Source organism: Corvus moneduloides, unplaced genomic scaffold, assembly GCF_009650955.1.
Source record: "Corvus moneduloides isolate bCorMon1 unplaced genomic scaffold, bCorMon1.pri scaffold_9_arrow_ctg1, whole genome shotgun sequence".
NCBI classification, from domain to species: Eukaryota; Metazoa; Chordata; class Aves; order Passeriformes; family Corvidae; genus Corvus; species Corvus moneduloides.
The window spans coordinates 152,137-210,160 of NW_022436940.1; the positions used below are offsets into that span (position 1 = coordinate 152,137).

Genomic DNA, 58,024 nt, shown 5'->3' on the forward strand with positions numbered 1-58,024 from the left:
GTGATCCTGGTTCGTGAACTCCAGTGAAACCCACCCTGCTCATCAGAAAACCCATCTGAACCTTTCTCTTTAATGCGATGGAGAAATGTCTCTGCATCCCGGGGCTGTTGTGATGACAAATCACCTGAGGAGCATTGAGGAACCGTAGGAGTGTGCAGGAATTGTACAAGTAAGGGATAAATAATCCATGGACAGAAGTTGGGCTGCTCCGGATCTCCCAATTGCAGTCAGGAACGTGACCTGTGGATCAGAACCTGTGGTGCTGGATAGGGGGTGTTTAACAGCCCCAAATCCACACATCCTGTGGGCTTGAGACTGGATTTAAAACAGAAAGAACACGTTAAAATCTTCATTAAACATTGGAATAACATAAAGTTACAAATTAACTTTTACTTAACTACAGGGAGAAAAAGTCACAGAATCTTCAGATCACTAAGGTTGGAAAAGACCTCCAAGATCAGTGAGTCCAGCCTTTGACCAAACACCACCTTGTCACTCAGCCAGAGCACTGAGTGCCATGCCCTCGAACACCTCCAGGGATGGGGACTCCACCACCTCCCTGGACAGCCGCTTCCAAGGCCTGACAATCCTTTCCATGAAGGAATTCTTCCTGATGTCCAACCTAAAACTCCCCTGACACAGCTTGAGGACGTTTCCCCTTGTTCTGTCCCTTGTCTCCTGGGAGCAGAGCCCGATCCCCCCGGCTGCCCCCTCCTGTCAGAGAGTTGTGCAGAGCCACAAGGTCTTCCCGAGTCTCCTTTTCTCCAGGCTGAGCCCCTTTCCCAGCTCCCTCAGCCGCTCCTGGTGCTCCAGCCGCTGCCTCGGCTCCGTTCCCGTCTCTGAACACGCCATTCCACCGATACCGGAGTGAAAAGCCAGCCGCGGTCGGAGCAAAGCCTGCGTGAGACCACGATCAGTTTTTTTTAACCTGCTGGTTTAACCCAAGAAGTGTCTGCCCAAGGCAGGGACCCGGGCCCGTTTCTGCCGCGTTAACCCAAACTCTCCGTGAGAAACCCGCGAGCGGGACCCGAACCCATCTCGGGGGAAATTTCACACAGCAAAAGGGAAATAAAAGCAGCCGATTCTCTGTCATCGACAAAACGGGGCAGAGGAGGGGAAGGGGCGCGGAGGAGACCCCGCACCGCCCTGTTCGGGGAGCACCGCCCTGTTCGGGGGCGGGGATGGTGCGGCCGCCCCGCAGCGCTGCAGCCGCCGCAGCGATGTCCGCGCTCAGCGCCGGCCGGGTGAGCGGGGCACGGGGGGGCACGGGGGGAGCCAGGGGAGGAGAGACGGGGCCGGGGTCGTGCTGGGGCTGAGGCGGTGCTGCCAACCTCAATCCCGGGGGTCCCGAATCGGGATCGGTGCGCGCTGCTCCTCCCGCGCCGCTCCGTTCCTCCCCCCGGGGTCGGTGCCCTCTGCGCCCCCGAGGTCGGTGCCCGCCCCGTTGGGAATTGGGAACATTACTTATACCGGGATCTATCGGTCGCCCTCCCCGGGAACTGCGTCGGCACTTCCAGTTCTCCCCGTCATTCCTGAATTAGGGGAAAGGTGAAGGTCGCCGGCTCTGCCGTGTCCATGCAGTGTCCCTCCAGTGTCCCCCGGTGGGATGTGGCCACCTGCCCCAAGTGTCACGGTGACAGCGGGAGCGACGGGGGCGACTGTGCCCGAGGGCAGGGGATCTCATGGATGATATTCCTGGCACCGGGATTTGAGGTTCAGTGGGGGCAGAGCAGGTGGAAGGCACGAGGAGCTGGGTCTCAGCGTGGAGAGGATAGCGAGGCTGATGGAATAGGCAGGTGCTTGCCCAGATCCTTACACAGAATCTCAGACTGGTTTGGGTGGGAAGGGATCTAAGAGACCACCCAGTCCCACCCCACTGCCAACTTGGAGCAGCTAGATCAGGTTGCTCCCTGGTGCTATCCCACCTGACTGGGAACATTCCCAGCGATGGGGCACCCCCATGGCTCCAGTGCCTCATCCCTGTGTGAGAACTTTGGTCTCTTGTCACTCTGTGTTTCCCCGGGGAGATTCCCCTGCCCATCCCTCACCTTCAGCCGTCCAGGGGTGTTGATGTGTCCAGAGTCGCCTCAGTGATGCCCTTGACCTTGCCCAGCCCCGGGAGCAAGAGAACCATGAGACTGTGAGACTGAACATCTCAAACACAAACTTGGCAGCTCCTTCGGTGGGGGGGGGGGGGTGTGTGTGTGTGTGTGTGTGTGTGTGTCACCTTCAGCCTTGTTGAGAATTCTAGGCTTTTCCTAGTTTTGTCTAAATGTTTTGGTGGAGATGCTGCATAGGGCTGGATCGTCCTTAAGAGAAAAACCAGCAAAACCAAAACTAAACCAAAGCCCAAACAAATAAACCCCCCATGACTACAATACCCTGTCTTTTTTTATACCTTTTTTTTTTTTTTTGTCAGTTATACTTCAAACAGGGTCTAAAAACACTTGGGAGGGTTGTTTCCTGGTGTTGTTTTGTTTTCCTTGCACACCTGTGGCAGCAGTTTGGTAAGAAAGCTCAGGCAAGAAGGGAAAACCTGGGTGAGAAAGGACAGTTTTGCAAAACCTGTGTCTTGCGAAAACCCCGCAGATAAAACTTTACCTTGGGGACACCCCCAAGCTGTGCATAACCACTGTCTCAGCAGCTCAGCATTCCATGCTTGATCCCAGCTCTCCCCACAGTTCACCTTTTGGCTTTACAGATATTTTCAGTATTCTCTGACAGTACCTTTTTTCCCTGTGTGCCACCTGTCACAGCCCCTGTCCCTTGCTGTGCTGTGGGGCTGCGCTGGCACCTTTAGGACAGGCCCCTCATTCTGGTCCAGGATATTCCCTCATTCTCATGGTCCTTTCCTGCTGCAGCTGCTCCGAACCCTGGTTTGGCCTGTCTGGAGGTTGCACTCCAGCAAACCTGCCCAAAATGTGCACCTGAGCAAACCTGGGAATGGGTTCAGCTTCGGTGAGTGCAGCAGGTGTGGGAAGGGAGGGAACAGGGAGGGACAAAAGGCAGTGCGGGGGAAAAGAAGCAAAAAAAGGACCAAAAAAACCAGACAAATCCCAACCCAAACCCCAGCAAAACAACTGACCAAAAAACCAAACAACAGTACTGCAGTTCAGGAGGAATTTCCCAGACAGGTGTTTATTTGGAATAGATTTCTATTCTTTTTATAAAAACTATTGGAAAACCAAAAGCCCTTTTTCTGTCCAGTTCAGGACAGCCAGGGCAGGGGGTGATATCTCAGAGACTTTCTTCTTTTTTGTAACCGTCTTGAGCTTTTTTTATTGCCCAAATAGCCTCAGCATTGAGTGATGATCCCCCATTGGCTTTTAAACAGTACATTAACCATGAGCAGCACCAGGGGAACATGGTGCGTCCAGGGATGTGACACAGAAATTTCTCCATACCTGGGCTATTACAGCAAATTCTCCGGGACAGCAGCATGTGCTTGACAGATGTTTTTGGTAAAAACATTTTGTTACCTGGCACTTTCTGCTCCATTTCCAGTTGTTTTTGGATAATTTTGTAACTAATGGTGTTGTGGGCATTGCTCAGAGATCAGGGCAGTTCAGACGGAAGGAGGAAGTTGATCTTCTTTATGACTTTTTGCCTTATTTTTTCAACAGAACTGACAGATGAACAGAAGGAATTCCAAGCTACTGCCCGGAAATTTGCTCTGGAGGAGATTATTCCTGTTGCTGCACAGTACGACAGGACTGGGGAGGTAAATCCACCCCACAGGAGGGAAAAAACAGATTTTTCTCTTTATGCAAAATTTGAAATGTTACCTCTGATAATCAACCGTGATTTTCCCTGTTTCAGTATCCTGTGCCACTCATCAAACGGGCCTGGGAGCTTGGGCTGATGAATTCCCACATCCCAGAGAGCTGCGGTGAGTGTGATCCCTTTTAATCCCTAAAATAAACCAAAGAAAAGGCCTTGGAGGAGACTGAGGTGTGAAATTATGGATTACATAAAAAATTACCTGTTGCACACCGGAGTAATCCCAAAGCAATTTGTGGACAGGTTGACCCACATGGGTGTGATGAGGCTGGATGGGATCAGGCGAGGAATTAGATCCTGATGTAGTAACTTATGGCTGGATTTTCTCCCACAATCCCCGTTCCCATGATTCCCATGTCAAGAATTCAAGGATTTACTTTGATCCTGCCTCAGGCTGGAGCGATTTAAGGGCTCATTCCTGAGGATCAGTTACCAGTTTAGCCAAGGTGCAGCAGGTGCGTAGCCATGGATAAAAATGTTACATTTCAGATTCCCTGTTCTACATGAAAGTGGAGTTGGGAAGTGTCCAGAGCAGGCCCTGATGGGGTTTTTTTGACTGATTTGGTGTATCTGGTATCAAAAATTGAGTTTCTGCAGCAAAGCCTGAGAATCATAGGAAGGTTTGAATCAAGAGTGGCCTTTAGAGGTCCCCTTGTCCGACCCCCAGTAGCGAGAGTGAGGGGCCGGGTGGGTGCAAAACACTCAAAATTCAGGAATGAATTTGAAAAGCCATCAAGTTTCATAGTGGGAAATCATCAGCACAATTTGGCTGGATATCCTTATATAGCCTGAAAAACGAGGTATTGATGAGACTAATGGTGGGTGTGGAAAAGTTGAGGCTGGTGTGAAGAGCTGTGGGAGAAGGTCATGGAACTGAATGTTCAAATGAAATTCAAAATCGGAAAAGAGATGGACACAGGAAAGGCACAAAGTGATTCAAACTTCCCAGGTAAAATGGTGTCTGCCTGCCTCTGGAAAAAGGGATTTGAGGGATATAATTGATAGTTTTGTGAGACATCAGAGCCTATGTGGCCCTTTTCTGCCTCCCAAGAGCCAGGGAATGCTCAGATGTAAAGCAGTGACAGATCCTGGTGGCACCTTTTGGCCATTTTGTGCCACTTGTCCCACCTTGAGCACAAAATTAACCCCCCTGAGAGTGGTGAAATGGGATTTTTAAATCATCTGATTGCAATGAAAAGAAACAAATAACAAAATTATCAATCTGGCAGCATGCTATTTCCCAAGGCGTTCCCAAGGGAGAACATCTGATGGAACTCGGTGCCCATGGGGGACGTTTGGCATAATAAATGCTTGTAAATCATTAATATTCTGCACTTGAGACCCCTCTGAGTCTCCTCCTGTCCCCCCACAGGTGGGCTGGGGCTGGGCACCTTCGAGGCATGTCTGATCACGGAGGAGCTGGCGTACGGATGCACCGGGGTGCAGACGGCCATCGAGGCCAATTCCCTGGGGGTGAGTCCTGCACCTGTCCAGAACTGGGGCTAGGGCCCTCAAACTGGGCTCTGGGTCCTCCAGGATGGCCTCTGGGTCCTCCAAACTGGGCTCTGGGCCCTTGAGGTGATGGGTTAATGCTCTGAACATTCCCTTCCAGCAAATGCCTGTGATCATCGCTGGGAACGAGCAGCAACAGAAAAAATACTTGGGCAGAATGACAGAGGAGCCCCTGATGTGTGTGAGTGTGACCAGGGAATCCCACTGATTAATTAATTAATGACAGAGGAACCCCTGATGTGTGTTTGATTGGGGAATCCCATTACTTGCGTAGTTAATTAATGACAGAGGAGCCTCTGACGTTTGTGTGACCGAGGTCGGTCATTGCCCACAATTCCCAATGATTTTGTGGTTTCCCAAACCCAGAATGTAAATTCCTTGGGATCTGGGGGCTGTTCTTCCAGGCTTACTGTGTGACGGAGCCAGGCGCGGGCTCGGATGTGGCCGGGATCAGAACTCGGGCGGAGAGGAAGGGGGATGAGTACGTCATCAATGGACAGAAGATGTGGATCACCAATGGTGGGAAGGCCAACTGGTGCGTTCCCTCTGTGGGCATACTGGTCTATACTGGGGTTTCTTTAAGGGCCTGTCACAAGCCAGGGTGTTCCAGTGTGCCACCAGTTCATCAGGAAGAGGCACCAGTGGCCCCAGTGCTGCGGGGTGCCCAAAGAGGGAACGGGCTAATGACCTCAGAGCTCGATGCTGTCACAGCTTTGCTCAGAATGCCGCTCATTTGGGCTTAAACCAGACACAATTCCCTCTGCTTTCCCTTTGGGACATCGAGTTACTCAGGGTCAACTCCAAAATGCTCAGGTTACCGAGCCCTGACCTGGCTCCCAGACAGGGATCAGCTGCTTCTGACTCAGCCAGGAATGCCTTCCACTCACCGGGAAAACAGAAAAACTCTGGGATTTAATTGCCTTAAGGTAATACATTTCCAAGGAGTCCCAGAGCCCAGGCTGTGGTGCAGGGTCTGGGGAGGGCAGTACAGACCCTTCCTCGGGGCTTACACTCTCCCCACCCCAACACACAAACTCTTCTCAGTTCAAGAGGAAAAACTTTATACATTAATCTATGAAAGTTGGGATTTCTCACTGTTTTATTTCTTGCCCGAGGCAGAACCATCACAGAGACTTTCCCAGCACCTTCCTGACCCCCCTAAATGGGATTTACAGCAATTGCTGATACAAAAACCTCATTTGCAAATGATAGTGGGAAGAGTAAAATGGAAATATTTGCAATCAAGAGGAAAAGGCCTTGCACACAATGCCACATTCCCTGTACAATAATGCTTAGAGTTGTGCTGGGAATTGGCTTATTTTGGGCTATTTGGGAGGCTGAGTGGGATATTGAGACTTACAGACACATGGAAAAGGTGGAGAAGCTTTGCAGGTTTACCTGAGGGAATTTCATTAAATCTTGATTTTGCGGGAAGAGATGTTTAGACAACACTGACATTCCTCGCACTCCCTCCCCCTCATTTGGGTTTCTTTTGGAAGGGCCAATTAAAAAGGGTTGTTACCTTCTCATTCTATTTCCTGTACAGTACAAATATGGACAAAACCACTTGGCATTTTTGCCATGAAGTATCTGATTGTTGGGGATGAGCTGAGCCCCCATCTCTGTCCTCCCCAGGTACTTCCTGCTTGCCCGCACCGATCCTGACCACCGGGCCCCAGCCAGCAAAGCCTTCACGGGCTTCATCGTGGAGGCCGACAGCCCTGGGATCCAGATTGGCAGGAAGGTGATCATCAGGAATTACTGCTCCTTCCTGAACCAATAACACGATGAATTGCCATGAAAGGGAAATGGCTGAGCCTTGTCAGGGCTCATAGACAGGGATATTGGAATTCTCACAGTGCCCAGAAACTGTTCATAAGACACATTTAATAATTATATTTACGTAGATATATTTTTAATGGAATTATATATGCATAATGTATGTAAGATAATTATATAATATACAATTATATGTAATATATATAATTAGATACAATGATGATAGAATTATAACTGTATGAATTCAGATAAAGAATTACTCAGAAGAGCCTAAAGCAGATAATTTTGCCCAGCTGCAAAAGAACCTTTAAGAACATGGAATTGCCAAGAACCAGTTAATGTCCAGGGGGAGTGAAGGTGTTGGCAGAACTTTCCCCAAAACCAGCCATCTGCTGCAATTTCAGCTCCTCCTGCCCAAGTAAGGCACCATGGAGGTCCTGATTTTCTCACTCTGCTTACATTTGGAACCTGAAAACCTGATTTACTTATGAATTTGTCTTTTGGCAGCACAGCTGTGTCTCGCAGCTGCTCCAAGTGGGTTCTTGACTGTTTTCTCTCCCATATGAGAGGATAGATTTGAATTATATGTCGAATTGAATCCTCCAGAGGATAAATTGAACCAGAAAAAGCCAAAGGAGGGATTCCAGCCTCAGAACTGATCTCCCACATGGAGGCAGTAACCTGCTCAGGTGTGACAGGTCAGGGACTCACTGGGCTGGGGAGGCCAAACTAGTATTTCTTGTCTCTGGTGGGTTTTAGTTAAAACTGAAGTGGCTTTTTAAGGGAAAAAAGCTTCCTTTATTGTTTAAGTGAACTAAAGGATGGAACTGGTTGTACCTGGGAAGAAGCTTATTCAGTGGCACCTCCCTTTTCCAGGAGCTCAACATGGGCCAGCGCTGCTCGGACACGCGTGGGATCGTCTTTGAGGATGTGCGAGTCCCCAAAGAGAACGTGCTGATCGCGGAGGGCGCCGGCTTCAAGATCGCCATGGGCGCCTTTGACAAGACCAGGCCCCCGGTGAGTGGCAGGAATGGGCTGTTCACAAAACTAACAGGAATTTCTGCTGCTCATCCTGCACTGTGCCTCCCCAGGTGGCAGCGGGGGCTGTGGGGCTGGCGAGGCGAGCACTTGACGAGGCCACGAGGTACGCGCTGGAGAGGAAAACCTTCGGGAAACCCATTGTGGAGGTGCGTCCAAGAGCTTTAGAGTTACCCATGGGAAAGTCTGATCCAACACAGATCCCAGTTCCATAAAACTCCTTGAGCACAACTTCCCAAGTGTGTTGAATTTGCAAATGAAGAAATGAAGATAAAATTATATATTAGGGAAGCTTTATTCCCAGAAAGGCCTGGCTGTGGTGGAGTCCCCATCTTTGGGGACACAGTTTAGTGATGACCATGTTGGTGCCGGGGCGAGGCTTGGCCTTGATGATTTTAACAGTCGTGTCCAACCCCAACAATTCCATGATCCCAAGCAGAAGGCTCCTTGCCCTGCGGTGTCGCAGCCCCTCTGAGGCTCACGTGGTGGATCTCCACTCTCCCAGCACCAGGCCGTGGCATTCCTGCTGGCAGAGATGGCCATGAAGGTGGAGCTGGCCCGGCTGGGGTACCAGCGTGCAGCCTGGGAGGTGGATGCTGGCCGCCGCAACACCTTCTACGCCTCCATTGCCAAGGCCTTTGCTGGGGACGTCGCCAACCAGGTGGCCACTGATGCTGTGCAGATTTTTGGGGGCAATGGCTTCAACACAGAATATCCTGTGGAGAAGCTCATGAGGGATGCCAAAATCTATCAGGTGAGTGCAACAGAGTGAGGGGTCTCCATGGCAATGCGGGCACTCAGTACAAAGTAATTAATTGTGATTAATTGCAATCAGGATGGACAGGAGGCTAAAAATATTTGGAGACTGAAAGGCGTTAAATCAGGGAAGTTCTCAAGTTACCACTCGCTGGGCAGGTACTTTGGCTGAGATGTCACCAGCACTGAGGTCCATGAAATAACTAATTAGCATTAATTACCCTCTGTGTGCTGCAGAAACAGCCATGAGGCGCAGCCCATGGTGATTCACTTCTTCAGATATTTATTTATTGGTTTCTTTTCCAAAAGAACAAAACACAGTCATATTTCCTCATTTCCTCATTTTCAGCCCACAGACATCCCTAATCCCCAGTGCTTTTTCTGCAATGTTATTGCCAAGAAATTATTCCATGCCAGAATTCCTCTGTTGGTTCCAGTTTGTTATTCAGCAGGAATGAATTAATTTCATTAGGAAACCCAGCGACCTTCACCTTTTCCCTCTTTCCAACATTAACCATGATTGACTGGAACTGATCCAAACAGGTCTCAGGGAACATATATGGCCCTGACCTGTCACCAAGTGACCACAGCTGCTGAGATTCCAGGTGGTTGACATTCCATTTACAGCTGACTTTAAAATTCCAACTGTTCTCACCAGCCAGGAATTTTTCCTTCTCCAAGGACAGAAAGCAGATGTTTGGAACTGAGAAGTTCTCAGTCCTGATTTCAGTCCTGCCAGGAAGGGACTGAACAAGCTATGAGACTTTGTCAGAATCGGGCTCTTCTCCTGTTCTGGGGTTGTTTTCCACCAAGATCCTCCATCACACAGTTCCATCATCAATGCATGGCCAAGCATGCTGAGGTTTTGAAATTGTTCAAATTACTCTGATTTAGTGTGAAATTTGGGGTGTTTTTCCTGTTCCACTCCATCCCTGCAAGAACCTGGGAAAGGGGCTGGACCTTACAATTCCAGCAGCTCTACTTGGAGAAGCTTTGTGCAGTTTGGGGAGTATTATCCTGATTTTGTGACTGCAGAGAAAGTGGATTTGCAGGTGTGGGAGTGATTTGCCAAAGCAACTTTGGGCAGGATTGGGAGCTGAAACACTGAAATGCCCAAATTCTACTGTCCTGAAGCTGCCCTGGGCTGTAACTGGGGAATCCCTGGATCTCTCCTGTGCTGGGCACACATGGGTGTTTGGATACCTGGGGAGCCCCTGGATCCCTCCTGCACTGAACACACACACCTGTATGTGCTTATTGCCTGCTATGGGTCATTGTCACACTAATTTTTCCCAGTTTTCCCTCCTCCTGCCCCTGGCTTAGTGCAGGGAGGGGTCACAGGTGTGCAGACTCTGGTCAAACACCTTTCCCAGCTCCTGGCTCACCCGTCTCTGGTTCTCCCCACAGATCTACGAGGGCACGGCACAGATCCAGCGGGTGATCATCGCCCGTGAGCATCTGGGCAGGTACAAGGCCTGAGGGATGCAACAGCTCCAGGCCTGGTATTCCAGGGAAAGGGACTGTGCTGCATTTCTCCATTAGAAAAACATGGGAAAACCCCTTTTCGGTCAAACTCCTGTTCTGGTGCCTGATCCAGCACAGGCTCTGGGACCCCACCCATCCCCTGAGCCCATCCCACTGATTGAACATCTCAAATATCCCTAAATCCCATAGGGATCATATCGCTCTCCCCAAATCAACCTTTGGCTTTCAGCAGCAAAGGAGACAAAACCTTTCCCCAGCAAACCTGGATGAGCAAAGAGTGAAACAAATTCTCATTTTTTAAAATTTATTTTTAACAGTGAGAGCAAAAATACAGCACATCCCAGGGGTCGGATTTGGGGTGTTTCCATGTTTTTAATGGCACGGATAGGCTCTCTTTGTTTATCCCCGGGGCTTGGGTGATAGCAACTGGATCATCCTCAGGGAACTTAAAAAACCTGACTTTTCCTCCTGTGGAGGGGCCCAGCTGGCTTTAGCACTTAGGCTCCAGGGCCCCAGTTCCCAACATCCATAGGAAACACTGTGGGTTTGGAGCCTTTCAACAGCCAGATCTAAATAAAAACTAAAGTGAATCCATGTTTCTCATGCCTTGAGCCAGAATTCCTTGTTATGGGTGAGTGGTAATGATGGTGTGTGAGAGGGGATGCATGTGTCCTGTGAGGAAAGGAGTGGGATGAGGCAATGGGAACCTGAATGAACTGATCTAGTGGAAAAGTGTGCAGGAAATGGGCTGGGTTTGGGCATTGCATTGTGGGCTGAGCTGGGCCTCACCCTGATGCCCTGATGCAGGCCAGGAACAAGACTTGTGCAGCACAGAGGATTTCCCTGGAAAAGGCCTGTTCTGGAATGATTGCCAGGCCCCAACAAAAGCTGTCAGTGTTGACAGGGCAGGGGCGGCTGATCCCGCACTCCTCGCACACTGGTGGGATCCACTGCCATGTGCCAGTCTCAGCGTGGGACAGGCTGGTGGGTGGGACTGGGGTGGGCTGGGAATGGACAGGGAAGGATGGAATGGGGATGGAAGTGGATGGGCGCTGTGCCGAAAAGCCACACTGTGAAAAGCCAGTGTCCACAAAGGAGACAGAGGAGTCCTGCAACTTTGCTCGAACAAAGGGAGAGAGTCCACTGGGGCACACGCCCGTGGGGTCTCTCTTGAGGTTTTGGAGGACGCAGCCTCCTTTTATCCTCAACTCCCGGCCGCATGTTGCTCTCTTCCTTTCCCCATCGGCTGAGGTACCAGGAAGGCACAGCCTTCCCGAACCACTGACCCCATATCCCCCCTTGAACATGTGCCGCCGTTTTCCCCTGAAGTTCAGACCATCTGCAAGAGACTTTGTGCAGACCCGTTTGTCCTATTACCCTAAAGTTCAGGAACTCAAACTGTCAAACCACCTGAGTGCTGTAACAAACTTAAGCAAGTGGATGTTCATAGGGATATTAAGACCCATTTCAAAGACATTAATGCTCGTTTCTAAGACAGTAGCTGTTGTGATAAGAAGTGATGCAGAGTCCCCAGGCAGGTGCAAAGGAGAGCCACTTTATTGCAAAAACCTGGTGTTTTTAAGCAGTTAGCCAGTTATCAGTTTACATAGTTTTAAAGCTCAACAAACATAATTCAACCAACCACCATACACCACGATGTGAACACGTGATGGTCAATGTCCTGGGATGACTTTATGATGTGTATCCCATTGAATCATGCCACAACCGGGCCAGGAGACACTTGAGAGACAGAGTCAGAGAAGTGGGTATTTGCTTTATTCGGCGCGCCGGGTGTGTGGGGATCGCTCCTCCAAACACACACACCTGGTGCTCTCTACAACACAGTATTATGGGCTAAATTATGAATATTCATCACATTCCTTGGGACAGGTGTGGTTATACAAATTATTTATCGGCAGTCATTAGCATATGGGCCACACATGCGCTGTGTGTCCTGGTGGTCGCGCTGAGGAAGACCTCTCCTCTTCCTCGGGGGTCTTTTCTGATGAAGGCCAGTAGTCATCCTCTCATGAACTTTTCACCTTTCTCCCTGGGCATGCGTAGTCCTTTGAGGAATGATTCAGCAGTCTCTGAGATGATCCTTGTCCCCTCTATCTTGACAAGATTAGGGTGAATTTGGCTTCTTAGGTTTTGTAATTAACATCTTCTGTCTGAACTAACATTTGCTGTCTCCTAATAGTTAACTTGTGCTTACATGAGTTAGTTATTGACTGCCCCTTCTTCACCGTATCGCTGCTCTATGCCCAGAAATTAATTCTGTGCCATTCTGTGCCTTTAAACTGAGCCCGAGAGAGGGAAGAGAAAAAACCGAATGAACTTTTCAAAACAGTTGTTCAAGAACACAGATACGCACTCCTCTATGTTCTCCTGTTGTGATAACAAGAGCAGAGGAAGCGCCCTTCTTGCTTTTCAGCCAGCTTTCGGCTCCTTTTCTCCAGAGGGAGACAGAGAGTTGAACTTTGTTTTCCTGGGATTTCAGTTTTTCCCTTCTCTTCTGGACTGTTTCAACATCAGAACACATCGGAGAATTTTCCACCGAGGCCCCGGAGGTGAGCCCACACCGAGCCAGCTCCTAGGAGGAGGAAAGAGACCACACCTACAGAAGGACTCTGAAATATTCCGAGGTTTCTCTCCACAGTGAGAGGTTTTATTATTTAGCATTATTATCCTTTTCCTGTGTGTTGGTTAAATAGTTTTTTATCTCTTTCACTTTCCCTGGAGGAAAAAAATTTTTTTTCCTGAACCTGGTGGGGGAGGGATGGTTGTAGCCTGCCTTCTATCAAAAGATATTTTCCTCCAAATTTGTCCAAATTGGCACATGTTTTTCTACCCTTAATTCAGCTGTGTCTCCTTCCTAGAGTCGTTTTCTACTTAGCGGAAGTAACAGGCATGATCCATGATTTCACAAAGGCAACAAAGCCTTCATTGTATAAGGTTTTACCTACGTGCAAAAAGTAGTGAAGAACCCTGCACCCATTCTTCCACACCGAGTCTTTCGTAAGGACATTAGCACCCATTTCTCCTATCAGGAGGAAAGCAATTGGGATGGGGATGGAGGCAGCTTGAAACGAGCTGGCTAGGGTGGAGAAGGTTGCGATGGGAATGGAGGTGGATGGGGATAGAGGCGGTTGAGATGGGGATGGAGGCGGATGAATGGGGATGGTATGGGCATGGAGGGCGATAAAGGGGGAACGAGGCCGATGGGATGGGGATGGATGACCAGAGGTGGATGGGAGCAGATGGAGGTGGTTGAGATGGGAATGCAGGCCAGTGGGGGCGCATGGAAGAGGATCGCGGCGGCAGCTCCTCCCGGCCCGCCGCGGGCGGGTGTCCCTTGCAGCGGAAGCGGCGGCGGGAGCGGCCGCGTGGTGCGGGACGGGCCCGGGGGCAGGTGGGGAGGCCGGGAGGGGTCGCGGGGCGTCTCGTTGCTGGCAGGGGCCGTGGGCGGGGAGCGGCGGGGCCCGCGGGCACGGAGCCCCCCGGGCACGGAGCCCCCCGGGCAGAGCCCCCGCGGGTGCCGGTGCCGGGGCTGTGGAAGGGGCCGCTCCAAGGGCGCGGTGCCGCAGCCGCTGCCCCGAGCGCGGCGCCGCCGGAACGGCGCGGCCCAGAGCGGAGCGGCCGGGCCGGGGAGGCGGCGGCGGGAGGATCGTGAGGCCGCTGCCGGCGCCGCCGAGCCGGGGCCGCGGGAAGGGCCGTGCCGGGGCGGCGGCGGGGGCGTTTTGGCTGCGGCCGGCGGCGCTGGCTCCAGCGCCGTGCCAAGGGCTGCGCTGCCGGGGCACGGCTGCGGCCGGAGGGAGCGGCCCGCGCTGCGAACAGCGGCGCTCGGCTGGGAGGGCCGGGCCGGGCCGGGCCGGGCGGGGCCGGAGGAGGCACTTCCCGGGCCCGGGATGAGCGCTGGCATGTATTATCTGAGCGGAGCTGATGTCTCTCACCGCTTTAGCTCTAGAATTACTCTGAGGCCCGGGAAGCTCCCGATCCCTCCGGCAGTGGAGCTTTTTCCCATTGTGGGATCGGAGTCCCCGTGCCAGACCTGGACCCAGCTTGAGGAGAGGGGGGCCCGGGTTGGGATCTGCCCCATCGCCGCGTGGGGCAGGTGCAGTTGTGGGCCGAGTCGTGCGTTTTGTGCCCACGAGGGGCTCTCACCTCGCCCGAAAGCCGTGGTTTGGCAGGTGGTGGCCAGGTGCGCGTGGGAGCGTTGACCGGGGGCGTCCCTGAGCCCCCGTGTGCCGGCTGAGCTGTGCACGTTCCGCCTGCGCAGCTGGGCTGCTGCAGCTCCGGGTGGGAGTGCGCAGGAGGGAACTGGCACCTCTGGCCAGGCTGGCCCTAAACCTGGAATGTTTTGTGCTTCTCGCAGGTCTCCGCTTGAGCCCGGGACGTTCCGGCCAGCCCAGAGGTGTGATCCGGACACACCACCTGATCCTGTCTGGGGCTGGGGTTGGATCCAGCTGCTCCCAGCCTCCCATCAGGCATTTGGAAAACCGGGGCATCCCTCCTGCACTCCGTGACCCAATGGAAGGGGCTTCCCCATAAACCTTGTCCACAACTTCCTGGGGAGCTGGGCATGCACAGCACGGGGTGGCACCCACTCCTGGGGAGCTGCCAGCTGAGTCCCTGGGGCAGAACTGGGAACAGCTCTTGCTCCAGGGACAAGCTGTGGGATGGCTCACATCCCACTGATCCTGGGAGCTCTTGGATCTACCCTGCACCCCTGGAAAGCTTTCCTTTGCAGTCAGCCCCGCTTGATTTTGGGTGTTTGTGCTTCATGTGCACTCCACCCACACCCTGGGGTGCCTTGGGATCCACCTACACTCTGAGGGGCTCTGGGGTGCCCTGGCTTGTGCTGGGGATGCGAGGGAAGCAGAGGGTCCTTGGGGAAGGTGCCCCCGGTGAGAAATGGGGAACAGGAGCTTGTGTGGCTGTGCCCAGAAAGCTGGGAGGGGTCTTGGGAAAGGGGTGATGGTACCAAGAGACCAGTAGAACCCTTCCAGGGAGGAAACAGGTTGGACATTCCATAGGGAAGCTGGGCCCTGGCACCAGCGCATCACGTGCGGAGGGTGAAGGAAGCAGGCAGAGCTGCTCTTCTATGGATCCTGCTGCATGGGATGTCACAGTGGCCATCCTATGGGATCAGCACTGGGGAATAGCAGCTGGGGAGAGGAGTCAGGGCCAGAGCTGCTCCTTTGGGCTTCCCTTGTCTTCCTCCTGGGACAGGAGTAGGATCTGGAAGGGATGTGGAGCTCCAGCTCTGCTCCATGCCTTGCACAGCTGGGAATTGCACTACAGGTGCTTCACTGCCCTTGGAATCACCTTCTCTTGTTACCACATGAGCCACATGGCTCCTCCTCCAGCCCCAGCTCCTGCCAGGCCTCCTCCAGCCCCTCTCTGTCCCTTGCCAGCTGCTCCTCTTTAGCTTTCAGCATGTGGCACTGGAATTTCAGCTCTGCCTTTCCCAGGGATGGGCTGGGAAACCCAGTATGTCCCCTGCCCTGTCCTGGACACTCTCATGACATCCCAGGGTTTGGGATCCTCAAACTGAGATCTTGCCCCCCCCCCCCCCCCACCTAGGGTTTTGGCCTCTCAAACTGAAGGTTGGGATCCTCAGACTGGGGGTTGGGACCGTCAACCTCTTGTCTTGAGAGCTCATTCCCCAGGCTCCAGTTTCCACCCTAAACTGAGGGATTTCTATTTTTCATTCCAGGTTCTCAGGGAGGAGCTGGGGGTGTCTGCAAAAGGCCGATCCTGGTCCCGACCAGCAGAACTGGCGCTGGTTTGGAGTAGGGGGTCAGTGGGTCGGTGATCAGAACCCCCCGTTTTGTTGGTTATAAAGCGGCTGGTTTTGCGCTCGATGGTGGATTTTGGGGGGTGACACCCCGATAAAACTGGGGGGATGTGTAGGGGAGGGCTTTATTTGAGGGCACAGAGAGAAAAGGGGTGTGGGGCACCCCAGGGTGGGTTTGGGATCTCCCTTCGGTGGGGGAGGGGGTTGGAGGGAGCCCAGCTCGAGCTTTGGCGTCTTCAGGGGGGGTTTGGCATCTGAGGGGGTGGCGCCACCTGGCGGCTGCAGGGACCCACTGCCAGATTGGGGGTCGGGAGGGGCTTGGGGGGTCCCTCCCAAGTGGGGGATGTGCTGGGAGAACCTTGGAGGCCCCAGGATGCAGATTTGGGGTTCCCAGGATGGGGGTGGGCCGCTGGGAGTGGGGTCTCTCAGGCACTGGGGCCTCCTGGTGACTGGGAGGACCCAGCGCTGGGGTTCCCAGTCCTCCTCACCGGGGCTGTGGCTGGGGACTCCCAGCCTGGGGTTTGAGGCTTCCAAGGGTGGATTTTGAGGATGCCCAGGACATATTTGGGGGTTCCAGGGTGGGTTCTGGGGGTCCTGGGATGGATTTTAGGGTTCCAGCACCCTCAGTGCGAAGTCCAGAGCTGGGGCACTGTGGGTCAGACACCCCATGGACACCACGTCGATGTGGGGCCCCAAGAACTGGGGGAGGGTCCCCAAAACGATCCCCCCGCTGGCCTCCACGGTCACCCCGGGGTGAGCGGCCTTGACCTGCGCCGCCGCCGCGTGCAGCTCCTGGGGAGAACACCCTGTTAGCAGGGAGCACCCCCTCCCCAAAACTGCAGGGGGTGCAGGGGAGAATCCCCCGCCAAATTGGGATTTCTCTGCCCAAGTCTGCCTGATTTGGGTCCCCCCCATAAGAAACCACCAGTTCAGGGATTACTCCACCCCTTGACCTCCAAAATTGGGGGGTCCACCCCCAAACTCTCCAAATCAAGAGTTATCCCCCTTAAACCAGAAACCCCACAAAACTGGGGGTTTGCCACCCAACATCTGCGCAGTTGGGCGCCCCAGCCACCCACTGACCTCCAGAACAACCCCAAATTTGGGCTCTCCAACCCACTGACCACCCAAATTGGGGTCTCCCCAACCCAGAACTCTGGAAAATTGCAGTCCCCCCACCTAAACACCTCAAGTCAAGGGTCCCTCCACCCAACCCCCCCCCCGCCCCCAAATTGGGATTACCCAACCCTTTGACCCCCCAAAACTGGCATTCTGGCACTTATCTTTGGGGCTGTCCCACATTTACAGCAGATTCCCATTTTACTAGTCCAGCCTCACACCTGGGGGGTCCTCCCATTCTTAGGGGCCCCTCCCAGATTTTGGGAGCTCACTTGGTAGGGGCAGAGGTCAAATCTATGGCATTACCCACCTTTTTTGGGAGATCTGTGCCCCATTTTTGGGGTTTATCCCCATTTTGAAAATCCAACCTCCCATTTTTGGGGTCCAGCCCCACATCTGGGGTCTCCCCATTGTTGCCCCCCCCCCCCCGATTTTGGGGCTCACCTGCGGGGCCAGGTTGTCCAGCAGGACGATGTCAGCCCCCGCCCCGGCAGCCGCCAGCGCCTCAGCCGCGCTCGAGCACTCGACCCCCAAGCGGCGGGTGAAGCCCCCGGCCCGGCGCACCCCCCAGATCATCTGGGGAAGAGGGGGTCAGGGGGAACCCCAGAGCGACGCCCAATCCCTCAGACCCAATACGGGGTGGGGTAAAATGGGGGGGGGAGGGGCACGAATTGACTTAAAATTGGGGTCCCCCCCATCGCCCCCCCACACTGATCCCTCAAATTGGGGTCCTCTCCCCAGATCCCCCCAATTCAAGGGCGTCCCCCGACCCCAAAACTGGGGTTGCCCCACCTACAAACACCCAAATTTAGGGTTCCCCAACATAGGGCCCACCCCCATTCAGGGGTTACCCCCCAACTTCCCTCCCAAACAGGGACCCCCCCCATGCTCCCAGACTGGGTCCTCCCACATCAGCCCACCCCCAGAATACCCCAATCCAAGGGTCTGTCCCAAAATTGGTAGCCCCTTCAAGTATTGGTGCTTCCCCATTCACCCTTGAAATTCGGGCTACCCCAAGCCATCACTCCCCCCAAAATCGAGCCCCCTCCACCAAAACCCCCCATTTCCTCCAAACCTCGTGTTCCCCCCCCCAAGACCCCCAAATTTGGGGTTGTCACGCCTGCCGCCCAGAACCCGCCAATTCAAGGGTGCCCCCCCACCCATCTCCCCCGCAAACTGGGGCCCTGCCCCCCCAATCTCGGGGTTCCCCCGCCTCGCACCCCACACTCCAGGGGTCCTGCCGCCATTACCGCCCAAATTCTGGAGTCCCCCCACACCCAGAAGCCCCCAACTCAAGGCCCCCCCCGCCACCGCCCCCCAATTTCGGCGTCCCCCACCTGCTCGAGCCCCCCCGCTGCCGCCGCCAGCGCTCGGTGATTGTCCTTGAGCAGGAGGAGTCCCCCCAGACCTCCCCGGTGGGGGTCGGCGCCCCCCACCCCCAGCGCGTATTTCTCCGCCAAGCGGAAGCCGGGCGTGGTTTTCCGGGTGCCCGCCACGACCCCCGCCCAGCCCTGTGCCCGGGCCACCCCCACGGCCCTCGCGGCCATCGAGGCCACCCCGCTGCAGCGCCCCAAAATATTGAGGGCGACCCTCTCCCCGCCCAGCACCCCCGCGGCCGGACCCTCCACCTCGGCCACCAGCGCCCGCCCGGGGGGCAGCGCCGCCCCCTCGGGCACCCGCCAGGTGACCCGGCACCCCGACACCCCGAAAACGGCCTCGGCGAAGGGGGCCCCCGCCAGGACGCCCCCCGAGCCCCCCCCGCCCTTGCTGAGCAGCTGCGCGCGGGTCGCGGCGTCCCCCGCGGCCGCCACGGCGGCGTCCGGCCAGGGCGCGTCCTCGTCCAGCCACGCGCGCGCCAGGGAGCGCAGGCGGTGCGGGGGCGGCGGGGGGGCCCAGCCCCGGCCGGGGGGCGCGGAGCGGGGCGGGGGCGGGCGGGCCATGCTCCGGGGGGCCTGGGCAGAGCGACAGGGGCGTCACTGGGGGCCTGCGGAGGGGGATTTGGGGCCCTGGGGAGGGGTCTTGGGAGGCTTATTGGGGTCCTAGGCGCCTCCCTGAGAGGATACTGGGGTCCGCGGGGGGGGGGTTTCAGGGATATATTTGGGTCTGGAGGGGATCTGGGGAGTTACTGGGGTGTTGAGGGGGAAATTTGGGTTGGTCTTGGGGGGGGGGGAGGAGTTGGGGGATGCGGGGATCCTTGTGGGGAATTTTGAGGGGATGCTGGGGTGTTTGAGGGTCCCAGGAGGGTCCTTGAGGGGAGACGGCTCCGGGGAGGACTTTCAGGGAGATACTTGGGTCGGGAGGGATTTGGGGGTTATTGAGGTGCTGAAGGGGAAATCTGGGGCGGTCTTGAGGGGCTGTGGGGGATATTGGGGTCCCTGGGGGAATTTTGGGAGGGGTCCTTGTGGCTCCTTCGTAAGATTTTGGGGGGGATCTTCAGGGGTTTTGAGGGTCCCAGGAAGGTCCTTGAGGAGATATGGGGGTCCTGGGGAGGGGTTCTTGGGGCCGTTTGGGAGGTTATTGGATCCTGGGAAGGGGATTTTGGGCGAGTCCTGGGGGAAGCCTGGAGGTCCTAGGAAGGTCCTGGAGGGGATATTGGGGTCCTAAGGGGGTTTTGGAGAAGAGTTTTGGGTGCAGGGGGGATTTTGGGGGTTATTGGGGTCCTGGGGTGGATTTGGGAGCCCAGGAAGGAGATCAAATGTGGGTCCCCCTTGCCCCCCTCGTGCCCCTTCCCCCCAGCTCAGGGGGTCCAAAGTCCGGCCCGGACGGGCCACATCACCCGCCCCTCCCCCCTTCCCTTCCCGAGACCCCCAAGTGGGGGAGGGGCGCTCCACTGACCTGTCGAGAGTTGGAGGCGACTGAGGCCGGTCTTGGGGGTCGGGGGGGTTCTTACCTGGGGGGGCGTGGCCCGCCTCGCCCCAACACCTCCTCCGGGCTGTGATTGGCTGCCCCAGGGGCGCCCACCCCCCCAAAAAATCCCCCAGGCGGTTTGGGGTGGGGGAGGGGAAATTCCCTTTATTGACAATAACTGAGCGAGGCCGGGGGGCACGGGGGGGCTTTGGGGGACACTTGGAGAGGCGCCCCATGACCGGAGGGCACTGGGGGGGGGGGTCACATCAGGTGACACCGGGTGACAACCTGGCCCCCCCATTCAGCCCCTCCCCCACCCCATCGATGTCACGCGGGGGGGTTACGGTGGCTTCGGGGGGTGCCTGACACATGGGGGTGACAGGAGGTGACAGTGGCAGGGGTGTTCCTGTGGGCGGGGCCGGGGCCGAGGGGCGGGACAAGGTTGGGCTGAGGAGAGAAGATGGAGATGGGGGGGGGAGAGGGGACCATAGGGATACGGGGTGGGGGGGGACAGGGAGGAGATGGAGGTGACCAGGCTGTGGTGGAGGGGGCAGCAGAGGGGACATGGAGATGACAGTGGGGACAGGGACAAGATGGGACCCGGACATGGAGCTGGGGACATGGAGAGGACATGGAGATGGTGGTGGGGTCATGGGGATGGGGGTGGTAACCAGCAGGAGATGGTCGCGGTGACAGCAGGTCATGGAGGTGACACAGAGGTGGTCAATGTCACCTGGAGGTGGTGGTGGGGACATGGGGACAGTGGTGGGATGAGGGATCAGATGGTTGAGGGGACCAGGAAATGATGAGGGGAGCAGGGACGGAGGAGACAGGGTCAAGGACACCTGGAGATTGTGGAGGTGACCAGGACATGGTGATGGCACATGTGGAGGGGACAGGGAGGAGGTGGAGGAGACAGGAAGATGGAACTGAGGACGTGGAGATGGTCAGTGTCATGTGCAGAGGGTGGTGGGGACGTGGGAAGGACGTGAAGGGGGGATATGGGGATGTTCAAGGTGAACAGGACGTGGTGGTGGGACATGAGGAGGGGACAGGGAGATGGTGGTGGGGACATGGAGATGGTCAAGACCAGCTGGAGGTGATCAAAGGGACACAGGAAGGGAGTGAGAGAGGACAGGGAGGAGATGGAGGTGACCATGGACCCTAAAGGTGACCATGGAGGTGACCCATGAGCAGAAGGCAGGGTTCGGGTGGGACACAGGGCCATGGGAATGGGGGGATTGGGGATGGTGGGACACGGGGCTGTGGGGACATGGGGACACGTCCTGCCCCTCCCCTCCCCTTCCAGGTAGTTCCTGGCGATGAACTTGAGGGTCTTGCCCAGGAGGATGATGGCGAACGAGATCTTGAGCACCATCAGCCAATGTGGCATCAGCGACAGCGGCGTCAGCTTGAGCATCATCTGGGGGGACATCGGGGGACAAAGGGTGGAACCCCTTGGCCAGCAACCCAAACCCCATGGCCACCAAACCCAGTGGCCACCACCCCAATATCCATGGCCACAGACTCCACACTCGTGGCCACTAGACCCATGTTCAGCACCCCTGTGGCCACCAACCCCCACCCCTTCCCTGGCCAGCAGACACCATGGCCACCAGCCTTATGGCCACAAACTCCACAGCCACCAACTCTGATGGTAACCAGCCCCTCCATGGCCACCGCCACAATCCCTATAGCCACCAACTCCCCATGGCCACCAGACCCACATCTTGATGCCCACCAGCCCCATGATGACCTCCCCGAAGGCCGTCAACCGTCTCTCCATGGCCACCATCTTGGTGGCCACCAACCCCTATGACCATAATATTGATGGCCACCAGCCCCCCCAAGGCCATCAATCTCCCCATGACCGCCCTCTTGATGACCACCAACCCCATGGCCACCAGCCCCACAGCCACCGTCCTGGTGGCCATCCTGCCCCGTGTCCCTCCTGTGTCTCCCTCTGACACGCAGGGGGTCAACGGAGAGGACGAGGAAGGGCAGGGACATGGAGAGGCAGATGGAGCCCATCAGCCAGATGTTCACCCAGCGTGGCATCCAGGCCAGTGACTGGTTCTCTGACAGGCTGTGGGGGACATGGGGACATTGGGGGATCACCATGGGGGGAGCGATTGGGAGGTCATCATGGGGAGGGACATGGGGGGACACGGTGGGAACAGAGGACGGATGGAGCCCATCAGCCGGATGTTTACCCAGGGCAGCATCTGGTTCTCTGACAGGTTGGAAGGGACATTAAGCGGTCGGTCACCCTGGGGGGGAACAGGGGGATGAGGGACACCACCAGGACACAGGGGGACATGGTGGTGGGAGACATCTGGACCGGGGATTGGTTCTCCCAAGAGGCTGGGGGGTACATCAGGGACATCTGGGGGTCACCATGGGGGTGGGGCACACAGCGGGACATGGACAGGGGATGGAAGGTGGGAGAGAGGGGTGGGTCACCATGGGGGAGGACATGGGGGGGGACACATTGAGGGAACACAGGGGCATCATGGAAGGGATGGTGGTGATGGTGATGATGGTGGTGGTGGTAGTCGTGTGATGATAACGATGGAGTTGGGTGATGAAGATGGTGGTGGTGGTGGTGATCATGGTGTTGAGTGATGAAATGTTGATGAAGATGATGATGGGTGATGATAATGGAGGTGATGGTGGCGTGTGGATGATAGTAATGACGATGATGGTGACAGTGGTGGTGATGATGATGGTGTTGTCAGTGTCATGGTGATGGTGTTTATTGTGTTGAGTGGTGATGGTTGTGTTGGAGCTGACGGTGGTGATGATGGTGTTGGTGATGGAGTTCACCATAGTGTGGCTGACAGCATGAATGATGAAGATGAGGTACGTGGTGGTGATGATGGCCATGATGATGGTGTGAGTAGTGTCATGGTGATGGTGTCAATGGTGTGGGTGATGAAGAGGAAGGTGATGATGAAGAAGACGACAGTGATGATGGTGCTGTTGGTGTTGTGGTGATGGTGTTGATGGTGTTGGGTGATGATGATGGAGGTGTGGGTGATGATGCTGCTGATGATGTGGGGGATGAGGGTGATGGCGTGGGTGGCTGTGGTGATGAAGATGATGGTGATGATGAAGGCCTCCCCCGCTACTTGTTGAGGGCATTGCACATCTCGATGGGGACCAGCACCGACAGCGCCGTCGGCGCCGGAGCCTCAAAGATGTCGCAGTCCAGACCCTCAAAGACCACGTTGTGCCCTGGGACCTGCATGAAGTGGGGCTGGGGGGTCGCCAGGGGGCCCCTGGGGGGAGGAAGCCTTGGGGACACCCAGAGGGCTGGGGAGGCTCCACTGGTGTCGGGATTAAGGAGCAGCAGCTGCCCCTCCCAAACACTGTCACCGCAGGAGGACTTTGCCATGAGACGAGTGCAGGACGGAGCACAGGAAGGCGCTGACTCCAGGCCTGGCAGAGGTGAGATCTGGTCGGCACATCCTGGGAAATACATCCCCACAAAAATTCCCACTGTGGCACAGCACGTAAAGAAGCAGCTGCTCGTGCGCGTCAGCGGTCACACAAAGCTCACCTGAGTTATGGCACAGGCGCTGCTGCCACCACCGAAGCCCCCCGCAACCCTGCCTCGGCCCACAGCTGGACCTTGGGCGGGAAGTTCAGCCCCCGGGGTGGGAAGCTAAGATAAGATCAAGGTAGGACAATTGTCCGGGGATTATCCCGGACCTCGGTGGAGGTAAACAAAGCTGCGGGAGCAGAATGGATCCCTGGTGGTGGGCAAGGAAAGCCAACCCGGCACTCGTGCTGGAATCATCTCCAGCTGGGTCAAAGGGAATTCCAGAGGGGCAGGTGGCGACCACCAACTCCCGGCCACCGGCCCCAGAAACCTCCGGCTGAAGAGAAGAGACAGCCTGAGCTGGGACTAATTAGCACCCGAGGCCATTGTTTAACCAATGGCATTAGAGAGCTGTGTAGCCCATGAGCACTCATTCCTCAGTTTGCCGAAATGGATAAACAGGGAGAAGTTCAGAATGACCTCAGGACCCCCCAGTACCGAGAAGCGCCGGGGGAAGAAGGACCAACAATGCCTCTGGATCCACGGGTGGTGCTGACCTTGTGACTGATCTCTCTCCCTCCCTTCTCCCTCTCTGCCCACCCTTCCTCCTTTCTCTCCCTCACATTTTATTTTTCGGTAAATTCCATACTATTGACTTTGGCACATGGGCCCATTTGCCCCTAAATTTGGGCAGAGGCACCTCAATAATGGGATCTGAACAGCCGGGGATCCTTTAAGCGGCCTTAACCCCCTCATTCCCAAAGCCATGTGCCCAGGAGTGCTGACCCTTGGGCAGGGGAGCGCTGTCGCTCCCAGACGGACCAGAGGACCCAGGGCTCCAGGCCCCTGTCCGTGATCCACTCCTGCCCTGACCCCAACCTGTGCTCCCTGGGGATTGGGCTCCCAGAGCCCTGGGCAGAACCTGTTTCCTGCTGTGCCCCAAACCCTGGGGGCTCCAGAGGCTGCCCTGGCTGCCCCTTGTCCCTCCCAGCTCCAGGGGGACATTCCGGAGTGTCCCACCCTGCTCTGCCCAGGGCACATGGCAGGGGCAAGGGGATCTCCTGTGCAGAGACCCCTGGGAGCCCCCGGAGTCACTCTGTTCATGGCAGGGGAGGGACCGGAGACTCCCAGGTTGAGAGAGGGACACGGGAACATACACAGGGACACGGGAACACGCACATGGACACGGGAACACGCATAGGGACACAGGAACACACATGGACACGGGAACACACAGGGACACAGGAACACGCACATGGACACGGGAACACACACAGGGACACAGGAACACACACGTGGATACGGGAACACACACAGGGACGCAGGAACACACACAGGGACATGGGAACACACACATGGACACGGGAACACATACACAGGGTCACGGGAACACACACAGGGACACAGGAACACACACAGGGACACGGGAACACACACATGGATACGGGAACACACACAGGGACACGGGAACACACAGGGACACGGGAACACACAGGGACACAGGAACACACACGTGAACACAGGAACACACACATGGACACGGGAACACACAGGGACACGGGAACACACACATGGACACGGGAACACACAGGGACACGGGAACACACACAGGGACACGGGAACACACACACGGACACGGGAACACACAGGGACACGGGAACACACACAGGGACACGGGAACACACACATGGACACGGGAACACACAGGGACACGGGAACACACACAGGGACACGGGAACACACACATGAACACGGGAACACACACAGGGACACGGGAACACACACATGAACACAGGAACACACACATGGACACGGGAACACACAGGGACACAGGAACACACACAGGGACACGGGAACACACACATAGGGACACGGGAACACACACATGGATACGGGAGCACGCACAGGGACACACAGAGTTGCTTTGCTGTAGGGGTTTATTGATTACTCCAGGGAAATTCCCAGGGCTCCCAGGGGATCAGGGGGGTTATCCAGGGATGATCATCTCCTCATGCTGCTGGAGGGGGACAGGACGCGAGTGTCACCACCAGTTCCAGTCCTGAAAGACAGAGCCCAAATCATGACCCCCAGTGTCCACTGGGACACAAGAGGGGCCTTGTCCCCACCCCTCTCTCTGCAGGGACCTGCGGCAGGAGAAGGGATTTGGAGCCCCGGATATACCTGGGACAGGACTTGGCTCCTGAGATCCTTGTGGCTCCCAGAGCCCCTCACCCTGGAATTCCCCAAAACCTCCCAGAGCCCTCTCTGCTCCCACAGGGACACTGGGTGTCCCCAAAGCCCCCCAGTGCAAGGAAGCCTTGGGGACAGCTCTGTCCACCTAACCCAGGGACACGGATCAGGGACAGCCCCTGCCACGCCCCTCTGCCATCCTCAAGCTCTGCCCACCCCAGAGGGCTCAGGGATCCGCCCTGGCCCCCGAGGATCTTTTGTGGGGCTGGAGACCCCCCGAGACTTCTCACCAGGGCATCCAGAGGGGCAGCCGGGCATCACTCCCGCAGAAGCTCCACCTGCTCAGCCACGGGGGGCTGGGGAGAAAGACGGGGTTAGAGCAGCACCGGAGGATACTGGGGCATGTTGGGAGATACTGGCGCATGCCGGGGTGTACTGAGGCACAGTGGGGTGTACTGGCGTGCACTGGGATGCCCTGGAGGGTCATGACCATGACAGGGGAGGCTCTGGGCCCAGCAGAACTCTGGGTACCCACCTCAGACCGCTTCACTCGCTGGGTGCCTTTCTTTACCTGTAGAGATGAGGAGATGTCACTGGAGTGTCCCTGGTCCCAGCAAGGCATGGGGGGACCCAACTGGCCCCCAGTTCCCACACTGGTGCCCCAGTTCCAGGACTTACCTCAATGCATCCACCTTGGCCTCCTACTACGCTTATCTGCAGAAGCAGAGCAAAGGTTTCGTCTGGATTGGCCCTTGTGGGGCTCGGGGGTCACAGGTGTCCCCAAGTCCCCGGTCTGAGGGGGAAAATCCCTTCTGCTCCCTCCCAGTCCCACTCCGGCCATTCTCACCTGACCCCTGTTCCTGCAGGGACCACGGTGGGGATGGAGACAAGGAGAGCGAGGGGAATTCGGGGCCTCCAAGGACGAGGGGAACGGAGTGGGACTTGGGGGCCCCAAAGACAGTGAACTGGGGGGAACTGGGGGCCCCAAGGGATGGGGCTGGGGAGTGTGGGTGGGGAGACAGGAATTCCAGTGGGGGGGACATGGGGGCTGAAGTGAGGAGTGGATGGGGGCAGGAGAAAGAGGAGACAGAGGACCAAAATTGATGGGTTTGGGAGTGGGAGTCAAGGAGGGGGACTTGGGGACACCACTGTCATGGACAAAGAGAAAGGGAAAGCACTGGAGGGAAAGAGGAGAGGAAATGGGCTGGGCATGATGCTCTTTGGGGTTGACTGGGGTGCACTGAGAAGGGTGGGAATGCAATGGGCACCCTGGGGAAGGTGCAGCCTTGGGAAGCTCTGTGGTGTACTGGCATGCACTGGGGTGCACTGGGATGCCCATGGCCATGAGAGGGGAGGGCCTGGGCCCAGCAGAAGAACTCAGGGTACCCACCTTTCCATTGCTAAAGCCACCAACTCCCTGTGGAGAGACCATGAGATGTCACCGGTCACTGGGTTGTCCCCAGTCCTCGTAAAGGCTGGGGGTGACCAAACTGCCCCCCAGTTCCCACACTGGTGCACCCAGCTCCAGCACTTACCCCGGCACATAGAGTTCCACCACTGCCATCAAAGGTGGCCTGGGGAAGGAGAGCAAAACGTTGGTCAGGATTGGCCCTTGTGGGGCTGGGGAGGGACACAGGTGTCCCCAGCCCCCCCGGTGCATGGCTGTCCCCTGCTCTGAGCAGGGGTTGCCAGGGGATCTGGGGACACACTGCAGGGTGAAAGGCAGTGGACTGAGGGGAAACACTGGATAGAAGACCCTGGGAATCATCCGGGGTGGGGTGGGGAAGAATTTCCCAGTTGGTGCCAGTTCAGCCTGGCTTGGGACTGGACCAGTCCAGCCCAGTTTGGCCAAGTTCAGCCTATTCTGTGCTTTAATGAGTTTGGACCTCTTGGTCCCACTTCAGCCTAGTTTGGGGTTGGCCTTTGTCCTTGGGCGGGAAACAGAGGAGATGCTGGGGAGATGCCCGAGGGGACCGAGAGGATGGGATGGGATGGGGGACACGGAACGGGATCTGGGGGGAGCCGGCCGGGAAAGCAGTGGGGCCGTCCCAGGGAGCAGCCGAGTCCGACCATCCCGTGGGGAAGCCGGGCTCTGGCACCAGGAGTTTACTTACGGGAAGGGGAAGGACAGAGGGAATCGTGGGAAGGAGAAAGCGGCACCGCCCGGGGCCGGGGAGCCCGGCGGAGCCCCTGGATTGGGAAGAGCCCCCAGCCCCGAGCCCACCCCGTGGCCTTGGAGCCTCACCTCGGTCTGTGCCGGGAGGCACAGCAGGATGGAGAGGAGCAGGGCCACGCTGAGCACAGCCACCTTCATCTTCCTCTTGCACTGGCCAGCGCTGGCTGAGGCTGCACCGGGCCAGGAGCACCTTTATCCCTGCCGGGACTCCTCCCTGCGACCTCCCCGACAGCCCCCAGGCCAAAGCCCGGCTTGGCACAGCCCCCAGCCCTGGCCACAAGCCCGGCCCTGGCACAGAGTCCATCCCACCTGTGGCACGCATCCAGCCCCCTTGCCCGGCATCCCTCCAGCTTCCTGCACGGGGCAGCTGCCCCGGGAAGGGCCCAGGCACCTGCAGGGGCCAAGGGGGGCGGGCTGGGAGCCAAAGGCAGCTGGGGACCCTGTGGGGACAACCCCCACTCCAACACCATCCATCCTCCTGCAGCCCCCACAGCCAGAACCCCCGCTGCCCCTTCCCTCCCAGAGCTTTCCCTGTGGGACAGCCCAGAGCTGAGCCCAGCCCCAAACCCGGCACGTGGCAGAGCAGAATTGTCCCTGTTCCCAGTCCAGCCCCTTGGCTGAACGGGGGGCTGGACTGACCCCTCTGCCTGGGGCACCAGGAGCCCGGGATCAGGGCAAACAGGGAGGTGGGAGGACAGCGGGGTCACAGGCAATGGGAACAGCCCGGTGGCTGGGATCTGCAGTCTCTGGAGGCTCTGGGGAGCGCTGGGGAATGGTGGCACTGGGACACCAGGGCTGGGCTTGGGGCAGTGCTGGGGTGGCCGCAGTGCCCGGCTCCAGCCCGTTCCCGGCACTGCAGCCCCAAACTGCTCCAGGCCCCCAGGGGAAGATCCCCTGCCTGGTCCCCCCGTCCCACCCAGGGCCACCGTGTCCTGCTGGATCCCCCCCATCCTGCTCTGCTGAGCTGTCCCACACGGGGGTCCCAGGGGCTCTGCCCCCAGCAGGGCTCTGGCTCCAGACTGGGCTGGCACTGGGACACAGCTCCCGCAGCGCCCTGCCACCAGGGATGGCCCTGTCCTGCCCTCGGCCCAGCGCCAGCCCTGAGCTGGGGCTGACCTTCCCAGCCGAGGGTCCCTCGCTCCCGTCCCTGCTCAGAGGCCCCTGTCAGGGTCACCCCCGAGGACACAGAGCAGGGACAGTCCCTCCCTGGGGCTCCCGGGAGCTGCCAGGGCCTCCATTCTCCACTGACACCCGTGACATTTGCAGGAGATGTTCCCTCCTCACGGGACACTGACCACACAGAAGGGACCTGTTGTGAGGCACCTGGGAAAACACTTCAGGCACCTGCCCTGACTGTTTGCGTTGGATTTTCCCAAGGAGCCAGCAGTGACCTGGAAGATTTTCCTTTTGCCTGTTTGTGCTTTGTGCCTCCTTTGTTGGGGAATTGAGGAGTGTGGACCCTGGAGAGGCCCCGGGACATTTCCAGCCCCTGGACACCAAAGGTGCTGTTCCAGATGACCCCAGCCATGGTTTCATGGGCTCTGCACAGACGTGCTCCTGTTTCCAGATCAGCAGCCTGTTGGCACATGGATATGTTCCTGGTTTGGTGTCTGACAGAGAGATGGGTTTGAGAAGTGACCAGGGGGGTCTGAGGTGCAGCTGATCTGTCCTGGACTGTGCCCCTTCCTCTCCCTGAGCTGGACTGCACGGATCTTGGGAACTTTCTGGTTTTCCTGTCATCCTTTCCATGGGATTTTTTCCACACTTGGGTTCCAAATCAATTTCTGGCCTGGCCATTCTCCTCAGGCTGTGACCACAGGGAGGTGGGTCACAGGGGGAAAAGAGGACCCTGTTCTCCCCACATTTTACATCTCCTTTCCAAATTTCCCAGAGCCCTCCAGTTCCCAGAGTCCCTCAGTAGCTGCAGTGTGGGGGAGAGGGGAGGAGACAGGACAGGAGCAGGGGGTCTCAGTCCTGTTGCACTGCTTTGGCTGGGATAACTGGCTGTGAACAGTTGCTGGCCCTAGCAGTGCCTTGCCAGGTCTCCCCACCAGTTTCTATGGTTGTGCCATGTTCCTGTTCCTGCTGGAATCGTGAAGGTTGGGTTTGGGCTGCAGTGGCTGTGCTCAGTGGGGGCTTCTGGGAAGTGCTGTAAAATCCTGTCCTTGATCTTCCTCAGGAGCTGGAGCTCTGTGCTGGGCCATCCCTCTGCTTTGGGGATGGAGACAATTCCCAATTTCACTTTTTGCCTTTTGTCCTCCAAGATGTTTTCAGCAGAGGACACAGAGAATGGCACCGGCCCCACCTGTGCCTCTGTCATAGGTTAGCAAGCATAGTCCCGGAAGGGACGTCCTTGCTAAGGGGTGCTTACAGTTTCCTCTGGGAACTGATAGAACCTATCAGCTGGCCAGTTTGAATATGGACAATTCTTTAAGCCACTTAAAGTTGTGATCACCTCTGTGATCCACATTTAAGAATAGGCAAACTCCCCCTCCAAGCTCTCTCTCGTTTCCGGCGCTGGGACAGGTGGCTGCGGGCCCCGTGTGGGGGCCAGCGGGCCCGGCCAGGCCCTGCTTGGGCCAGGCCGGGCCGGGCCACGGCCATCCTGGAGCCGATGGACCTGTTCCAGCCGTGGAACCCCCCCGCCACTGCCTTGCCGTGGGCAGCCGGAGCGGCTCGGCTCTTCCCCCTCTCCACTGCGATAAGAAACATTCAACATTCCAGCTGCAAAGCTGCAAGGCCGAGGTGAGATTAACCCTTTTACTGCTGTGAAGAGCTGAAAACCTGAGGGAAGAGAGAGAGGAGATGCTTAAAGCTGAAATTCTGTTGTGAAGCTATGATATATCAGAGTATCCTGTTGTAATTTCATGAAGATCTGGGGGGTGGAGTGTTCAACTCGTAAGCAAAAGCACCTGCGCCAAGATAGGCAGATGCTGACGCAGCTGTAATTTCATGAGAAGTTTGGACAGGGAGAGATGAACCAGATGAGGACTTTTGCTCCAAACGGGAAAGGAGAAAACCTCAGTCCCTAGAGATGCTCCCAGAGATAGTCCTAAAGATGAAGATTATGAAGACCCTTTGCTCCCAGGGAAGGAGAAGGGCCTCTGTTTTTGTTCCTGAACGGCTCAACCTTAAAATTGTACCCCAAAAAACTTCAAGAGTGGACCCTCGAAAGCAGTTGCGGGAAAAGCTGCAAGTCGGGGGAAGGGACTCACACACAGGCAAAGAGACTCCTCTTCCTAAATGGACTGAACAATATTTGGAAGTGGGCGGCTGTCTCGTTGTGATACTGTTTTCATAGCATGAGCAAGAAGAGACTTCTCTTTCTAAATGGACTGAACAAGGTTATTATGGAAGTGGTAAACAGACTGAACATCTTAAGGGTTGTCTTTTCACATTGTCAGTGGGAGAAGGGAGGAAGGTGGGGGGAGGAGGAGAGTTCTGAAGGTGGTATAATTTTTTTTTCCTCTTTTAGGTCTGTTAATAAACTTCTTTATATTCTTTCAAGTTTGGTGCCTGTTTTGCATTTCTCCTAATTCTTATCTCACAGCAGATAAACAGTAATGAGTATTTCGGACCAAACCACTACAGCCTCCATCGTAGGTGTGCTCTCCCTGATTCCAACAATTCTTCAGTGTCTTGAACGTCCTTGTGAAACTACAATCCTCCTGGTGTTGCTTCTCAAGATGAGTTTCGCAGCTTTTCCTAAGTTTCACCAACTCTTTAGGAAGATCCCCCAGGGATTTGCCCACCCCAAAGCAGTGTAGTCGTGGCTGGCAAGGTGGGGAAACACAGGCAGGTCCCTCTGAAGGTTGTCACTTCCAACAGCCTGGGACTTCAACCTGAGCGAGTTCAGGAGGGAGGGAGTGTCATGAGGTTTGAACCAAGGGAGCTCCAGCCCCAGCTCTGCCCATCCTGTCCCTGCTCCACATCCAGGGAGGGGAGGAGGGCAGCTTTGCATCTCCAGACACACAAACACCAGACCATGCACTGGCTGCCCTGGAGCCAGGAAGGATCCATGGAAACACAGGCTAACTTGGGAGAGATGCAAAAGGATTTCAGCCACTCTCTAGGAGAGAAAACCTCAGCTGGTTACTCCAATGCTGGATACTGGGGCCATGGGTAAGGAATTTGAGGGTATGGAGCCCAGCTGGGGATTCCTTGCTGGGGATATGGGTATTGACGGTGGGATTGGGAATGGGGCAGCAGTCCTCAGCCTCTGGAAGCAGCTCCTGCTCACTGGGAAGGACAAGAATCTCTGAGGAAGATTTTGCAAGCTCCTGGTGAGGGATGTACCCAGGATCCAAGGGAATCACCTATGGGGGAGGCAATTTACAGCAACCTGGAGAACAATCAGCCATCCCAATACCTGGATGGAATCCAGCAGATGCTGTCCATGCAGAGAGAGTTTGTGCAAAGTGCACTGATGTTGTTCACCAGGAGAGTGGGGATAATGAGCTGGACAGGCCACCCAGCTCCAGGAACTGGGAATGTCACTGCCTCCCTTGGGAATGTGTCTCATCTGTGGAGAAATTGTCCCTACAGTTATCCCAGCTTTTAAGGAAGGATTTTTTTCCTGCTCCTATTGACTGCTGTCTCATCTATGAAGAGTTTCCGTTCAAGGGAGGGGCACCGGTGGCACAGCCCGTGTGTCACCCCGTGGTTCTGTCTGTGGGACAGGGGGTTGGACATGAGGCAGTGGGATGGGGAACCTCCCTGGGGACTGGAAGCTTGAGTACAGAACCTCAAAGGGGAAAAAAAGTCAAAAAGCATTTTTCCAGGACAGTCCCAGAATCCCAGGATTGCTGCAGTTGGAAAAGCACTCCAAGACCATCAAGTCCAAGTTGTGCCCGATCTCCATCTTGTAACCAGCCCAGAGCCCTGCGTGCCACATCCAGACCTTCCTTGGACACCTCCAGGGATGGGTACTCCAAACCTCCCTGGGCAGCTCCTGCAAAGGCCTGACCACCCTTTTCAGGAAGAAATCCATCCCGATGTCCAACCTAAAACTGCCCTGGCCCAGCCTGAGGCCATTCCCTCTCCTCCTGTTCCTGTTCCCTGGGAGCAGAGCCTGACCCACCACCCCCCCCCCCAGCTGCCCCCTCCTGTCAGAGAGTTGTGCAGAGCCACAAGGTCCCCCCTGAGCCTCCTTTGCTCCAGGCTGAGCCCCTTTCCAGCTCCCTCAGCCGCTCCTGGGGCTCCAGACCCTTCCCAGGCCATGCTCCAGCCCCTCAAGGCCTCTCTGGCCATGAGGACCCAGAATGGCATACAGCCATCAAAGGGCCTCAGCAGTACCAGCACAGGGACTGTCACTGCCCTGGTCCTGCTGCCACCCCATGGCTGGGACAGCGCAGGTGCCCTTGGCCTCTTGCCCACCTGGGCACACCCGTGCTCATGTTCAGCCACTGTCACCAGCACCCACAGGGTCTTTTCCAGTTTTCCAGCCCATCTGCCCCAATCTGGAGCATTCCATAGAGTTGTTGTGACCCCAGTGGGAGACCCAGCACCTTGCTGTTTTGACCATCACACCTTTGGCCTCAGCCCATCAATCCATCTGGCCCAGATCCATCTGAGGAGCCTTTGTGCCCTGCAGCAGATCCACAGTCCCACCCAGCTTGGTGTTTTCCATGAATTTGGTACTGGTAGACTATATCAGCCTAAACCCTGTTCCAATGTAGAGCAGATTTGGAAACAGGAGCCCATGAACTCATGGCTGGGGTCATCTGGAACAGTACCTTTGGTGTCCAGGGGCTGGAAATGCCTCTGCTGAGCAGCTTTACCTCCCTTTGGCCTCTCCAGGGTCCACACTCCTCAATTCCCCAACAAAGGAGGCACAAAGCACAAACAGGCAAAAGGAAAATCTTCCAGGTCACTGCTGGCTCCTTGGGAAAATCCAACGCAAACAGTCAGGGCAGGTGCCTGAAGTGTTTTCCCAGGTGCCTCACAACAGGTCCCTTCTGTGTGGTCAGTATCCCGTGAGGAGGGAACATCTCCTGCAAATGTCACGGGTGTCAGTGGAGAATGGAGGCCCTGGCAGCTCCCGGGAGCCCCAGGGAGGGACTGTCCCTGCTCTGTGTCCTCGGGGGTGACCCTGACAGGGGCCTCTGAGCAGGGACGGGAGCGAGGGACCCTCGGCTGGGAAGGTCAGCCCCAGCTCAGGGCCGGCGCTGGGCCAAGGGCAGGACAGGGCCATCCCTGGTGGCAGGGCGCTGCGGGAGCTGTGTCCCAGTGCCAGCCCAGTCTGGAGCCAGAGCCCTGCTGGGGGCAGAGCCCCTGGGACCCCCGTGTGGGACAGCTCAGCAGAGCAGGATGGGGGGGATCCAGCAGGACACGGTGGCCCTGGGTGGGACGGGGGGACCAGGCAGGGGATCTTCCCCTGGGGGCCTGGAGCAGTTTGGGGCTGCAGTGCCGGGAACGGGCTGGAGCCGGGCACTGCGGCCACCCCAGCACTGCCCCAAGCTCAGCCCTGGTGTCCCAGTGCCACCATTCCCCAGCGCTCCCCAGAGCCTCCAGAGACTGCAGATCCCAGCCACCGGGCTGTTCCCATTGCCTGTGACCCCGCTGTCCTCCCACCTCCCTGTTTGCCCTGATCCCGGGCTCCTGGTGCCCCAGGCAGAGGGGTCAGTCCAGCCCCCCGTTCAGCCAAGGGGCTGGACTGGGAACAGGGACAATTCTGCTCTGCCACGTGCCGGGTTTGGGGCTGGGCTCAGCTCTGGGCTGTCCCACAGGGAAAGCTCTGGGAGGGAAGGGGCAGCGGGGGTTCTGGCTGTGGGGGCTGCAGGAGGATGGATGGTGTTGGAGTGGGGGTTGTCCCCACAGGGTCCCCAGCTGCCTTTGGCTCCCAGCCCGCCCCCCTTGGCCCCTGCAGGTGCCTGGGCCCTTCCCGGGGCAGCTGCCCCGTGCAGGAAGCTGGAGGGATGCCGGGCAAGGGGGCTGGATGCGTGCCACAGGTGGGATGGACTCTGTGCCAGGGCCGGGCTTGTGGCCAGGGCTGGGGGCTGTGCCAAGCCGGGCTTTGGCCTGGGGGCTGTCGGGGAGGGCGCAGGGAGGAGTCCCGGCAGGGATAAAGGTGCTCCTGGCCCGGTGCAGCCTCAGCCAGCGCTGGCCAGTGCAAGAGGAAGATGAAGGTGGCTGTGCTCAGCGTGGCCCTGCTCCTCTCCATCCTGCTGTGCCTCCCGGCACAGACCGAGGTGAGGCTCCAAGGCCACGGGGTGGGCTCGGGGCTGGGGGCTCTTCCCAATCCAGGGGCTCCGCCGGGCTCCCCGGCCCCGGGCGGTGCCGCTTTCTCCTTCCCACGATTCCCTCTGTCCTTCCCCTTCCCGTAAGTAAACTCCTGGTGCCAGAGCCCGGCTTCCCCACGGGATGGTCGGACTCGGCTGCTCCCTGGGACGGCCCCACTGCTTTCCCGGCCGGCTCCCCCCAGATCCCGTTCCGTGTCCCCCATCCCATCCCATCCTCTCGGTCCCCTCGGGCATCTCCCCAGCATCTCCTCTGTTTCCCGCCCAAGGACAAAGGCCAACCCCAAACTAGGCTGAAGTGGGACCAAGAGGTCCAAACTCATTAAAGCACAGAATAGGCTGAACTTGGCCAAACTGGGCTGGACTGGTCCAGTCCCAAGCCAGGCTGAACTGGCACCAACTGGGAAATTCTTCCCCACCCCACCCCGGATGATTCCCAGGGTCTTCTATCCAGTGTTTCCCCTCAGTCCACTGCCTTTCACCCTGCAGTGTGTCCCCAGATCCCCTGGCAACCCCTGCTCAGAGCAGGGGACAGCCATGCACCGGGGGGGCTGGGGACACCTGTGTCCCTCCCCAGCCCCACAAGGGCCAATCCTGACCAACGTTTTGCTCTCCTTCCCCAGGCCACCTTTGATGGCAGTGGTGGAACTCTATGTGCCGGGGTAAGTGCTGGAGCTGGGTGCACCAGTGTGGGAACTGGGGGGCAGTTTGGTCACCCCCAGCCTTTACGAGGACTGGGGACAACCCAGTGACCGGTGACATCTCATGGTCTCTCCACAGGGAGTTGGTGGCTTTAGCAATGGAAAGGTGGGTACCCTGAGTTCTTCTGCTGGGCCCAGGCCCTCCCCTCTCATGGCCATGGGCATCCCAGTGCACCCCAGTGCATGCCAGTACACCACAGAGCTTCCCAAGGCTGCACCTTCCCCAGGGTGCCCATTGCATTCCCACCCTTCTCAGTGCACCCCAGTCAACCCCAAAGAGCATCATGCCCAGCCCATTTCCTCTCCTCTTTCCCTCCAGTGCTTTCCCTTTCTCTTTGTCCATGACAGTGGTGTCCCCAAGTCCCCCTCCTTGACTCCCACTCCCAAACCCATCAATTTTGGTCCTCTGTCTCCTCTTTCTCCTGCCCCCATCCACTCCTCACTTCAGCCCCCATGTCCCCCCCACTGGAATTCCTGTCTCCCCACCCACACTCCCCAGCCCCATCCCTTGGGGCCCCCAGTTCCCCCCAGTTCACTGTCTTTGGGGCCCCCAAGTCCCACTCCGTTCCCCTCGTCCTTGGAGGCCCCGAATTCCCCTCGCTCTCCTTGTCTCCATCCCCACCGTGGTCCCTGCAGGAACAGGGGTCAGGTGAGAATGGCCGGAGTGGGACTGGGAGGGAGCAGAAGGGATTTTCCCCCTCAGACCGGGGACTTGGGGACACCTGTGACCCCCGAGCCCCACAAGGGCCAATCCAGACGAAACCTTTGCTCTGCTTCTGCAGATAAGCGTAGTAGGAGGCCAAGGTGGATGCATTGAGGTAAGTCCTGGAACTGGGGCACCAGTGTGGGAACTGGGGGCCAGTTGGGTCCCCCCATGCCTTGCTGGGACCAGGGACACTCCAGTGACCAGTGACATCTCCTCATCTCTACAGGTAAAGAAAGGCACCCAGCGAGTGAAGCGGTCTGAGGTGGGTACCCAGAGTTCTGCTGGGCCCAGAGCCTCCCCTGTCATGGTCATGACCCTCCAGGGCATCCCAGTGCACGCCAGTACACCCCACTGTGCCTCAGTACACCCCGGCATGCGCCAGTATCTCCCAACATGCCCCAGTATCCTCCGGTGCTGCTCTAACCCCGTCTTTCTCCCCAGCCCCCCGTGGCTGAGCAGGTGGAGCTTCTGCGGGAGTGATGCCCGGCTGCCCCACTGGATGCCCTGGTGAGAAGTCTCGGGGGGTCTCCAGCCCCACAAAAGATCCTCGGGGGCCAGGGCGGATCCCTGAGCCCTCTGGGGTGGGCAGAGCTTGAGGATGGCAGAGGGGCGTGGCAGGGGCTGTCCCTGATCCGTGTCCCTGGGTTAGGTGGACAGAGCTGTCCCCAAGGCTTCCTTGCACTGGGGGGCTCTGGGGACACCCAGTGTCCCTGTGGGAGCAGAGAGGGCTCTGGGAGGTTTTGGGGAATTCCAGGGTGAGGGGCTCTGGGAGCCACAAGGATCTCAGGAGCCAAGTCCTGTCCCAGGTATATCCGGGGCTCCAAATCCCTTCTCCTGCCGCAGGTCCCTGCAGAGAGAGGGGTGGGGACAAGGCCCCTCTTGTGTCCCAGTGGACACTGGGGGTCATGATTTGGGCTCTGTCTTTCAGGACTGGAACTGGTGGTGACACTCGCGTCCTGTCCCCCTCCAGCAGCATGAGGAGATGATCATCCCTGGATAACCCCCCTGATCCCCTGGGAGCCCTGGGAATTTCCCTGGAGTAATCAATAAACCCCTACAGCAAAGCAACTCTGTGTGTCCCTGTGCGTGCTCCCGTATCCATGTGTGTGTTCCCGTGTCCCTATGTGTGTGTTCCCGTGTCCCTGTGTGTGTTCCTGTGTCCCTGTGTGTTCCCGTGTCCATGTGTGTGTTCCTGTGTTCATGTGTGTGTTCCCGTGTTCATGTGTGTGTTCCCGTGTCCCTGTGTGTGTTCCCGTGTCCCTGTGTGTTCCCGTGTCCATGTGTGTGTTCCCGTGTCCCTGTGTGTGTTCCCGTGTCCCTGTGTGTTCCCGTGTCCATGTGTGTGTTCCTGTGTTCACGTGTGTGTTCCTGTGTCCCTGTGTGTTCCCGTGTCCCTGTGTGTTCCCGTGTCCCTGTGTGTGTTCCCGTATCCATGTGTGTGTTCCCGTGTCCCTGTGTGTGTTCCTGTGTCCCTGTGTGTGTTCCCGTGACCCTGTGTATGTGTTCCCGTGTCCATGTGTGTGTTCCCATGTCCCTGTGTGTGTTCCTGCGTCCCTGTGTGTGTTCCCGTATCCATGTGTGTGTTCCTGTGTCCCTGTGTGTGTTCCCGTGTCCATGTGCGTGTTCCTGTGTCCCTGTGTGTTCCCGTGTCCATGTGCGTGTTCCCGTGTCCATGTGCGTGTTCCCGTGTCCATGTGTATGTTCCCGTGTCCCTCTCTCAACCTGGGAGTCTCCGGTCCCTCCCCTGCCATGAACAGAGTGACTCCGGGGGCTCCCAGGGGTCTCTGCACAGGAGATCCCCTTGCCCCCGCCATGTGCCCTGGGCAGAGCAGGGTGGGACACCCCGGAATGTCCCCCTGGAGCTGGGAGGGACAAGGGGCAGCCAGGGCAGCCTCTGAAGCCCCCAGGGTTTGGGGCACAGCAGGAAACAGGTTCTGCCCAGGGCTCTGGGAGCCCAATCCCCAGGGAGCACAGGTTGGGGTCAGGGCAGGAGTGGATCACGGACAGGGGCCTGGAGCCCTGGGTCCTCTGGTCCGTCTGGGAGCGACAGCGCTCCCCTGCCCAAGGGTCAGCACTCCTGGGCACATGGCTTTGGGAATGAGGGGGTTAAGGCCGCTTAAAGGATCCCCGGCTGTTCAGATCTCATTATTGAGGTGCCTCTGCCCAAATTTAGGGGCAAATGGGCCCATGTGCCAAAGTCAATAGTATGGAATTTACCGAAAAATAAAATGTGAGGGAGAGAAAGGAGGAAGGGTGGGCAGAGAGGGAGAAGGGAGGGAGAGAGATCAGTCACAAGGTCAGCACCACCCGTGGATCCAGAGGCATTGTTGGTCCTTCTTCCCCCGGCGCTTCTCGGTACTGGGGGGTCCTGAGGTCATTCTGAACTTCTCCCTGTTTATCCATTTCGGCAAACTGAGGAATGAGTGCTCATGGGCTACACAGCTCTCTAATGCCATTGGTTAAACAATGGCCTCGGGTGCTAATTAGTCCCAGCTCAGGCTGTCTCTTCTCTTCAGCCGGAGGTTTCTGGGGCCGGTGGCCGGGAGTTGGTGGTCGCCACCTGCCCCTCTGGAATTCCCTTTGACCCAGCTGGAGATGATTCCAGCACGAGTGCCGGGTTGGCTTTCCTTGCCCACCACCAGGGATCCATTCTGCTCCCGCAGCTTTGTTTACCTCCACCGAGGTCCGGGATAATCCCCGGACAATTGTCCTACCTTGATCTTATCTTAGCTTCCCACCCCGGGGGCTGAACTTCCCGCCCAAGGTCCAGCTGTGGGCCGAGGCAGGGTTGCGGGGGGCTTCGGTGGTGGCAGCAGCGCCTGTGCCATAACTCAGGTGAGCTTTGTGTGACCGCTGACGCGCACGAGCAGCTGCTTCTTTACGTGCTGTGCCACAGTGGGAATTTTTGTGGGGATGTATTTCCCAGGATGTGCCGACCAGATCTCACCTCTGCCAGGCCTGGAGTCAGCGCCTTCCTGTGCTCCGTCCTGCACTCGTCTCATGGCAAAGTCCTCCTGCGGTGACAGTGTTTGGGAGGGGCAGCTGCTGCTCCTTAATCCCGACACCAGTGGAGCCTCCCCAGCCCTCTGGGTGTCCCCAAGGCTTCCTCCCCCCAGGGGCCCCCTGGCGACCCCCCAGCCCCACTTCATGCAGGTCCCAGGGCACAACGTGGTCTTTGAGGGTCTGGACTGCGACATCTTTGAGGCTCCGGCGCCGACGGCGCTGTCGGTGCTGGTCCCCATCGAGATGTGCAATGCCCTCAACAAGTAGCGGGGGAGGCCTTCATCATCACCATCATCTTCATCACCACAGCCACCCACGCCATCACCCTCATCCCCCACATCATCAGCAGCATCATCACCCACACCTCCATCATCATCACCCAACACCATCAACACCATCACCACAACACCAACAGCACCATCATCACTGTCGTCTTCTTCATCATCACCTTCCTCTTCATCACCCACACCATTGACACCATCACCATGACACTACTCACACCATCATCATGGCCATCATCACCACCACGTACCTCATCTTCATCATTCATGCTGTCAGCCACACTATGGTGAACTCCATCACCAACACCATCATCACCACCGTCAGCTCCAACACAACCATCACCACTCAACACAATAAACACCATCACCATGACACTGACAACACCATCATCATCACCACCACTGTCACCATCATCGTCATTACTATCATCCACACGCCACCATCACCTCCATTATCATCACCCATCATCATCTTCATCAACATTTCATCACTCAACACCATGATCACCACCACCACCACCATCTTCATCACCCAACTCCATCGTTATCATCACACGACTACCACCACCACCATCATCACCATCACCACCATCCCTTCCATGATGCCCCTGTGTTCCCTCAATGTGTCCCCCCCCATGTCCTCCCCCATGGTGACCCACCCCTCTCTCCCACCTTCCATCCCCTGTCCATGTCCCGCTGTGTGCCCCACCCCCATGGTGACCCCCAGATGTCCCTGATGTACCCCCCAGCCTCTTGGGAGAACCAATCCCCGGTCCAGATGTCTCCCACCACCATGTCCCCCTGTGTCCTGGTGGTGTCCCTCATCCCCCTGTTCCCCCCCAGGGTGACCGACCGCTTAATGTCCCTTCCAACCTGTCAGAGAACCAGATGCTGCCCTGGGTAAACATCCGGCTGATGGGCTCCATCCGTCCTCTGTTCCCACCGTGTCCCCCCATGTCCCTCCCCATGATGACCTCCCAATCGCTCCCCCCATGGTGATCCCCCAATGTCCCCATGTCCCCCACAGCCTGTCAGAGAACCAGTCACTGGCCTGGATGCCACGCTGGGTGAACATCTGGCTGATGGGCTCCATCTGCCTCTCCATGTCCCTGCCCTTCCTCGTCCTCTCCGTTGACCCCCTGCGTGTCAGAGGGAGACACAGGAGGGACACGGGGCAGGATGGCCACCAGGACGGTGGCTGTGGGGCTGGTGGCCATGGGGTTGGTGGTCATCAAGAGGGCGGTCATGGGGAGATTGATGGCCTTGGGGGGGCTGGTGGCCATCAATATTATGGTCATAGGGGTTGGTGGCCACCAAGATGGTGGCCATGGAGAGACGGTTGACGGCCTTCGGGGAGGTCATCATGGGGCTGGTGGGCATCAAGATGTGGGTCTGGTGGCCATGGGGAGTTGGTGGCTATAGGGATTGTGGCGGTGGCCATGGAGGGGCTGGTTACCATCAGAGTTGGTGGCTGTGGAGTTTGTGGCCATAAGGCTGGTGGCCATGGTGTCTGCTGGCCAGGGAAGGGGTGGGGGTTGGTGGCCACAGGGGTGCTGAACATGGGTCTAGTGGCCACGAGTGTGGAGTCTGTGGCCATGGATATTGGGGTGGTGGCCACTGGGTTTGGTGGCCATGGGGTTTGGGTTGCTGGCCAAGGGGTTCCACCCTTTGTCCCCCGATGTCCCCCCAGATGATGCTCAAGCTGACGCCGCTGTCGCTGATGCCACATTGGCTGATGGTGCTCAAGATCTCGTTCGCCATCATCCTCCTGGGCAAGACCCTCAAGTTCATCGCCAGGAACTACCTGGAAGGGGAGGGGAGGGGCAGGACGTGTCCCCATGTCCCCACAGCCCCGTGTCCCACCATCCCCAATCCCCCCATTCCCATGGCCCTGTGTCCCACCCGAACCCTGCCTTCTGCTCATGGGTCACCTCCATGGTCACCTTTAGGGTCCATGGTCACCTCCATCTCCTCCCTGTCCTCTCTCACTCCCTTCCTGTGTCCCTTTGATCACCTCCAGCTGGTCTTGACCATCTCCATGTCCCCACCACCATCTCCCTGTCCCCTCCTCATGTCCCACCACCACGTCCTGTTCACCTTGAACATCCCCATATCCCCCCTTCACGTCCTTCCCACGTCCCCACCACCCTCTGCACATGACACTGACCATCTCCACGTCCTCAGTTCCATCTTCCTGTCTCCTCCACCTCCTCCCTGTCCCCTCCACATGTGCCATCACCATGTCCTGGTCACCTCCACAATCTCCAGGTGTCCTTGACCCTGTCTCCTCCGTCCCTGCTCCCCTCATCATTTCCTGGTCCCCTCAACCATCTGATCCCTCATCCCACCACTGTCCCCATGTCCCCACCACCACCTCCAGGTGACATTGACCACCTCTGTGTCACCTCCATGACCTGCTGTCACCGCGACCATCTCCTGCTGGTTACCACCCCCATCCCCATGACCCCACCACCATCTCCATGTCCTCTCCATGTCCCCAGCTCCATGTCCGGGTCCCATCTTGTCCCTGTCCCCACTGTCATCTCCATGTCCCCTCTGCTGCCCCCTCCACCACAGCCTGGTCACCTCCATCTCCTCCCTGTCCCCCCCACCCCGTATCCCTATGGTCCCCTCTCCCCCCCCCATCTCCATCTTCTCTCCTCAGCCCAACCTTGTCCCGCCCCTCGGCCCCGGCCCCGCCCACAGGAACACCCCTGCCACTGTCACCTCCTGTCACCCCCATGTGTCAGGCACCCCCCGAAGCCACCGTAACCCCCCCGCGTGACATCGATGGGGTGGGGGAGGGGCTGAATGGGGGGGCCAGGTTGTCACCCGGTGTCACCTGATGTGACCCCCCCCCCCCAGTGCCCTCCGGTCATGGGGCGCCTCTCCAAGTGTCCCCCAAAGCCCCCCCGTGCCCCCCGGCCTCGCTCAGTTATTGTCAATAAAGGGAATTTCCCCTCCCCCACCCCAAACCGCCTGGGGGATTTTTTGGGGGGGTGGGCGCCCCTGGGGCAGCCAATCACAGCCCGGAGGAGGTGTTGGGGCGAGGCGGGCCACGCCCCCCCAGGTAAGAACCCCCCCGACCCCCAAGACCGGCCTCAGTCGCCTCCAACTCTCGACAGGTCAGTGGAGCGCCCCTCCCCCACTTGGGGGTCTCGGGAAGGGAAGGGGGGAGGGGCGGGTGATGTGGCCCGTCCGGGCCGGACTTTGGACCCCCTGAGCTGGGGGGAAGGGGCACGAGGGGGGCAAGGGGGACCCACATTTGATCTCCTTCCTGGGCTCCCAAATCCACCCCAGGACCCCAATAACCCCCAAAATCCCCCCTGCACCCAAAACTCTTCTCCAAAACCCCCTTAGGACCCCAATATCCCCTCCAGGACCTTCCTAGGACCTCCAGGCTTCCCCCAGGACTCGCCCAAAATCCCCTTCCCAGGATCCAATAACCTCCCAAACGGCCCCAAGAACCCCTCCCCAGGACCCCCATATCTCCTCAAGGACCTTCCTGGGACCCTCAAAACCCCTGAAGATCCCCCCCAAAATCTTACGAAGGAGCCACAAGGACCCCTCCCAAAATTCCCCCAGGGACCCCAATATCCCCCACAGCCCCTCAAGACCGCCCCAGATTTCCCCTTCAGCACCTCAATAACCCCCAAATCCCTCCCGACCCAAGTATCTCCCTGAAAGTCCTCCCCGGAGCCGTCTCCCCTCAAGGACCCTCCTGGGACCCTCAAACACCCCAGCATCCCCTCAAAATTCCCCACAAGGATCCCCGCATCCCCCAACTCCTCCCCCCCCCCAAGACCAACCCAAATTTCCCCCTCAACACCCCAGTAACTCCCCAGATCCCCTCCAGACCCAAATATATCCCTGAAACCCCCCCCCCGCGGACCCCAGTATCCTCTCAGGGAGGCGCCTAGGACCCCAATAAGCCTCCCAAGACGCCTCCCCAGGGCCCCAAATCCCCCTCCGCAGGCCCCCAGTGACGCCCCTGTCGCTCTGCCCAGGCCCCCCGGAGCATGGCCCGCCCGCCCCCGCCCCGCTCCGCGCCCCCCGGCCGGGGCTGGGCCCCCCCGCCGCCCCCGCACCGCCTGCGCTCCCTGGCGCGCGCGTGGCTGGACGAGGACGCGCCCTGGCCGGACGCCGCCGTGGCGGCCGCGGGGGACGCCGCGACCCGCGCGCAGCTGCTCAGCAAGGGCGGGGGGGGCTCGGGGGGCGTCCTGGCGGGGGCCCCCTTCGCCGAGGCCGTTTTCGGGGTGTCGGGGTGCCGGGTCACCTGGCGGGTGCCCGAGGGGGCGGCGCTGCCCCCCGGGCGGGCGCTGGTGGCCGAGGTGGAGGGTCCGGCCGCGGGGGTGCTGGGCGGGGAGAGGGTCGCCCTCAATATTTTGGGGCGCTGCAGCGGGGTGGCCTCGATGGCCGCGAGGGCCGTGGGGGTGGCCCGGGCACAGGGCTGGGCGGGGGTCGTGGCGGGCACCCGGAAAACCACGCCCGGCTTCCGCTTGGCGGAGAAATACGCGCTGGGGGTGGGGGGCGCCGACCCCCACCGGGGAGGTCTGGGGGGACTCCTCCTGCTCAAGGACAATCACCGAGCGCTGGCGGCGGCAGCGGGGGGGCTCGAGCAGGTGGGGACGCCGAAATTGGGGGGCGGTGGCGGGGGGGGCCTTGAGTTGGGGGCTTCTGGGTGTGGGGGGACTCCAGAATTTGGGCGGTAATGGCGGCAGGACCCCTGGAGTGTGGGGTGCGAGGCGGGGGAACCCCGAGATTGGGGGGGCAGGGCCCCAGTTTGCGGGGGAGATGGGTGGGGGGGCACCCTTGAATTGGCGGGTTCTGGGCGGCAGGCGTGACAACCCCAAATTTGGGGGTCTTGGGGGGGGGAACACGAGGTTTGGAGGAAATGGGGGTTTTGGTGGAGGGGGCTCGATTTTGGGGGGAGTGATGGCTTGGGGTAGCCCGAATTTCAAGGGTGAATGGGGAAGCACCAATACTTGAAGGGGCTACCAATTTTGGGACAGACCCTTGGATTGGGGTATTCTGGGGGTGGGCTGATGTGGGAGGACCCAGTCTGGGAGCATGGGGGGGGTCCCTGTTTGGGAGGGAAGTTGGGGGGTAACCCCTGAATGGGGGTGGGCCCTATGTTGGGGAACCCTAAATTTGGGTGTTTGTAGGTGGGGCAACCCCAGTTTTGGGGTCGGGGGACGCCCTTGAATTGGGGGGATCTGGGGAGAGGACCCCAATTTGAGGGATCAGTGTGGGGGGGCGATGGGGGGGACCCCAATTTTAAGTCAATTCGTGCCCCTCCCCCCCCCATTTTACCCCACCCCGTATTGGGTCTGAGGGATTGGGCGTCGCTCTGGGGTTCCCCCTGACCCCCTCTTCCCCAGATGATCTGGGGGGTGCGCCGGGCCGGGGGCTTCACCCGCCGCTTGGGGGTCGAGTGCTCGAGCGCGGCTGAGGCGCTGGCGGCTGCGGGGGCGGGGGCTGACATCGTCCTGCTGGACAACCTGGCCCCGCAGGTGAGCCCCAAAATCGGGGGGGGGGGCAACAATGGGGAGACCCCAGATGTGGGGCTGGACCCCAAAAATGGGAGGTTGGATTTTCAAAATGGGGATAAACCCCAAAAATGGGGCACAGATCTCCCAAAAAAGGTGGGTAATGCCATAGATTTGACCTCTGCCCCTACCAAGTGAGCTCCCAAAATCTGGGAGGGGCCCCTAAGAATGGGAGGACCCCCCAGGTGTGAGGCTGGACTAGTAAAATGGGAATCTGCTGTAAATGTGGGACAGCCCCAAAGATAAGTGCCAGAATGCCAGTTTTGGGGGGTCAAAGGGTTGGGTAATCCCAATTTGGGGGGGGGGGTTGGGTGGAGGGACCCTTGACTTGAGGTGTTTAGGTGGGGGGACTGCAATTTTCCAGAGTTCTGGGTTGGGGAGACCCCAATTTGGGTGGTCAGTGGGTTGGAGAGCCCAAATTTGGGGTTGTTCTGGAGGTCAGTGGGTGGCTGGGGCGCCCAACTGCGCAGATGTTGGGTGGCAAACCCCCAGTTTTGTGGGGTTTCTGGTTTAAGGGGGATAACTCTTGATTTGGAGAGTTTGGGGGTGGACCCCCGAATTTTGGAGGTCAAGGGGTGGAGTAATCCCTGAACTGGTGGTTTCTTATGGGGGGGACCCAAATCAGGCAGACTTGGGCAGAGAAATCCCAATTTGGCGGGGGATTCTCCCCTGCACCCCCTGCAGTTTTGGGGAGGGGGTGCTCCCTGCTAACAGGGTGTTCTCCCCAGGAGCTGCACGCGGCGGCGGCGCAGGTCAAGGCCGCTCACCCCGGGGTGACCGTGGAGGCCAGCGGGGGGATCGTTTTGGGGACCCTCCCCCAGTTCTTGGGGCCCCACATCGACGTGGTGTCCATGGGGTGTCTGACCCACAGCGCCCCAGCTCTGGACTTCGCACTGAGGGTGCTGGAACCCTAAAATCCATCCCAGGACCCCCAGAACCCACCCTGGAACCCCCAAATATGTCCTGGGCATCCTCAAAATCCACCCTTGGAAGCCTCAAACCCCAGGCTGGGAGTCCCCAGCCACAGCCCCGGTGAGGAGGAGTGGGAACCCCAGCGCTGGGTCCTCCCAGTCACCAGGAGGCCCCAGTGCCTGAGAGACCCCACTCCCAGCGGCCCACCCCCATCCTGGGAACCCCAAATCTGCATCCTGGGGCCTCCAAGGTTCTCCCAGCACATCCCCCACTTGGGAGGGACCCCCCAAGCCCCTCCCGACCCCCAATCTGGCAGTGGGTCCCTGCAGCCGCCAGGTGGCGCCACCCCCTCAGATGCCAAACCCCCCCTGAAGACGCCAAAGCTCGAGCTGGGCTCCCTCCAACCCCCTCCCCCACCGAAGGGAGATCCCAAACCCACCCTGGGGTGCCCCACACCCCTTTTCTCTCTGTGCCCTCAAATAAAGCCCTCCCCTACACATCCCCCCAGTTTTATCGGGGTGTCACCCCCCAAAATCCACCATCGAGCGCAAAACCAGCCGCTTTATAACCAACAAAACGGGGGGTTCTGATCACCGACCCACTGACCCCCTACTCCAAACCAGCGCCAGTTCTGCTGGTCGGGACCAGGATCGGCCTTTTGCAGACACCCCCAGCTCCTCCCTGAGAACCTGGAATGAAAAATAGAAATCCCTCAGTTTAGGGTGGAAACTGGTGCCTGGGGAATGAGCTCTCAAGACAAGAGGTTGACGGTCCCAACCCCCAGTCTGAGGATCCCAACCTTCAGTTTGAGAGGCCAAAACCCTAGGTGGGGGGGGGGGGGGGGGGCAAGATCTCAGTTTGAGGATCCCAAACCCTGGGATGTCATGAGAGTGTCCAGGACAGGGCAGGGGACATACTGGGTTTCCCAGCCCATCCCTGGGAAAGGCAGAGCTGAAATTCCAGTGCCACATGCTGAAAGCTAAAGAGGAGCAGCTGGCAAGGGACAGAGAGGGGCTGGAGGAGGCCTGGGAGGAGCTGGGGCTGGAGGAGGAGCCATGTGGCTCATGTGGTAACAAGAGAAGGTGATTCCAAGGGCAGTGAAGCACCTGTAGTGCAATTCCCAGCTGTGCAAGGCATGGAGCAGAGCTGGAGCTCCACATCCCTTCCAGATCCTACTCCTGTCCCAGGAGGAAGACAAGGGAAGCCCAAAGGAGCAGCTCTGGCCCTGACTCCTCTCCCCAGCTGCTATTCCCCAGTGCTGATCCCATAGGATGGCCACTGTGACATCCCATGCAGCAGGATCCATAGAAGAGCAGCTCTGCCTGCTTCCTTCACCCTCCGCACGTGATGCGCTGGTGCCAGGGCCCAGCTTCCCTATGGAATGTCCAACCTGTTTCCTCCCTGGAAGGGTTCTACTGGTCTCTTGGTACCATCACCCCTTTCCCAAGACCCCTCCCAGCTTTCTGGGCACAGCCACACAAGCTCCTGTTCCCCATTTCTCACCGGGGGCACCTTCCCCAAGGACCCTCTGCTTCCCTCGCATCCCCAGCACAAGCCAGGGCACCCCAGAGCCCCTCAGAGTGTAGGTGGATCCCAAGGCACCCCAGGGTGTGGGTGGAGTGCACATGAAGCACAAACACCCAAAATCAAGCGGGGCTGACTGCAAAGGAAAGCTTTCCAGGGGTGCAGGGTAGATCCAAGAGCTCCCAGGATCAGTGGGATGTGAGCCATCCCACAGCTTGTCCCTGGAGCAAGAGCTGTTCCCAGTTCTGCCCCAGGGACTCAGCTGGCAGCTCCCCAGGAGTGGGTGCCACCCCGTGCTGTGCATGCCCAGCTCCCCAGGAAGTTGTGGACAAGGTTTATGGGGAAGCCCCTTCCATTGGGTCACGGAGTGCAGGAGGGATGCCCCGGTTTTCCAAATGCCTGATGGGAGGCTGGGAGCAGCTGGATCCAACCCCAGCCCCAGACAGGATCAGGTGGTGTGTCCGGATCACACCTCTGGGCTGGCCGGAACGTCCCGGGCTCAAGCGGAGACCTGCGAGAAGCACAAAACATTCCAGGTTTAGGGCCAGCCTGGCCAGAGGTGCCAGTTCCCTCCTGCGCACTCCCACCCGGAGCTGCAGCAGCCCAGCTGCGCAGGCGGAACGTGCACAGCTCAGCCGGCACACGGGGGCTCAGGGACGCCCCCGGTCAACGCTCCCACGCGCACCTGGCCACCACCTGCCAAACCACGGCTTTCGGGCGAGGTGAGAGCCCCTCGTGGGCACAAAACGCACGACTCGGCCCACAACTGCACCTGCCCCACGCGGCGATGGGGCAGATCCCAACCCGGGCCCCCCTCTCCTCAAGCTGGGTCCAGGTCTGGCACGGGGACTCGATCCCACAATGGGAAAAAGCTCCACTGCCGGAGGGATCGGGAGCTTCCCGGGCCTCAGAGTAATTCTAGAGCTAAAGCGGTGAGAGACATCAGCTCCGCTCAGATAATACATGCCAGCGCTCATCCCGGGCCCGGGAAGTGCCTCCTCCGGCCCCGCCCGGCCCGGCGCGGCCCGGCCCGGCCCTCCCAGCCGAGCGCCGCTGTTCGCAGCGCGGGCCGCTCCCTCCGGCCGCAGCCGTGCCCCGGCAGCGCAGCCCTTGGCACGGCGCTGGAGCCAGCGCCGCCGGCCGCAGCCAAAACGCCCCGGCCGCCGCCCCGGCACGGCCCTTCCCGCGGCCCCGGCTCGGCGGCGCCGGCAGCGGCCTCACGATCCTCCCGCCGCCGCCTCCCCGGCCCGGCCGCTCCGCTCTGGGCCGCGCCGTTCCGGCGGCGCCGCGCTCGGGGCAGCGGCTGCGGCACCGCGCCCTTGGAGCGGCCCCTTCCACAGCCCCGGCACCGGCACCCGCGGGGGCTCTGCCCGGGGGGCTCCGTGCCCGGGGGGCTCCGTGCCCGCGGGCCCCGCCGCTCCCCGCCCACGGCCCCGGCCAGCAACGAGACGCCCCGCGACCCCTCCCGGCCTCCCCACCTGCCCCCGGGCCCGTCCCGCACCACGCGGCCGCTCCCGCCGCCGCTTCCGCTGCAAGGGACACCCGCCCGCGGCGGGCCGGGAGGAGCTGCCGCCGGGATCCGCCCACATCCGCCGCCAACGCCTTGCACCCCCACCGCCCTCCGTTCCCACCCGTGAGAGACTGAAACATTGTGCTTAATGGCTTAAACTTTGCTCTGAAGGAGTTTTTGCCCATTACGGCAAAACTCTATGAAGATGCTGCGACCACCGAAGCCCACCCCTCCCTGAGGATGCCTCCTCAGGGGAACTTCGGACTGTGAGTTACACCAGCTAAGGGAACCTGAGATAACAGAAAGGTGACACTCTTGTTCAATTATCTCAGGCCTAGAGAGAAGTAAACAAGGCTGAGGGAGAAGAAAGCATCCCCCAGAAAGCCAAACCCAGCAACTGTCCTGAAAATCAGCTCTGGTTGCGTTTGGGGTGGCAGAGGCCACGACCCACAGACCCACTTTGCTGAGGTTTGCACACGCTCCCCCCCCAGCCAAAGGGTTGGAGGAGAGGTTTTCGGTGTCTGCCACAACTTCTGGTCAGAGGCAGTGAACACCCATCCTCCCTTACACAAAACGGCTCACTTGTAAAAACCCCCACCTCAGGAAGGCCACACACATGGGACATTCACGTGAGGAGCAGCTGAAGAGGGGTCAGAAATCATCAAAGACCCCCAGAGCTCCTCAGACTCATTTCCTGAGGCCTTCCACCAGAGCACTGCATGTGATGCAACAGATCCAGAGCCTGTTGCGAGAGACGGCGTCAAACTTGCTGCCCCCGCCCTCACTCCCCCGGGAGGTACCTGGGCATTCCCACATGGCCAAAACGTATATTAATCCACTGAACTCATGGGGGCACCCTCACCACCCAGATGACCAGATGGAAAGGAGCAACGGGATGCCCTTGGGATCTATGGAGTGGTGAGATTTTTTACTTAATCTGCCTCTTGTCACTCACTTTTCCTCCTCCACCTCACTTTCTATTCCTCCCCTGCTGTCTCTCTCTCTCTCTCTCTCTCTCATTTACTGTTAAATAAAATCCATACTACTGACTTTGGCTTATGGTCTCAATTGTACCTCAGTTCAGGCATCTCTCCAAAAATTTTAATAAGCGGATCGTAGCACCATCCTCTCCTGCTGCTGCCAGGGAGAGCAGTCGGGAGTCCTTGCCCTGCCCCAGCCTGGGATCCCTCCCACGGCAGACAGTTCTCCACCAACTTCTCCAGAGTGGGTCCCTTTCCTCAGGCTGCTCCGAGTGCAGAAGGACCTCCTCAGCACCTCTGATAGGAAACAGCTTTGCCAGCTTCCCAAAGAACAGAACCTTTTCCTGATATCCAACATAACCCTCGCTGGCACAGCTCCAGCCGTTCCCTTGGGTCCTGTCCCTGGTCCCACAGAGCAGAGATCAGAGCTGCCCCTCAGGAGGAAGTTGCCAGGGCACTGCTGACTCAGATCCAACTGGCCGTGGTCCAGGATGGCTGAGCTTTCCACAGTCTGTCTGTACATCCTGGCTTGCCCCGTCCCAGGGGCAGAATCCATCACTTGTGTTTGTTGGGCTCCACATGGTTGGTGATTGTCCATTTCTCTCCCCTATGTCCAGGTCTCTCCAAGGGCTTTCAGACCTTCCAGGGAGGCAACAGCTCTTCCCACTTTGTATTGGCTGTGAATTGCTCAGTATCTCTTTCAGTCCTGTGTCCAAGTCATTTATGGAGAGGTTGAGCAGCACAGGGCCGAGGATGGAGCCCTGCAGAACCCCACTAGTGACCAGTGCCAGCCCGATTCTACCCTAGTCACTGTCACCCCTTGTGCCCGACCCATGAGCCCATTGTCACCCATCACAAGGCGTTTATCCAGCTGGGGCCGGACAGTTTGTCCTGAAGGATCCTGGGAGAGATAGTCTGGAAAGCTTTGCTGGAATCCTAAAAGATTCCATCAACTGGCTTCCCTTGATGAATCAGGAGGGTCCCCTTGTCTTAAAAGGAAATTGACAAGCTATTATTTAAACAGAAAACTAACTTTATTTACAGAACTATAGTTGGCTTGCCAGTCATAATCCTTAGGACAAAGTGGTATCCAGGCTCAATGACACCTGTATGACCCTTCAGATATAAAGTACTGACCAAGTCTGGGGCTGTGGTTGGATCCAGCCACACCCAGAGTCCTGTCTGAGAAGAACCTTAGGAAGTCAGGGAGTCCTTTCTGCACCTTGTGAATCAGCGGGAGGGTATCTCTGATCAGTCGTGCCTGAATGTCCCACTCTGGGCACAACAGGCCCCCAGCTCAGTGGTGCCAGCACCACAGATTGCGTAGGGACTGTCCCAGTGTTCACTGCTCCTTCAGAGTCCTCAGGATCAAGGTGATCTGAGCTGCCAGGCAACAGATGAATTCACACTCATCTTTCTCCAAGGCCTGAAGCTCTGTGACCAAAACAGCTGAGATGAGTTCCCGTGTTTGCAGAGAGCTCCCCACTCCCCCAACCCTCACTCCCCACTCACCGCTGAAAACCAGAGCAGGCAGCTCCTTGCTTTGGTCCTTGAGATGCCATGCGATGGACCCTGGGCATAGAGCTTTGTCAGGCTTTGCTGCTCCCCAGCATGCTCCCAGCAACCAGGGACCACCAGTAGCCTGGATGTGGCACTGGGCAAGGGCTGGGGGGGACAGGGACTGGCCAAAGTGGGACCCTGGGCTGGGGCTCACCGATGAACCTGATGGTCCTGTTATGCACGCATTCCTGAGGGTCCCTCAGGTACTGCAGGCTCTGATAAAGGTATTGATGCTGTCCTTCTCCATCTGGAGAGACCATAAAGGTGTGGACATTGTCACAGATCCTCCAGGTGGCTGGAGCAGCCCCTCCTGCCAGCACCTCCTTTACCAAGAGCCCTCCTCCCTCCCGCTGGGTGCAGAGAGGGGAGATGGGCCTAGAGAAGAGCCCCTGGGGCTCTGTTCTGGAGCCAGGGACAGAGGTGCATCTCCAGGCTGTGGGCTGTCCTCCCCAGGCCCAGCTGCACAGCCCATGGCCCAGCACAATCCCTGGGGTGCATCCTCACCAAGTAGTCGCCATCCTCCAGGGCTGCCATGTCTTCACCACAGCTCCTTCCTCTTGAGGAGCTCTGTGATAGCAAGGAGGGCTTTCCTAGAGGCCTGTGGGACGGCAGAAGCTGGGAGATGGCTCTAGGGCCTGAGAAAGGTGACCTGGGGTGACTCTGCCTTTAGAAAACTGGGTCATGCCCCTGCCAAAGCGTCTGGGAAGGGCTCCTCAGTACAGGGTTTGAGGCTCAAATCCCTGGCCTCTAACACCTTTGCGGACACACCTGTCCACGCCTCAGTGGTCCTGGGCTGGTGCCAAGCCCTGCTGGAGTAGGCAGGGGAGGTGGTGGAAATGGCTGTGCCAGCCGGTCTGGCCTTGCTACACTGGTTCTGCAGCGACCCTTCCCAGGGCTGTGCTGGGGGAGCGCTGCCCGATGTGCAGGAGCCCCGGGGGGTGTCAGCCACCGCCCTCTGTGTCAGTGCTCAGCCCTGACATCAGTACCTGGCCCACTGTGGGGACCTTGTCATTCATGTGAAGGATGAGCTGGACCAGGACACTGTGCACGTAGTTCTTCATCCACTTATCCTTCCCCACCACTATCCTCACCAGGCCGCTGAAGGAGCGTATGCAGCGCTCCTGTACCCAGCCTTCCTCCTGGAAGGAACGAGGAGAGCTTCGGAAGCAGCAGCTCCCTGCCCACAGTGAGGAGGGATGTGACAGCAGCTGAGGTGAGGGGCCATGCTCTGGGGTGTATTGGTTTTGCTTGGCCTGGTTTTTGGTAGCAGGGGGGCCACAGAGGTGGCTCCTGTGAGAAGCTCCTGGAAGTTTCCACCATGTCCAGCAGCGCCAATCCCTGATAGCTCTGAAAATGGACATGCTGCTGGCCAAAACTGGGCCAATGAGAGAGGCTGGTAACGCCTCTGTGATGACATATTTAAGAAGAAAATCAAAACAAAGTCACAAGAGATTTTGGATTCTAGAAGAGGAGGAGGTGAGAACATGTGAGGGAAAACAACATGGTGAGACCAAGGTCAGTGAAGAAGGAGGGGGAGGAGGTGCTCCAGGTGCCAAAGGCGAGGTTCCTCTGCAGGCCATGGTGAAGACCATGGGGAAGCAGCTGTGCCCCTGCAGCCCATGGGTCAACAGGGGATGCAGAGATCCACCCACAGCCCATGGGAGAGGTGCTCACACTGGGCTGGGTGGGTGCCTGGAGGAGGCTCTGATGCAGTGGAAGACCCGGTGCAGAGAGAGGGCCCTTGATTCCAGGCTGGAGCAGCCTGTCCTTGGAGGGCTGCACCCCGTGGAAAGAGACCCATGGCGCAGCAGTCTTGGGAGGACTGTGTGCCCGTGGGAGGGACTCACACTGCAGTGGGTGTGGTAGGACTGCTGCTCGTGAGAGTGGACCCACGTCGGAGAGGTTCATGGAGAACTGTCTCCCGTGGGAGGGAGCCCACGGTACCACAGGGAAAGGACTCCTCTCCTGGAGCAGTAGAAGAAAATTGCGGTGATGGACTGACCACAAATCCCCATGCCCAGTCTCCCTGCGCTGTCGGTGGGAAGGAGGGAGGGGCTGGGGGGGAAAAGGTGTTTTTAAGGGCGTATTTTATTTCTCATTATCCTCCTCTGAAGGATATTTCTGTTAGCAATAAATTCACTTTGCAACTTAAGTTGAGCCTGTTTCACCTTGAAGTGTTTTCTCCCGGTCTGTATCTCACTCATGAAGTATTTGTGAATTTTCTTTTTTCCTTTTCCCTCCTCTTCCCAGCTGTGGCAGGAGAGGGTGAGTGAGCAGCTCTTGTGGGTGCCTGGTGCTGGGCCAGTGTCAAACCATGACACGGGGTCAGGTGCCAGAGTGGGAGAAGCAGGCCCAGAATCCATCCCAGGAGAGCCCAGGGGAGCGGAGCTTGCTCCGAGTGCTGCTGTCATAGGCCGGTGCCCCTCTCAGGGCTTGGGCTCCACACTGGCCTCACCTCATCGAAGTAGGACCAGAGCGCCTTCACCATGTCCACGGCAATGGAACTGGCCTCAGTCCTCTCCAAATGCCTCACCACATCCCAGCCAACCATCAGGGCCTTCATCACCAGAGACACGTAGTCCTGCCACAACAGGTTCACCAGGTCTGGCAGGAGGACCTTCATTTTTCTCACCTGCACAAAAGACAGTTTCCATTTTGTGAGAAGGTCCATGCCTGGACCACTCCCCTGGCAGCCACCAGGCCCTGCCAGTCAGGGAGGGTGTTTGGAGCAGTGACCCCATGTCCTGACTCCCAGCCCACGCCAAGCCACTGCCTTGCCCAGGGCCTCAAAGCCTGGCTTCCACGTGTCTGCCCCTGACACCACCCTGCTCACCCTGTCATGTCTCTCCGACAGTGTGATGAGGGCCCTGGGCACCAGGGAGAGCATCTGTGTATCAGTGTTGTTGCCTGAATACATCAGAAACCTGCAGATATTGTACAATGGAGCAAATTCCTCCTCTTGCACATCTTCGGAGGCCAGCACCTGAAAGAAACCCTGCAGTGAGCAACCTTTGCCCCTGGCAAAGCCAGCAGGGCTCCCTTGGCACAGCTCCTGCTTCCCCTCCACAGCTGAGGACAAGGGCACCAAGGCTTTTCCTCTGACTCACAGCCACGCAAGTGAGGCAGGTGTTCTTATCATGGGTCTAGAAAACTCCATTCTTCTGGTCCTGGTGTTGGATGTGCAGCTCCTTTAAGACCTTCTCCACAGTCTGGGGCACTGACAACATCACCTCCCACAATCTGAGGGCATTCCTGCAAGGCAGAGCACTGTCAGCAGGGCCTGGGCCAGTCCTGCAGGATGTGGGGTGCCCAGGGATCCTGCCCAGGCAGGCAGGAGATGGCTGAGGAGCAGCGTGCTGGCTCTGTGCTGGCTCTGCGCTGGCCCAGCCAGCTGTGGCTGTTGCAGGCCTGGATGACCCCCACCAGGGCTGGAAAGCGTGGTGGGATGGAAGGCCCTGCTCCTCGGCGGGGTCCTGCAGCGTTCCTTAGGTTTGGCAGCCAGAGGGTGTCAGGGTCCCTCACCCCACAGGGGCCGTTGGGACCAGTACCTGTCTCCTTGTGGAGCCATCTGCAGCAGCATTGTGACCACCTGCCCAGGGCTCTTGTCAGCCACCAGGAGAAGCAGGGAGTGGAGGCTGTGCTGGACTTGGGTGTCCTTGACCAACCCAATGTGGTAGATGTGGCTTACGATGTTTGGCACCTGGAGGGGGCACAGGTGAGGGTGGTGCTGCTGCTGGAGCCGTGTCCTCAGCTGCTCTTCCCATCCCTCTCCACTATCTCAAGGTGGCTTCAGGTGCCCGAGACATCTGGATTTGGGAGGGAGGCAGGAAGCCAACATGGCGGGACAATCCAGACACAGGCCACTTACATCCATCAGCCACCAGTCAGGGTCTCTCCAGATCACCTCCAACATGCTGAGAGCCACCTGCTGATTGTAGGTAGATGAGTAGTGGAACATTGTAATGCTTGAGAGGATGATGCCTGTCCTCTCAGAAGGTCTGAGGTATTTTCCAAAGGCCTGTGGCAGGAAGGAATCCCCGCTGATTCTGGGCCCCTTTGCTTACACAAATGCTGTGGACAAGAGTCCCAGCAAGGGGAGGGCTCAATACCTCGATAAAGTCCTTGGCACTGGGAGAGTGAAGCAAGGAGGTGATCCCGGCTTCCCAGTGTGCTTGGAGCTGTGCATTACCGTCTGGCAGCGTCACACCTAAAGAGCGGGGAAAGACGGACACGTCAGTGAGACACAGCTGCTGTGCCAGCAAGCCAACCACATCCTGACAGACCTCAGGAACCAGGAACGGCTGGGGAGGAGTTGGTCGTGGGAGGAGGTGGTGGCAGTGGTGTAAAGGGCAACCTGCCTCCAGTGTCTGTACTCAGTGGGGCTGGCCCAGGACGCTCCGAGCCCCTGGAGCTCCGCATGCAGCCCCCAGTTACACCGTGGCTTCAGTACTGCTCAGGGGGAAGGGCTCGTGAGGCTGGAGCGTGGCAGGGCAGGACAAGAGCTCTCCAGGGGCCATGGGGAAGGGGAGCAGTAGGGCTGAGTCCTGCGGGGAGGAGCAGCTCAGCTGCAGGGGACCATCAACAGCCTGGGACAGAGAGCGTGGGGAAGGAACAGAGATGACAGCAGTGCTGAGGTCATGGTGGCACTTGCACCAGGCACAAGGGTCCATCAAAATGCTGGGGAAGACCAGCAGATGTGTCAGGGGATGTCACTGTGCCAGGGGATGCAGCCCAGCACAGCTTCTCTTACGTTTGTGCTGACACTCCCAACAACAGATGAATTTGAGGAGGGTATAGAGAGCATCCAGAGCCACATGATTGGTCTTTTCTTCCTGAAATGACATGAGGATGAGATGTCCAAGCACCTTCCCGAGGACTGGGATCTGGATCTGTCCACAGGCAGCACCTCTGTCCTCATTTTGACCAGCCTGGGGGAGGCAGGCAGAAGAGCAGAACGGCGGAAGGTGGCAGCTGAGGCCAAAGCCCTGACCCACACAGTGTATCCAGGGCTGGATGCAGGTGGGTCAGAACTTGGCAGGGCCCTGCAGGCCCTGTCTCCCAGAGAAGCCACTGGACAGTAGCCCCAGCAGGGAGAGCTCCCTCCATGCTCCTTGGGCGGTCCCGTCCGACACAGGGCTGGGGCAGAGCTGGCTCCTGGCTGAGAAGCCCAGGGGAAATGGAGGAACCAAGGCCCTTCAGCTCAGAGCCTGTGCCCAGGCTGGCCTTGGAGGCACCTCAGAGCTGCAGCTGTACTGGTCACAGGGACGGGGCGATGTTTGAAGGGTGCCTGGTCCTCACCTCCAGAGTGGAACAGCTGACCAGCCAATGGCTCAGGACACAAATCCTCTCCAAGCCCCTCTCCCACACAACTGCTCTCTCAGAGTTGGTGAAGGTGAGCAGCACCTGGGCAGAGGGAGGCTGAGGTGAGCCATGGGAGCAGACACCAGCTCCTGTGGCAGCAGCGTGGCTCTGCTCCTGGGCTGGACTCCCACCATCCTTCAAGGCTTCCTCTCACCTCGAGCTCAGCCTCAGGAGGCTCCTGTGCCTGGGACAAAGGCCCCAGGCCAACCTTGTGGCCAGGCAGGTGCCACCCTCTGCAGCCCCTGTGCTCCAGCTGAGCCTCAGGGCAGGTGGGCACCTGCCCTGCAGTGGACTCTTCCTGCTCAGAACTGGGCTGGGGACCCCCCACCCAGGAGTGGGCACCCCCCCCCGGGTAAGGAACAGCCCCAGGACCCCACTCTTTGCACAGGCCAGACCTCCAAGATGTCCTGCAGCACCTCACCAACTTTGAAGGCAGGAGAGTTGAGCACCACTCTGGATGTCTCTGTGGGGCATGGGGACAGCTCTGTCCTGGGCACACTGGTGCTCCCAAAGGACCTCCAGGCCCCCTTTGCCCTCCTGTCCCCTTGGGACATCCCTGGTGCCCTCCAGCACGCCCCAGAGCCCTGTGTTCAGACACCCCCACGTGCCTCCAGGATGTTCCTGTCAGTGCCCTGCAGAGCCCGACCTCTGTCCCTGACAACATGACATGGGT

At 58.4% G+C, this 58,024-nt stretch overlaps 3 protein-coding genes, 1 long non-coding RNA gene and 2 other non-coding genes across 7 annotated transcripts; 3 read left to right on the forward strand and 3 right to left on the reverse strand.

Annotated features, from left to right (window-relative positions):
* The first annotated feature begins 1,144 nt into the window (after positions 1-1,144).
* Positions 1,145-10,953, forward strand: LOC116439115 (medium-chain specific acyl-CoA dehydrogenase, mitochondrial-like). 2 transcript variants are annotated; one of them, XM_032098226.1, is made up of 12 exons: positions 1,145-1,244; positions 2,862-2,958; positions 3,624-3,721; positions 3,820-3,889; positions 5,153-5,253; positions 5,393-5,473; positions 5,697-5,827; positions 6,928-7,036; positions 7,948-8,088; positions 8,163-8,258; positions 8,615-8,863; positions 9,215-10,953. In XM_032098226.1, the coding sequence occupies exons 1-12, from the start codon at positions 1,182-1,184 to the stop codon at positions 9,326-9,328; spliced, it is 1,350 nt and encodes a 449-aa protein (XP_031954117.1). In that variant the 5' UTR covers positions 1,145-1,181; the 3' UTR covers positions 9,329-10,953. The 2 variants fall into 2 exon arrangements, with proteins under 2 accessions (XP_031954117.1, XP_031954119.1); XM_032098228.1 differs by having other exon boundaries at positions 10,273-10,953.
* Positions 10,954-14,250: 3,297 nt separating this feature from the next.
* LOC116439125 lies at positions 14,251-14,334 on the forward strand. Its single transcript, XR_004238059.1, has one exon. It is a non-coding gene; the product is annotated as a small nucleolar RNA SNORD45 (small nucleolar RNA).
* Positions 14,335-16,261: 1,927 nt separating this feature from the next.
* On the reverse strand, positions 16,262-19,224 carry LOC116439116 (nicotinate-nucleotide pyrophosphorylase [carboxylating]-like). Its single transcript, XM_032098229.1, has 3 exons — positions 18,607-19,224; positions 17,714-17,845; positions 16,262-16,942 (listed from the first exon to the last, which is right to left on the reverse strand). Exons 1-3 carry the CDS (start codon positions 19,207-19,209, stop codon positions 16,757-16,759), a joined length of 921 nt encoding a protein of 306 aa, XP_031954120.1. The 5' UTR covers positions 19,210-19,224; the 3' UTR covers positions 16,262-16,756.
* A 24,750-nt stretch (positions 19,225-43,974) lies between these two features.
* LOC116439117 (nicotinate-nucleotide pyrophosphorylase [carboxylating]-like) lies at positions 43,975-46,913 on the forward strand. Its single transcript, XM_032098231.1, has 3 exons — positions 43,975-44,577; positions 45,337-45,468; positions 46,233-46,913. The coding sequence occupies exons 1-3, from the start codon at positions 43,975-43,977 to the stop codon at positions 46,416-46,418; spliced, it is 921 nt and encodes a 306-aa protein (XP_031954122.1). The 3' UTR covers positions 46,419-46,913.
* Positions 46,914-46,959: 46 nt separating this feature from the next.
* LOC116439118 lies at positions 46,960-49,511 on the reverse strand. Its single transcript, XR_004238054.1, has 2 exons — positions 49,419-49,511; positions 46,960-48,451 (listed from the first exon to the last, which is right to left on the reverse strand). It is a non-coding gene; the product is annotated as an uncharacterized LOC116439118 (long non-coding RNA).
* Positions 48,842-48,925, reverse strand: LOC116439126. The gene has a single exon (XR_004238060.1). It is a non-coding gene; the product is annotated as a small nucleolar RNA SNORD45 (small nucleolar RNA).
* Positions 49,512-58,024: the final 8,513 nt, after the last annotated feature.

What these genes read in the sequence shown, in the direction of transcription:
- LOC116439115 (XM_032098226.1), top strand. Translation starts at nt 1,182, where the DNA reads ATGGTGCGGCCGCCCCGCAGCGCTGCAGCCGCCGCAGCGATGTCCGCG. An exon ending in TCGAGGCCAATTCCCTGGGG is followed by an intron (nt 5,254 to 5,392) that starts GTGAGTCCTGCA and finishes ATTCCCTTCCAG; the next exon opens with CAAATGCCTGTGATCATCGC. An exon ending in GGATCCAGATTGGCAGGAAG is followed by an intron (nt 7,037 to 7,947) that starts GTGATCATCAGG and finishes TCCCTTTTCCAG; the next exon opens with GAGCTCAACATGGGCCAGCG.
- LOC116439116 (XM_032098229.1), bottom strand. Translation starts at nt 19,209, where the DNA reads ATGGCCCGCCCGCCCCCGCCCCGCTCCGCGCCCCCCGGCCGGGGCTGG. An exon ending in CAGCGGGGGGGCTCGAGCAG is followed by an intron (nt 17,846 to 18,606) that starts GTGGGGGACGCC and finishes CCTCTTCCCCAG; the next exon opens with ATGATCTGGGGGGTGCGCCG. An exon ending in TGGACAACCTGGCCCCGCAG is followed by an intron (nt 16,943 to 17,713) that starts GTGAGCCCCAAA and finishes TGTTCTCCCCAG; the next exon opens with GAGCTGCACGCGGCGGCGGC.
- LOC116439117 (XM_032098231.1), top strand. Translation starts at nt 43,975, where the DNA reads ATGGCCCGCCCGCCCCCGCCCCGCTCCGCGCCCCCCGGCCGGGGCTGG. An exon ending in CAGCGGGGGGGCTCGAGCAG is followed by an intron (nt 44,578 to 45,336) that starts GTGGGGACGCCG and finishes CCTCTTCCCCAG; the next exon opens with ATGATCTGGGGGGTGCGCCG. An exon ending in TGGACAACCTGGCCCCGCAG is followed by an intron (nt 45,469 to 46,232) that starts GTGAGCCCCAAA and finishes TGTTCTCCCCAG; the next exon opens with GAGCTGCACGCGGCGGCGGC.